General features: G+C 47.7%; 1 protein-coding gene across 1 annotated transcript; it reads left to right on the forward strand.

Annotated features, from left to right (window-relative positions):
• The first annotated feature begins 27,023 nt into the window (after positions 1 to 27,023).
• LOC122388176 (protein capicua homolog) lies at positions 27,024 to 41,245 on the forward strand. Its single transcript, XM_043379028.1, has 3 exons — positions 27,024 to 27,028; positions 36,228 to 36,891; positions 40,983 to 41,245. Exons 1-3 carry the CDS (start codon positions 27,024 to 27,026, stop codon positions 41,172 to 41,174), a joined length of 861 nt encoding a protein of 286 aa, XP_043234963.1. The 3' UTR covers positions 41,175 to 41,245.
• Positions 41,246 to 66,513: the final 25,268 nt, after the last annotated feature.

Consider the following 66,513-nt stretch of genomic DNA (forward strand, 5'->3'; position numbering starts at 1 on the left):
GGTTTGGCTTTGGAGCCGAGACAGACGATGCGGGTCAAGGTCACCGCTGGGGTAACGCTGGATTGGCTGCGCCCGAGCACCCGTAACGCGGCACAATTCTCCATCTATAGATTTTCCTATTCGCTCAGCATTGTGATACCTAGGTGTTCGTAATAGCAATTACTCTGCTTATGTACTTATCCCCGGTTATTTAAAAGAAGTTTTTGTGAGGGGATATCACGGCTATGGTAGGTTCTCAGTTGCCCTATTCATGACTTTCAAAGAATGCTCCGATATCTAAATACCGCACAGACCTATACTGCATTGGTGAATCTGTCAAAAGGTCTGTGGAATTACATTCCCCCTCACCACACCCCTAAAAACTCATCCAGTGTCCAAAACCACTTTTATCGACTCGCCAAAAAAAAAAAAAAAAACACACACACACACACACAAAGCATGGGGCATGTCAGCTCTCAGTTCATTTATCATTGTCTTTACCATGGTTCAATTGCATTGCGCGATTCAAAGCACGTGAGTGCCTATATAGTATATATGTAGAAAATAATACCTACAGCAAAACATCAAAAATTACAAAGGCTACAATGCTTAAAAAGTAGGTTCATCAAGGAAGCCCATTTTAGCTTGCGTGGTGTTGCCAACCATGCGATTCCAACGCGGGCTATTCACAACGTCTGCAAAGGCACGTTAACAACTGACAAGCCGCCACCGCTGCCACTTATTCATAGATGGTTGATATCGCAGCTTGAGCGTCAGCAGCGCGGCCCACAACGCGTCGGCGCCAGCGCACGCAGCTGTTGGCACTCGGCAGCCGGTGTTGCGACTTAACGGCCGGCCGGCCCCATGAAGGAGAAGCTCTTGCTGAAGCTTTGTGATCGCCTCATAGCCGCCTTGGATGTCATCTTTCTTGGCAGATCCATCCGTTCAGATGGTACGGTGCAGTCTGGATAAAGGACGAAGTCCAACGCCGCTAACCCCGCGACCGCCACCCCAGAACGTGGCCGCAGACCGAACGGGCGTGAGGGCCGTAAGGGCCACCCCGCCATCCGGTAGGTGGCTGAGCAGCCGGGCGCAGCGGCGCCTGGGCGGCGGCCGCGCTGAGATGAAGTCCCAAACCGCCATGTCGCCATCACCGCCATCACCATTGCTGCAGCTGTTCCCAACCGCCTCCATTGCCGCCGTTGTCAGGTATTGCCAGCAGCCGCGCCGCGGGATGTCAGAAGCCGCGCCTCCAGCGCCCCTCTCCGCACGTGTGCAGGTGCTCTGCGGCCGCCGGGTCCGACGTCCAGGCAGAACATGATATTTCCATGCTGCTCCGACGGTGGGCTGGTCTTGTTTGGGTGTTCCTCCACTGTGGCGTCGGTCACGCCTACCCCGGCCAGGGCGCAGAGGCCGACGTCTCACCATCCGGTTGCGGTCCTCAGTCGGGTCGCAACGTGTACCTCTACCGCAGCGTGGAGCGCGCTCCCGCTGGGCAGCGATACAGCCAAACGTAACATGCGGGCGGCCAGCGCTGCGCCGGACAGCGGACCCATGCAGGGGGTATGCCGGTCTCGGCCATTAGCGGGGTCGTCGGGGCCGAGGCTGTACATACAGCTGGTGACCGCGTGAGCCGCCAATCGAAGCTCACGGCTTATAAGCTCGACGCGGGCATCACACGTTGTCCCGATGGGAGCTCCACGACGCCGCCGCGAACTCCAGCAGCGCGGCTCGCAGCGCGAAGACCGGTACGGACGGCCGGGGCGCAAACGGCGTGCGGGAGTCGCAGGCGACGGAAGACGTTCTGCGGACAGAAAGGGTTGGGCATAAGCTGGTCGGCAGGACACTCTTGAGCCGAGCCTTTGATGTAATTACAGATGATCCAGAAGCATGCACAAAAATTCATGACACACTATTCCCATTTATGTATTTGCTACATATGATATGATATACCAGCTCATGATCAGTGACGCATTCTGGGCAATATGTTTAAAGTGAAGTAACTGAAGTTACAATTGACAGCTTAAAAAAACACACACACGCACACACATTCGATAGCTTATGAGAATAACATGCCTTGTCTGTTTAATGCAGGAAAATATTTTTCACTTTTTTAGAAACAGCAAAACCGTTGTCAACATGCCATGTCAACTATCTAAACAATTTTTATGGAAACTGCTCTAGCTAGCTTAAAGTTCCACAACGTTTCCGGAGCACTGCACCCAAACTCAGTTCATGTTGCAAGAAAAAACAGTAATAATGCCTCCTAATTTTGAATGAAATATAGGTATGAGTAATTTGATTTGGAAATTGGAAAGCAACAAATTTCCGCACATCATTTTAGCAAAATTACTATTTTCTTCAGCCACCAGGTTTTGCACAAAACTATAGTAAACTTTATGATCTAGTTTACACCAAACCAAAGCCCCTTTTAACAAATGTTGAATAAATTTTAACAATTTTAAAAAATGTATCGTGGAAAAAATGAAAAGTGTAGATTTGTAAAGCCGGGATATTTCACGGATTAGGCACTTAAAGAAATATCTTCACCTTTCTTTGAGCCACCAGCCTTCACCAAGTTTTACACGAATGTAGTGAACCAGACAATGTGGCAACTCAAAATTGTGATGGTTTGAGATAATTATAACGGTAAAAGAAAAGGCAACACAAGGTTCCTTACCCTCGCTTTTGGTCCTTTTCACTAGTCCAGATGAGGCTTCAACTGTTGCCGACCTGAGGAGCTATAGGGACTTGAGCTTTCCAAAACTCAATTTCTAAGGGCACTGAGCAGTGTTTGGGTTTCACACGTATGCGATCGTAAGTTATATTAAGTTGACAAAGCAAGCAAAGCAAAGCATGATGCCCCGCGCGTCCACCCGCGACCACGTCCCGCGTCCGACTCCCGACCGCCGCGTGACCCGAGGCTCCCGGCGGTCACGTGACCTACCGGCCGGGACTGCAAACGGCCTTCAACACCATTCTTGTATGACGTCATATCCTACTGAGGTGCTGATTGGTTATTTCCACCGTAGTTATTTTTGTTTCATTGTTTTGCGTGTTTTTCTTATGTGAAATGTAATTAAAAAATTTGCCATATTTTAATCACCATTAAAACATAACTGAATAGGTATAAAAGAGAACTCGATAAATACTTTCATTGTTTTTAAGAATTCCGGAATTAGATACCCGAGGGAGCAAAGAGGGAGCAAGTTGCCACGCTGATTTGATACCTCATAGTCGAAAGGTGGGCTACTAGAACCGAAAATTGCTGTGTTTGTAAATAAATAAGTGATTTGAGGGCAAAGAATGCCCGGATTTAAACTTCTAAAATTATTTTGAACATAAAATATTTCAGTTTGAGGGATGTTAAGGCCTCAAAGAGTAGGTACTTTTCAGGTATCAAATAAGTTCCTCTGCGAAAGTTCCGTCGTGAAAACGGCTTATAGGTACTATGTAGGTAGTGGTATAGCAAATGAAATCTTGTAGCGTCGCGCATCTTGACTCCCTTAAGCGCTTTCAGAAAGTCGGATTTAAACCTTACTCACACTGTTATAATATCTCAGAATGAATGACCTTTTGTATGTATAGCTACTTTTCGGATTATTCTCTGGGATGTAAATATGTTACTCGAAAGTCCGTATACAGGGTGTCCAGAAAAAAAGATACTACGGAAAGTAAGTCGCATTCATTAACGCACGTGCCGATTTTGTTCCAACTTCATGCGCTTATATAGTGCAAGATTTGGCAAAACTCATGAGCACTGTAATGCGTCGTTGGAAAGTTGTCTGGCTGCCCTCCGAGATGGTCAACATGACCATCAGTCACCTGCAGACCGTGCTAGTGCTGGGGGCTGATCCGCCGTAAGGCCGCTCACATTGAGTATCTGCTTTGAGGAGCTGCCGCTACTAACCAAAGAGCTAACATGCCATGTGGCACCTGCTGTCTGTTTTGCCATATTTTTGCGACTTCAAGCATGTGCCATTTTAAATTGTAAGGTGTCTGTTTTCGGAATTACAGCAAAAAATAATAGTATTCGTTTTTTCTGGACACCCTGTATTTCGGGTGATATTGCTCACCCTTGTTCACTGGACAAATAACAAACAATTACCTGCGCATGTGAAAAAGCACACACCACAATAGTTAGCTAGACGGGTCACAACCACTGAACTCTAATATATACTGGAAAGTGGAAGGACCATTGGTGGCTTGTTTTTGTCTATCGATTTCAGCCATGTTGTGTATGACAGAAATAAAAATTGCATGTACGGTAGCAGAGGTGCAGTTTAGTGAAAGGTACACTTCTCAAAAGTGCTGCTGCTTCATGCTTGCAGTTTGATTGCAGCGATCAACTTTTCAAGACTTTGGTATGCACAACATGGCCGAAATCGTTTGACATTCTGGCCCATATACGGCTGGCATATTTATGTATGTCTGGACAACGAGTTGCGGGGAAAAGTGCTGATTTTGTCGCAGTTTTAGGAGCCGGTGATTAGGCCGGATTTTTGGGTTACTTTTTCGCTCTGATTCATCTATTTCATAATGTTTGGCTTTTGAATATTTTAGATCTTTCAGATAAATATTACTTGCCATACAACTTTTGTAAAAAGTTTCATTTTTTATCAGCCGACCGTCAGAGTCCTAAAAATATATCAGTACTACAATCATTGTAAACAAACAAATGGAGAGCACACCGCTTGGCTCTGTTCCAAGGCCCTTTTCAAGTTTATCTGGTGGTTTCCGTACTTGTACGTCGTTTTGTTGGATGTTTTGAATCCCTTAAGATTGACTTATATCATTTTTAAGAAGCATGTTGACTGAACACAATCCCAAGTATCAAGGAGGCTGACAGAGGTCCTGACCCTGAGCAATATCAAGTTGAACTTGGACTTATGAAATTTTGGTTGATAAACGCAAGTTGATTGGGCTCACATATCAGCAAGAAAAAGTAAAATTAAAAGAGCTTATCATTATTGGCCGAAAACAAGCTATAATATTGCAGGAGATCTTGGATCAATAATGAAGAGCATGCTGAGCAGTATCATGCCAGAAAATGCTGCTTGATGAGTGCATATTGATGTATTGGTATGAATGTTGAGTGATAGAACAGCAAGATAAGTTAGTGCTAACTATCAAGTGAAAAATCTACATAGAATGAATGGCCTCGGGTAGCTTTACTATATGCTTAGATGCTTTGCAGACAGTAATGTGCATCAGGTACTCAGTGTCTGGCAAATGAAACATATGATCATTCCATTGCTACTGGAGGAGAAAGCTTGGATCACTAAATCCACTTTATTTTGATTTTGATGTTAATCATTACTGTTTTTCTTGAAAAAAGGATTGTAGTAAAATTGTCAATGTGACAATCCATGCAACTATCTGATCATATGTGTTCATAGTCATTCGTGATAGTGATTGTTGGTCCAATATATGTACAATGGCAAAGCTCTCAGTTTTTTTTTCTGTGGATGGCCAGCAGTGACTCAGAACTTAGAAGCATTAGTTTTCTTCACAGGGCTGGGATAAAAAGTACTGAGGGTAATCTTCCACCAAGGAACTTTATTTTGACATGGTGTGCGATGTAGGCACAAGTAGGTAGGGCTTCGTTCCTATAGTCAGTCTCAGTAGTTGTGTAGGTTTAGCGATAGGCGTTATCACAAGTGTATTCGCGGCCATTGGGGTGACGTAAGAAAAGAAGAAAACAACTGGCCCCAATAACTTTAAATTATCAGCATGCACATTTTCCTTGATGTGTAGAGAATTTACCATAAATTGTTAGAGAAAATTGCATTTAATATCTTCCATTTATGCTTTTTTCATCGTATGCACAATGTGTTCTTTTACTTAGCTAGAAATTCACTAATGGGGTTGGGAACTCGATTTTTTAAGAATGTATATAAATGATCAAACTATTTTCGCAGAATTTATGGTGCATACAATTTCCTCATAAAATCATTATGCTGAGAGAAATGGGGGAAGACAGATAGAAAACATGCATTATCAGCATGCACATTTTCCTTGATGTGTAGAGAATTTACCATAAATTGTTAGAGAAAATTGCATTTACAGGGTGATTCATAGCCATGTGACCTATTTGGTTGATCTCTCTTGAGAAGAGGATTGCATATTTCCGCGTGAAATTTCACGTGCTAGTAGAAAATTTTATGAAGTTTTCTTCTATCTTGGTCTGGTCTGTGTGTATCGCTCAAAATGTACACAGCGCAGCAAAAAGTAAAAATGTGTAATTTGTACAGTCCGTCAAGCAAACACAAAGATGTTTCTGCACGTCTGAGGGCTTGCACCCAAGGTAAACTCCAAAGAAGATAACAATTTATAGAATCGTTAATCAATTCAAAGCAGAGGGCACGGTTCAGTGATAAACACGGCACAAACAAAAAATTGGTAAGCGAACCCCGGAAAGATGATTTCAAAGAGCGCTGAGGTCAGGTGGGCGCCACACTCGCCGGAGCTCAACGTCGTGGAATTCTTCCTCTGGGGCTATGCAAAGTCCGAGGTCGATCAGGAGAGTCCCCAGGATATTCTGCGGCTGAAGGATGCCATTGGAAGCTGCTTTCGTTCTATTTCCTTAGAAATGTTGTGCGTCCGCGACATCGCCAACTTTAGGCTATAGCGCTGGAGTGCATCCGTCGCCGAGGTGGCCATTTTGAACATCTTGTCTAAAAGAAGTGTAAGAGTCGAAGGAAAAGTATTTGTGACTGATGCTATACATGGATCAAAACTTCAGATTTGGCTGTTTAATATGGTGCTTGGCAATGGCATGTAACACGAATGCATTTCCTATAGTTTTCATTTATTTTCGGTCACACGGCTATGAATCACCCTGTAATATCTTCCATTTATGCTTTTTTCATCGTATGCACAATGTGTTCTTTTACTTAGCTAGAAATTCACTAATGGGGTTGGGAACTCGATTTTTTAAGAATGTATAGAAATGATCAAACTATTTTCGCAGAATTTATGGTGCATACAATTTCCTCATAAAATCATTATGCTGAGAGAAATGGGGGAAGACAGATAGAAAACATATTTTTTAAAGTTCTTGAAAAAGACGCTCTTGATGCTGTTACGTCACATGTCACCTTCTGCGGTTGACAAATAACGGCGCATCTGGCGCACTACCGATTACATGTTATTTCTATGTGTGAAAGAGGTTGTTTGCTTCACTCTGCCATTCGCGCTGTTTTTAGCTTTAGATTATGCTAAAGCATTCACGAATGAAAGGTTCAGTGTCAAAAATTGATGCGTCTGCCGTGTACTGTTCCCATTTAACATTAAGCGCGTGGTAAACATTTTGTGCACCTCGAATTTTCAAATGAAAAACATGATGAATCGGAAGATGCTGAAGGGCAAAAGCCTTTCCAATACGCATTTGGCCTAATCTACAATTAAAATTTTAACATTTCTCTAATCTTATTAATAATTTCTTTGTTCTATTTTATAAAAATAACTTAACCCTATTCCTGGCGGGCTCCGCCGGGACAAGAAACTGGCGGGGGGGGGGCCGATTCGGCCCCCCCTGAGATCTCGAGAACGAAGCAAGATAGCGACAAACGGTAAACGGCATCGGATACGCACGGTCAAGATCTACAATTTTTACTAAGGTCATTTTCAGGTCAGGTCAAAGATGACGTCACAGGGGTCGAAAAAGTCAAAATGGCGGCGCTAGATATGGAGAGAGTTTTTCTCGAATAACTTTCGAATTAGTCAAGATAGGAACAAACTAAGGGCATCATCGTGATCCTCTCGTCAATCCGCATCGAATGATATATATGTTGACCTCGCAAGGTCAAGGTCAAAGGTTGACCTCAGGTCACGTGACCTCGAGGTCATCATGTATATCATTCGATGCGTCTTGACGAGCTGAACACAGTGAGACCATCCACGCGTCTGTATCTTGTTCCTGTACGGAGTTATTGGCCAAAAACCTTTGGTGACCTTTGATGACGTCAGTCGTCACATGACCTCACAGCTGCCCAACAGCAAAACAGACCTCAAGGTAGTGAAGGTTGATCATATATGAAGTCATGTATGGTATATGGGGCCATTCCGACCCGTTTTAGTGGTAAAAACAGGGAGTTGATTTTTCCCCCATTGACTTATAATGGGGAGGTCGCGAAACTGACCTGACCTTAGGTCACCGATATCAAAATTCCGAGATATACAAATTGCACATACTGGTACCCTAACTAAAGTCTGAAAAGAAAAAATTGATCGGTCAAAAACTCTAGCTCTGGCGTGATTGCAAACTTTTCTGAGGTAGGGTCACCAAACCGCCTCTGGTGACCTGACCTGAGGTCAGATCAACTCAAAATTTTCAGACATGTTGCGTAGAAGCCTTTTAGGAAAAGTCAGAAAATTTGAGCTTCCTAGCTCAACGCGTTTGGGAGAAATAACCAAAAAACCTCAGGGGGGGCTCCTGAGGCCCCCCCCCGCCAGGAATAGGGTTAAGGCGTTGAGAACCGAGGTAATTTCTATCTACCGTGCCTTAACTTACCAGCAACAGCAATCTATCTACGCCCTACGGTGGCAAGGGAGACTGTGAAAGAAGCGTAAGATGGATTCTAAACAATTCTTTTGTGATATACTGAAGGGCAAAGTGCAGAGAAACGTGTAACAGCTGGAAGCTGTGACATTTTTTTTCTCCGTACATCAAAAAGGACATCTCTCACACTCTATACGTAAGGACGATCGCACTGCCTGCCGCGGCGCTGAGCCGGCGTGGGGAGGGGGTCGACCAAACGATCCCCGACTCGTCGGCCGGTCACCATTAAGCGAAGATCAAAGGCTCGCCGAAGGGTGGAGTACAAACACACCCATCCGGGCCGGCGCAGTGGCCGCCGACAAACGCAACGCAGCCGGAAACAGCTGCTCCCGGTGCTGGACCAGCCTCCCGACGCCTGGCGCCACGCACATCCTGCCGACGCAGCTGACAGGAAGGTGGGAGGATGTCGTTGCGGTCAGCCGTCCGGCACAGGCAGGGACCGACATCCGGCGAAAATCGAGTGTGAAAACGTCATCCGGCAGGAGACAGCTGAGACGGATGAGCCGAGCAAGTGAGGATGACGTCACGTTCCGGCGGAATGGAGGAGGAGGGCGACGGTCTCGACTCCGGATGCGAGACGGGATGTCGCCAATTTTCTGCCCCGGTCAGCGAGGCCCGGCGACGCCCGGAACCTCCGGCCCGGAAATCACAGGAGAACAAAAACTCAATGCAGAAGGAGAAGAGATTCAGACAGACCCGAGACCGACCACCGGAGGCCGACCACCAGAGACAGAACGCCTCGGGACTCGGCGCGGGACACCGCCCCGCCCGGCTTCGGCCGGAGCGGCCTCTCTGCTGATCGGATCATCACTGCACCGGACCTCAGCTGGAGTGGACAGCAATCATCAAACACTGTCAAGTGAGTCATCTCATCTGTCCGCCTCATCAAGACTGCCTCCCCGTCATGGACAATTCACCTCCCATTTACCCATCGGATGTCTCTGATCTGGATTACAAATGCCACTCCCTGGGGTCTAACCTGAGCCACCATTAGAGGGTAATGGATTTAACATCGTGGGAGTGTTATTCGGCAGGGAAGGGAGGGCAGATGGTCGCTACATTCCGCTCCCGACCGAGCAGCGCGGCAGTGGGGCGTCTGTTTGTAAAGACGGGGAGGGGCTAATGGGCCTGACTGGTCCGGCCTTGTCTATGGGATAGACAGAGGGGTTAGAGGGACAGCCGGGGCGGGTTAGTAATGGTCAGTGTAGGCTAATGGCTCACCATTACATTGGTATTGGGGTGGCACTATCTGTCGGCCATCACGCGCGCGGTCCGGCCGCAGTGGGGTGTGGGATTCGAGGGGAGGGGAACAGGTCAGGTGGTATCATTTTTGGGGCGCTGGTCACCATTGACGCGTCAAACTACGTCAGATGACGTCATGACAGTTCAATTGGCGATGTTTGTAATTAATCTTTTTTTTTTGCGGTGAGGGAGCTAGGATTAGGTTTAAGGCTAAGTTTGTATCGAGAATGGCGAGTTGACTATCTCGATCGCAATGCACCGTTTAGGACTTGAGCTTGACCACTGCTGTATCGCCCGTTTGTAAATATAGCGTGAAAATTTAACAATCTGTCTGGGAAAAAAAAAGAAGGGAGGGTTACTCCAGATATGTTGCTGATTCGGATTCACAGAGACCGCTAATGTAATTATCATTGAGTCGTCATCGTCGATCACACGGCCTCACGCCGGCCTCACACCACAGGTTCACCGGAGTTAAATGGGACTACGCCACGGCCGTCTGATCATCAATCAACGGAAATGCAATGATCACCCCTCACGACGCGACCATCACAGATACATTTTTTTTTTTTTTTGAAGCTAGCAGGTCAGTATAAGTTGTTTCATAATCTAACTAGTTTGAACTCGGTAGGCCAGCGTATCAATCCATTGTCAATCTAGTGTTAATTCCAAGTCTGTCAATCGATTCTCAATTCTTACAAGTGCTATTCGAGATAAATCGACGGTCAGCGTAGGATCGCCACATTCCTGGGACAGATTCACCATTTGGATAAGGTTTGATACGAAGGCGGCCCAAGAAGTCGTGACGTGTTCAGTTACATTCGGATAAGGAGAGTAAACATAAACATCAAACATTATTCTGCTCCTTCGGCAGCTCAGCGCCAGAACAAGAACGCTGGGGGTCTGAATCGCCTTCCGGGTTGTTATTAAATCAGCATTGAGTCGTTTCGTGATTCGCGTTCATATAACCGATACAAATCTGAATCACCTTTTCAATCGTTATAAATTTATCGCTGTTCGTAACCTGTCAATCAATCCCCCTTTCTCTCCTAGCATTATCAGTACCTAACGGATATTGATGCCAGCTCCCCCTTCGAGGTATATCAAAGAATAACGTGGAAATGTTACGGTTGCTAAATTGATGCATCATTTGAGACAATGGATCATAAACATCAAGCGAGTTACCGTTCAATGTGACGTGATTATGTCAAAAATGTCACCCTGCTTGCACACGCCTAGAGTTGGTTACGGAGGGAAGCGAGAAATTACCGCAGCTCATGTCCTTCATGTAGAATAAAGAATTTGTTCTATTCAGGTCAGATTGTCCCCAGGCCACCTTACTGAACGAGATGCAGATCCTAATTAGCTGATGTTGGACCTGTGAGCTTTTCTCTAAACTGAGCGATTGTAGTCTGCGCGAAATGAAAAATGTATGACCTTGACCTTAAACATGACCTTAAACAATTAACAGGTCAATTGACGCACCAACGGTAGCACCACTAGCGCCACCTACAAGATCCATTGCCTTCGGCACAAACTCCGACAGCGCTCAGATGCAGCTGACAGTACTAGCAGTGCCGCCTAGCGTGAAATAGACCAAGCTGGTTCCCTAAACTGCCGCAAGAGGTCCCTCGTGTCGGCACGCAATTGCGTGTGACTGACTGAAATGAGTGGGTGAGTGAGAGGGCGAATGTGAATGATCATAGTGAGAGAGAGAGAGAGAGTGAGCGAGAGAGAGAGAGAGAGAGAGAGGGAGAGAGAGAGAGAGAGAGAGAGAGAGAGAGAGAGAGAGAGAGAGAGAGAGAGAGAGAGAGAGAGAGCGAGAAGGTGAGTGAGCGAGAGAGTGAGTAAGCGAGAAGGTGAGTGAGCGAGAGAGTGAGTAAGCGAGAGAGTGAGTGAGCGAGAGAGAGAGAGAGAGAGAGAGAGAGAGGGAGAGAGAGAGAGAGAAAGAGGGAGGAGGATGTCGAAGCAAAACGTTTTAATTCAGTCTTTACCAAGATCGACCCCATAAATGAAAGCTTTTGGTACGAATGAGATGCGTGACACTCTACTGCCACCTAGCCCGTGTAACCTACAACTACATCCACTAGGCGGCGCCAAAAGCGTCGATGAGTCGACGCTCGATGAGTCGATGAGTCGAGAATGGTCGCCGGTCAGGTGTGGAACAAGGTCATATCCCCGCTAAGCTCATAATTACAAGCATTTAAAAATGGTTATCATCTAACTCTCTGCGTTGGCTTAAATTACAGATATCGTATAGATTCGATGAAATATCTTTTGTTTAAAGGACTCAGAGCAATAACAAACCAAAGGTCTGAGTTTCAACTTCGTTTCAACATCTAACATATGAGGGAATCAAACAAGATAGCTTTTGATCACAGGGCACATTCTCAAATGATCTAAATAACATTTAGTGATCATTGCATTGAAATTACACTTAATTTATCGTAAACATCCGAGTAGGGTATGATACTTCATTGCAAATCAGTAGGCAAGGTGTGAATTGCTAATGTAGACCAGAGGAAGCCAAGGGCGTGGGCAGTAGATCTCACATCCAGTCCCGTCGGATTGGAGAGCGCTGGCCCAGCAAGCCCTCAGCTCAGCGGAATCGCGAACAATGCACAAACATGGACCTGCTGAGAGAAACAAATTATCTGGTAAGACAGCTGGACGAACCCCTCTTTCAACGATTGACCCACGCTGACCTCAGTAGGAAGGCGGACAAATTTGCGGGTGGTCAAAAAAGGGGGAGAAATTGACAGCAGTCACATACGACCAAAATTTTAGTAAATCTTGGTGAACAACTCTACGGTCTAATTCTGGGAGAAACAGGTTACCTTCGTCAGTCGAAACCAAACTCTACATCGCGAGTCAGGTTAACATTAGATTAGCAGACAGTTATAGGCTAAAACAGGAATGGGGAAATTAATTGTGTTATGATTGAGCGCGCATCACTAAAACTTTGACATTGCCACCCCAAGCCTAGGAGAACAGTCATCTCATGTCAAGCGTGGTGTGAAAAGCTACTGACAACTGTACTTATACGAAGTTTTGGAGGGACACGCTGAAATTTATGAATTCAGATGATAAATCAGTAACATGCAACAATTCAAGTCATATTATTCCCAGTAACATCCGTTAGTTGATCTCTTTCTATTGACATGATCTATTGAACATGGAATTTCAATGTCAATGACCATTGACCCCTCAGGTCACACTAATCTCATATCTGGCCTTGGATGCTAGCAAAACAGTTTCAGACCAGTGCGGTTTCACTTAAAAGGGATATCCTGGAATTGAAATTTATAAGGCATCATTGAACATGACAAACTTTGTCAGATGGCGGAACAGATACAACGAAGGGCTGTCTATCGGATTGTCCTCTATCCTGGACAGCTACCTTGACTGAGATTATAATAGCAGGTTTGCCAGCAAAAGTACCCACTAGGTAAATAACTCAAATTACCATTAACACTGGAGAAATGGCAATGAGCGTACTATTGATTACACCAGTCTTTGCCGAGCCACCAATTTAGTTTAAAATTTAGTTTTGGAGGGAGGCGGACAAAGCGCTGAGGACAAGCATCATTCTCCAATGGTCAGTTCCCCATTAGCTTATTGCAATTTACTGCTCCTGTCTCTGATTTGATATAGCCATTTCCCATTGCTGATGTCCCCCATTTGAATAATTGGATACCAAATTTGCCAAATCTGTATACCTTCAACACCATAGCAATCGGTAAACCGAGCTACCTTAAAATTAGAACATCACAAGTTGATTGTCCATTGCAAATTAAATAAATCATCTGGACCAGTATGTCAAAAAAAAAAAATCTGCATTATGAAATTGATTCTAAAAATCGGTTCAGTGGCATAACATGAAATCACATGATTTGGATTGTCTTTAAACCGAAATGCCAAATTGAGACTAATCCGGCGCACTACCTTAGAGTTCCCTTGATGCAAATACTTACGACCCCAGAGAAATTTGCGACAGCGAGGCGAGGGACGCCAGACAACAATCCACATAAAAAAATATTCATGATCACAAATGATTGGGCACTACCGAGGATTGCTTCATTGAAACCACGGGGAACACTCAAGAGAGTCAAGTTGAAATTCCGACCAAAAAGTGGCGTGTCCAAGGTTAGACGATGAGAAGTCAGGATGAACCAACCCGCCGACGACACAATCTTATGACGTCATTACTGATCAACAAGTGTAAACACAGTCTGTTTCCTGGAATATGACGTCATTGAGTGAATATAGCAAGCTACGGCGGAGACGTTTCGGCTGATAGGCGTAAATATCGTGTAGATGAAAGGAGTAGTAGATGGTCTGAGTATTTGGCGGCGCAGATTTCTCTATCCGATGATTTTTTTTTGTTCATGTCGCGGGTAACAATTGATTCGTACCGCGCAGCGGTGCGCACATGGACTGAAGGGATTCTACGGATCAGACAGGTAAGGAGATACAGAAGGAGTGACTTTGAAGTGGTCGATAGATATTGAAACCGGAATTACATAAGGAGGAAAGATCTAAGGATGGATGCTAGCCGAAGAGGAGGTATGTTGCAACACTTTCATGTGTTTTTGACTCTGCTGATACGTCTAAGTCTACTAGGATTGGAACTGTCTCACGTTACGGAGGAAGTAAGTAAACATGTTAGGCAGATATCAGAACAAAGAACGCCATAAGACGCCCAAGCGGAGAGGTGAGTCAGAAAGAGACAGAGACAGGACGAGGGAGCACACTGCCGAAGGTGAGTGACAAATACGAAAATGATAGAGAATTGGGCGAAGGATTAATACCGCCGAGATGAGGTAAGTGATTAAGCCCATCGTTGGAAGGCCACAGCATGTATCACTCATGAAGCTAACGCGCGTGAACACACATCTGTAGGACAAACTTCCGCGACTTCGGATAAAATTGAAGGTTAGATAAGTCATGGAGTCTTTCGAATCACACCGGTCAATGATTGAAAGGCGCCACTCGCGGGTGCCATGGCTGTATGAGAGGGTAGGGACCTGTTCGAGCCCAAAGAGACTGCGGTCGCCGGGGCAGCAGGCTTGTGTCCACCGGTTCGTTAGGTGAAAACGCGTAAGACGGTCTCTCACAGAAGGGCTGCAAGGGTCAGTAACCAACGTCCGGCCGCGGATATTTTTAGTAGGGAGACAGAGATGTGCCGTGAGCGGCAGGGGTTGACGAACCAATCATAGTCACCGAGGAACGCTAATAACTGACGCTACCCGCGTCATATCTTTAGACAAGTAATCGGGGTCAATGATGTAGGTGTTCGAAGAGAGTGGGCCGGCAGAGATTGATTGAACCAATCACACCCATCGACGAACGCTAATAATGTAATCGCTACCTGCGTTGCACCTTTAGACAAGTAATCAGGGTCAAGTGATGTAGGTGTTCGAGGATATTGGGCCAGGGAGCCCAAGAGGTGCTAGGAAGAGCACACACGATTCCAATGTTGGAATGGGGCGCGATAAGTCGTTGGGAGGTAAGAGTAAGCTTAGATGAAATTCACACTAATCACGGAGTCTATTGAACAAATTGCGTTTATTGTCCCTGATATGTACCGCTGGAGGGAGTTAGAACAATTGCTGGGAAGGACTGAGAGGTCGACGCGGGATCAAAAAATTTATTGTAGTGGGATGAGAGAGGTATGACAAAGAGAGTGAGTCTGAGGGAGATTGAGGTATGCGTCATATAGTGTAAGGACCAGCGGGAGATCTAATCTCAGCATTGAGGGCGACATTAAATGGGGATGTACTCGATTATCTTTGGGATGATAGGCATTAGAAAGGGAGAGAATGGTGGGTAGCTATCAGGTATCAGATGGTGGCTTCAGGTTATGTCCTCAAGGGAGGCATCAAAAATTATATGCTTTGGGGAGACATCCGTGTCCTAAATTCCTTATGAGACAGATACCATCCTAGGCAGTGAAGACTATATGTTGACAAGCGACAAGCCAGCCTCATTATAAATATTGTTTGTGACGAGCCCCAGGCGCAAGGAACGGTGGCGGAAAGGAATCGGTCAGCTTGAAACCAACGGACCGATCAGCAATTGGAAATGGGTGTGTAATTACGTTGAACAAGAGAGAAATCAAACAGCAAGAAAATCAACTCATTAATCAACCCTTTGAGGATCTACCAGCCGAAAACACTCACCTGAAGTTGTTCCAGAGGATGGCGCAGGTCGGCAACCATCTCGGAAAGAAAAACAACCCCGATGGACGAAAATTTATTAAACAATAATTTTTTTAAACATACTCCCCACCGCTTCCGGACCCCCAGGGGGCAACATCACATTCGTGGCGCCCAACGTGGGGCAATGGCTTTGTTGCATGCAACATGAAATCAGCAGAGTTGCACATACCCGAACCCAAAGAAAAAAATTCAAGTTCGAAGACTGGAGGAGTTATGGAGAGCAAACACGTTGTATCCACTAGCTATGAAGACGGGATATAATCCAGCAGTCCTGAGGAGTTACAGTCCAGAGGAGTTGCAGTCCAGTTGCATGCAACATGCAATCAGCAGAGTTGCGCATACCAGAGCCCAAGAAGAAAATAAGATCGCCGACTGGAGGAGCTGCGAAGAAGAGACACGTTGTATCCACTGGCTATGAAACCAGGATGCCATCAACAGCCCAGAGGAGTTGCAGCCCAGTTGCATGCAATATGCAATCAGCAGAGTTGCACATACCCGAACCCAAGAAAAAATCAAGACCGAAGACTGAACGAGCAATAGAGAAGAAACAGGTTGTACTCACTGACAGGACAGGACATCATCAAACAGTCCAGAGGAGGAAGAGGAGTTGCAGTCCAGTTGCATGCAACATGCAATCAGCAGAGTTGCGCATACCAGAGCCCAAGAAGAAAAATACGATCGACGAACTGGAGGAGCTACGGAGAAGAGACACGGTGTATCCACTGGCTATGAAAACAGGATGTCATCAACAGCCCAGAGGAGTTGCAGCTCAGTTGCATGCAACATACAATCAGCCGAGTTGCACATATCCGAGCCCGAGAAAAACAGGATCGAAGACCGGAGGAGCTACGGAGAAGAACCACGTATCAACTGAGGTCATGGCTATGAACACAGGATATAACCCAACAGTACAGAGAAGTTGCAATCCGGTTGCACACAACATGAAAATCAGCCATGTTGCACATACAGGGACCAATAAGAACGAAACCAAACGCTAGAAATCAAGGAGGATACCAAGCTACATTCAAGAACACTATTCAAGGAGGTGATAGTCAAGATGTCCGAAAGTACTTCAGCTGTTTCGAGGCGTTGCAAGTTCCGTTGCATGCAACACAATTTAGCAATGTGGCACATACCCGAAGCCAGAAAACAGGACCGAAGACAGAAGAAATTCAAAAAATACTTCATAACATCCAAGAAGGTTGAGGTTAAGAGGACACAATTGAATCCGGCTATCGAGAAAGGTTGCAGTTCTGTTGCATGCAATCAGAGAAGTTACGCATATCCAAACCCAGAAGAACGAGGTCAAAACTTGAAAATTTAAGGAGGAACATTAACAATTACGGAGTTAGTGGTCAAGGAGACAGAAGCAGGTCCAGCTGTTCAGAGACATTGCAATGCGGTTGCATGCAACACGGAACCAGCAATGTTGCACAAATCCAAATCCAGAAGAACGAGACCGAAGACCGGAGAAGTAAAAAGAAGTATTGGCGTTGGGTCCAAGAAATCTGCGGGCAAGAAGGAAAGACGGATCCAGTCGTACGGTGACGTTGCAGTTCTATTGCATGCAACAGCAACATGGACTCAGCAATGTTGCACAAAATCCAAATCAAGGAAAGCGAAATCTAAGACGGGTAAAATTAAGAAAAACATTGACGTTGCGTTCCAGGCATTGATAATCAAGAATGAAGAATCGTACCCAGCTGTTCAGATGCGTTTCAGTTATGTTGCACGGAACCTACAATCAACAGTGCTTCACCTAACCGAGCCAGGAAGGGGAGAAAGAAGACTGAAGAAGATGAAGAACCATCATGACATCTCAAGAAGTTTGCGATCAAAGGGACAAATTTGAACCCAGTTATTCAAAGGGAACTGCAGTCACAAAATGCAACATGCAATCAGCAGAGTCGCACCTATCGAGAAGCCGCCCAGAAAGAAACAAGATCGACGGTAAAGGAGATTAGAGGAGACACTGCACTACGAAGAAACAAAGACAAGATAACATCTAGAGGTTCGAGAGGAGCAGCAATCTGATCACAAGGATCCAACTCGTACATGCGCAAGCATATGTTACTGGTTTAGCCCAGATCACAACAAGATCAAGATCAAGAGTGCAGGAAATGCAAGACATTTGACAATAAAGTGAAATGGCAGATGAAGAAGAAGCAGTGGGAGCCAGCCACCGGGAAGGGGAGGTCCTGAGCTGCTACACAAGAAGGTTCCCGAATCCGCAGCAACAAGTAGTCGGAAAGATCGTGGCAGTTTTTCCAAACGCGGGAGGAGGAACCTGAGAAGAAGCCTGCGCCGTCGGGACGACTGGAACGCGAAGAGCAAAGCCTGCCTCCAGCGAGCAACGGGAAAATCTGAGGGGGAGATCAAGAGGAGCGGGAGGAAACACACCAGCCATGCTACGCTAATCTTGCGGTTCCAAACTCCACAACAAAAACTGACCTGGCGTTGAGTACGGTAAAAGGGAGAAGTCTACGTGCCAAGAGCAAGTCGATCAGAGCAAAGCCAAGCAATCGGACAGGAATGGCGACGTACCGGACCTCAAGACCGCAGGGGTTCAACAAATACGACAACCAAGCCAGGCGAGAGAGGGACTTACTCTGAATATGTGCTACAATTACCACCACCCGCGGCACCGAGCTTTCGAATGCCTCCCGAGAGATCAACAGCATCAGGGAAACTGACATCATCGTTCGCATGGGGATCAGCGTGACGAATGGACGCAACTTTCCTTCAACTTCCACAGGAAACAACACCAGGATCTACGGGAATCTCAATCAGAGATGATCGAAGACAGCCTGAGAAGAAAACAGCTAACCTGGTCACGAAAGCCCACCACCTCGCTACAACATCAACATCATGAGACATGGACCGACGTATAAAGTGTTCTCGTCGAAAGGAGGTCCAAAGGAAACCAGCACTGATTTTTGCGTCACTCGTCAGACATCATCAACAGCAAGCCTCCCAAGTCGCGGACGTGGCTCTTCGGTCCGCCTCAGGTCATGCGATAACCGGTTACCTGAGAAACAGCAGTAAAATTCCAGTTAGGAGTACAGAAGAAGACATGACGCCTCCCCACACGCCGAATTTCACCGTGACGCCATCATCGGAGTTAGTTTCGTCCGAAAAAAAACAGCATCATCGTCGAGCGGTCAAAAGAAAGCTTTGAATCTCTGTAGCCAACAAAATCATCCTGGAGAACGGAAGGAGGCGACACTCTAAAAGAAAGCGGCGGCCTCTACCTAACCGGTGTCGGAGAAGGAGAGACCAAGATGGATTATTCCAGGAGGAAACATCACTCCGAGAAGTGGAGAAGTCGACCAAGCAGTAACGAAGGAATATCCAACCGAGCCTGAAGAGAAAAACCAGCCGATCAGCAACGCCATCAGCATCTGAGTCGAGACAAGCCGTGGAAAAAGTCACCCACCAGCAGAAGACTCCCCTAAACTACCCACCGCCCAAGGAGGAGACGCCGAAGACCAAATATCAAGACCACCAACTGTTACGAAGTCAAGAAGTCGTGGTGTCAGCGAACAAAACACTCAGATGTCTGGCTAAGCGGGAAAGAGGATGAAGAAAATATGGATCCGAAGATTCTGGGTACCAAGACGCTCGATTCGGATCAGAAGAAACAGCTGCAATACACATCGATGAACATCAAGAGCGCCTTCATGGACCTGAGGACGTGATGTCATTGAACCATCGAACATCGTGTTGAGCTGACCTGCAACAAACCAATTCGAAGACCGGTATAAGTCGCACTAACACCGAAAGGAATTCATGGAAACCAGAAGTTCGAGGCATGCGGGGCAGCTGAGTGAGTCGAACGAATGGGAACGCACAGAGCAGCTGGTGAAACAGGAACAGGCCGCCCAGATAACTGCAATACAGAAACAAAGGCATGGTCACCAAGGAGAGGTACGGAGAGTTGATGTGCTCCATGGAGGACGAACAACAAACCCCAGTAACACCAATCCTGCTCAACAACCATCCCAAACCCCATCCTACCCACTCCAAGGGTCATGTCCAACCGCCTTATACTTTCCTTCTTCCCCCCTTCGACCAAAGAAGCACCCTCCCCCTTCTCTTTTGTTCCAGGTACCAGAGCAAGCAACGTTACCACTGTGGCGTTGAGGCGTGCAGCTCCAGAGCACCCTTGCGGGTTACCGCCACCGGACTTCACGACAACAGCGCCCAACCATGGCAGAGCCAGATCGATCAGGGCGTTGGCAGAGGCGTTGCTCAAAGACGCCCAATGCCCTGGCGCCAACAAACCGGACTTCACGACAACAGCGCCCAACCATGGAGGGAACCAGATCGACCAAGGCGTTGGCAGAGGCGCTGCTCTAAAAGCGCCCGATGCCCTGGCGCCAACAAAGCGGACTACACGACTACGACGACCGACCCCGGCCTGGACACGAGCAACCAAGGGGGTCACGCCAGGCGGCGGTCAGGGGGAAGGCCCAAAACATCTCGTCCAAGTGGCTACCAGAGGGTCACAACGGGCCGTCGTACCAACATGGAGCGACGTATGTACCGATGCGACAATATGCGCGCGGTGTGTCATTAGGTTTTATGTAGGGGTAGATGTCCGATGGTGTGTAGTACTTAAAACAGATGTGTTGTGCTTACTCGTTACCGGGCTTGTCAGGCAACCACCTTACGAATGTTGGGGGAAAACGATTAGGACATGACCTGCTGTAATTAACTCGGGGGATGGAATACCGAAAGGGGGAAGTGTCACTAATGGGATGGTTAGGGTGTAAGCTAGGTTAGGGCAAATGGTGGCAAGGGGACTGACCTCGGGGGGATGGCGGCACCACAACCAGCTGTCGGAGGATCGAGGAGACGTTACCTATGGATTCCAGAAACAGCACCCTCGCATCGCAGGGAGGCAGAGGACGTCAACGTCCTAGCCAAGGCAGACGAAGAAGGCCAGCCGACTACCATGCAGAACAAGCCCATCCTTAATTGTGGGGGCACAATTAAAAGAAGAAGCCTGAAAATGTAACAGCTGGAAGCTGTGACATTTTTTTTCTCCGTACATCAAAAAGGACATCTCTCACACTCTATACGTAAGGACGATCGCACTGCCTGCCGCGGCGCTGAGCCGGCGTGGGGAGGGGGTCGACCAAACGATCCCCGACTCGTCGGCCGGTCACCATTAAGCGAAGATCAAAGGCTCGCCGAAGGATGGAGTACAAACACACCCATCCGGGCCGGCGCAGTGGCCGCCGACAAACGCAACGCAGCCGGAAACAGCTGCTCCCGGTGCTGGACCAGCCTCCCGACGCCTGGCGCCACGCACATCCTGCCGACGCAGCTGACAGGAAGGTGGGAGGATGTCGTTGCGGTCAGCCGTCCGGCACAGGCAGGGACCGACATCCGGCGAAAATCGAGTGTGAAAACGTCATCCGGCAGGAGACAGCTGAGACGGATGAGCCGAGCAAGTGAGGATGACGTCACGTTCCGGCGGAATGGAGGAGGAGGGCGACGGTCTCGACTCCGGATGCGAGACGGGATGTCGCCAATTTTCTGCCCCGGTCAGCGAGGCCCGGCGACGCCCGGAACCTCCGGCCCGGAAATCACAGGAGAACAAAAACTCAATGCAGAAGGAGAAGAGATTCAGACAGACCCGAGACCGACCACCGGAGGCTGACCACCAGAGACAGAACGCCTCGGGACTCGGCGCGGGACACCGCCCCGCCCGGCTTCGGCCGGAGCGGCCTCTCTGCTGATCGGATCATCACTGCACCGGACCTCAGCTGGAGTGGACAGCAATCATCAAACACTGTCAAGTGAGTCATCTCATCTGTCCGCCTCATCAAGACTGCCTCCCCGTCATGGACAATTCACCTCCCATTTACCCATCGGATGTCTCTGATCTGGATTACAAATGCCACTCCCTGGGGTCTAACCTGAGCCACCATTAGAGGGTAATGGATTTAACATCGTGGGAGTGTTATTCGGCAGGGAAGGGAGGGCAGATGGTCGCTACATTCCGCTCCCGACCGAGCAGCGCGGCAGTGGGGCGTCTGTTTGTAAAGACGGGGAGGGGCTAATGGGCCTGACTGGTCCGGCCTTGTCTATGGGATAGACAGAGGGGTTAGAGGGACAGCCGGGGCGGGTTAGTAATGGTCAGTGTAGGCTAATGGCTCACCATTACATTGGTATTGGGGTGGCACTATCTGTCGGCCATCACGCGCGCGGTCCGGCCGCAGTGGGGTGTGGGATTCGAGGGGAGGGGAACAGGTCAGGTGGTATCATTTTTGGGGCGCTGGTCACCATTGACGCGTCAAACTACGTCAGATGACGTCATGACAGTTCAATTGGCGATGTTTGTAATTAATCTTTTTTTTGCGGTGAGGGAGCTAGGATTAGGTTTAAGGCTAAGTTTGTATCGAGAATGGCGAGTTGACTATCTCGATCGCAATGCACCGTTTAGGACTTGAGCTTGACCACTGCTGTATCGCCCGTTTGTAAATATAGCGTGAAAATTTAACAATCTGTCTGGGAAAAAAAAAGAAGGGAGGGTTACTCCAGATATGTTGCTGATTCGGATTCACAGAGACCGCTAATGTAATTATCATTGAGTCGTCATCGTCGATCACACGGCCTCACGCCGGCCTCACACCACAGGTTCACCGGAGTTAAATGGGACTACGCCACGGCCGTCTGATCATCAATCAACGGAAATGCAATGATCACCCCTCACGACGCGACCATCACAGATACATTTTTTTTTTTTGAAGCTAGCAGGTCAGTATAAGTTGTTTCATAATCTAACTAGTTTGAACTCGGTAGGCCAGCGTATCAATCCATTGTCAATCTAGTGTTAATTCCAAGTCTGTCAATCGATTCTCAATTCTTACAAGTGCTATTCGAGATAAATCGACGGTCAGCGTAGGATCGCCACATTCCTGGGACAGATTCACCATTTGGATAAGGTTTGATACGAAGGCGGCCCAAGAAGTCGTGACGTGTTCAGTTACATTCGGATAAGGAGAGTAAACATAAACATCAAACATTATTCTGCTCCTTCGGCAGCTCAGCGCCAGAACAAGAACGCTGGGGGTCTGAATCGCCTTCCGGGTTGTTATTAAATCAGCATTGAGTCGTTTCGTGATTCGCGTTCATATAACCGATACAAATCTGAATCACCTTTTCAATCGTTATAAATTTATCGCTGTTCGTAACCTGTCAATCAATCCCCCTTTCTCTCCTAGCATTATCAGTACCTAACGGATATTGATGCCAGCTCCCCCTTCGAGGTATATCAAAGAATAACGTGGAAATGTTACGGTTGCTAAATTGATGCATCATTTGAGACAATGGATCATAAACATCAAGCGAGTTACCGTTCAATGTGACGTGATTATGTCAAAAATGTCACCCTGCTTGCACACGCCTAGAGTTGGTTACGGAGGGAAGCGAGAAATTACCGCAGCTCATGTCCTTCATGTAGAATAAAGAATTTGTTCTATTCAGGTCAGATTGTCCCCAGGCCACCTTACTGAACGAGATGCAGATCCTAATTAGCTGATGTTGGACCTGTGAGCTTTTCTCTAAACTGAGCGATTGTAGTCCGCGCGAAATGAAAAATGTATGACCTTGACCTTAAACATGACCTTAAACAATTAACAGGTCAATTGACGCACCAACGGTAGCACCACTAGCGCCACCTACAAGATCCATTGCCTTCGGCACAAACTCCGACAGCGCTCAGATGCAGCTGACAGTACTAGCAGTGCCGCCTAGCGTGAAATAGACCAAGCTGGTTCCCTAAACTGCCGCAAGAGGTCCCTCGTGTCGGCACGCAATTGCGTGTGACTGACTGAAATGAGTGGGTGAGTGAGAGGGCGAATGTGAATGATCATAGTGAGAGAGAGAGAGAGTGAGCGAGAGAGAGAGAGAGAGAGAGAGAGAGAGAGGGAGAGAGAGAGAGAGAGAGAGAGAGAGAGAGAGAGAGAGAGAGAGAGAGAGAGAGAGAGAGCGAGAAGGTGAGTGAGCGAGAGAGTGAGTAAGCGAGAAGGTGAGTGAGCGAGAGAGTGAGTAAGCGAGAGAGTGAGTGAGCGAGAGAGAGAGAGAGAGAGAGAGAGAGAGAGAGAGAGAGAGAGGGAGAGAGAGAGAGAGAAAGAGGGAGGAGGATGTCGAAGCAAAACGTTTTAATTCAGTCTTTACCAAGATCGACCCCATAAATGAAAGCTTTTGGTACGAATGAGATGCGTGACACTCTACTGCCACCTAGCCCGTGTAACCTACAACTACATCCACTAGGCGGCGCCAAAAGCGTCGATGAGTCGACGCTCGATGAGTCGATGAGTCGAGAATGGTCGCCGGTCAGGTGTGGAACAAGGTCATATCCCCGCTAAGCTCATAATTACAAGCATTTAAAAATGGTTATCATCTAACTCTCTGCGTTGGCTTAAATTACAGATATCGTATAGATTCGATGAAATATCTTTTGTTTAAAGGACTCAGAGCAATAACAAACCAAAGGTCTGAGTTTCAACTTCGTTTCAACATCTAACATATGAGGGAATCAAACAAGATAGCTTTTGATCACAGGGCACATTCTCAAATGATCTAAATAACATTTAGTGATCATTGCATTGAAATTACACTTAATTTATCGTAAACATCCGAGTAGGGTATGATACTTCATTGCAAATCAGTAGGCAAGGTGTGAATTGCTAATGTAGACCAGAGGAAGCCAAGGGCGTGGGCAGTAGATCTCACATCCAGTCCCGTCGGATTGGAGAGCGCTGGCCCAGCAAGCCCTCAGCTCAGCGGAATCGCGAACAATGCACAAACATGGACCTGCTGAGAGAAACAAATTATCTGGTAAGACAGCTGGACGAACCCCTCTTTCAACGATTGACCCACGCTGACCTCAGTAGGAAGGCGGACAAATTTGCGGGTGGTCAAAAAAGGGGGAGAAATTGACAGCAGTCACATACGACCAAAATTTTAGTAAATCTTGGTGAACAACTCTACGGTCTAATTCTGGGAGAAACAGGTTACCTTCGTCAGTCGAAACCAAACTCTACATCGCGAGTCAGGTTAACATTAGATTAGCAGACAGTTATAGGCTAAAACAGGAATGGGGAAATTAATTGTGTTATGATTGAGCGCGCATCACTAAAACTTTGACATTGCCACCCCAAGCCTAGGAGAACAGTCATCTCATGTCAAGCGTGGTGTGAAAAGCTACTGACAACTGTACTTATACGAAGTTTTGGAGGGACACGCTGAAATTTATGAATTCAGATGATAAATCAGTAACATGCAACAATTCAAGTCATATTATTCCCAGTAACATCCGTTAGTTGATCTCTTTCTATTGACATGATCTATTGAACATGGAATTTCAATGTCAATGACCATTGACCCCTCAGGTCACACTAATCTCATATCTGGCCTTGGATGCTAGCAAAACAGTTTCAGACCAGTGCGGTTTCACTTAAAAGGGATATCCTGGAATTGAAATTTATAAGGCATCATTGAACATGACAAACTTTGTCAGATGGCGGAACAGATACAACGAAGGGCTGTCTATCGGATTGTCCTCTATCCTGGACAGCTACCTTGACTGAGATTATAATAGCAGGTTTGCCAGCAAAAGTACCCACTAGGTAAATAACTCAAATTACCATTAACACTGGAGAAATGGCAATGAGCGTACTATTGATTACACCAGTCTTTGCCGAGCCACCAATTTAGTTTAAAATTTAGTTTTGGAGGGAGGCGGACAAAGCGCTGAGGACAAGCATCATTCTCCAATGGTCAGTTCCCCATTAGCTTATTGCAATTTACTGCTCCTGTCTCTGATTTGATATAGCCATTTCCCATTGCTGATGTCCCCCATTTGAATAATTGGATACCAAATTTGCCAAATCTGTATACCTTCAACACCATAGCAATCGGTAAACCGAGCTACCTTAAAATTAGAACATCACAAGTTGATTGTCCATTGCAAATTAAATAAATCATCTGGACCAGTATGTCAAAAAAAAAAAAATCTGCATTATGAAATTGATTCTAAAAATCGGTTCAGTGGCATAACATGAAATCACATGATTTGGATTGTCTTTAAACCGAAATGCCAAATTGAGACTAATCCGGCGCACTACCTTAGAGTTCCCTTGATGCAAATACTTACGACCCCAGAGAAATTTGCGACAGCGAGGCGAGGGACGCCAGACAACAATCCACATAAAAAAATATTCATGATCACAAATGATTGGGCACTACCGAGGATTGCTTCAATCTTCATTGAAACCACGGGGAACACTCAAGAGAGTCAAGTTGAAATTCCGACCAAAAAGTGGCGTGTCCAAGGTTAGACGATGAGAAGTCAGGATGAACCAACCCGCCGACGACACAATCTTATGACGTCATTACTGATCAACAAGTGTAAACACAGTCTGTTTCCTGGAATATGACGTCATTGAGTGAATATAGCAAGCTACGGCGGAGACGTTTCGGCTGATAGGCGTAAATATCGTGTAGATGAAAGGAGTAGTAGATGGTCTGAGTATTTGGCGGCGCAGATTTCTCTATCCGATGATTTTTTTTTGTTCATGTCGCGGGTAACAATTGATTCGTACCGCGCAGCGGTGCGCACATGGACTGAAGGGATTCTACGGATCAGACAGGTAAGGAGATACAGAAGGAGTGACTTTGAAGTGGTCGATAGATATTGAAACCGGAATTACATAAGGAGGAAAGATCTAAGGATGGATGCTAGCCGAAGAGGAGGTATGTTGCAACACTTTCATGTGTTTTTGACTCTGCTGATACGTCTAAGTCTACTAGGATTGGAACTGTCTCACGTTACGGAGGAAGTAAGTAAACATGTTAGGCAGATATCAGAACAAAGAACGCCATAAGACGCCCAAGCGGAGAGGTGAGTCAGAAAGAGACAGAGACAGGACGAGGGAGCACACTGCCGAAGGTGAGTGACAATACGAAAATGATAGAGAATTGGGCGAAGGATTAATACCGCCGAGATGAGGTAAGTGATTAAGCCCATCGTTGGAAGGCCACAGCATGTATCACTCATGAAGCTAACGCGCGTGAACACACATCTGTAGGACAAACTTCCGCGACTTCGGATAAAATTGAAGGTTAGATAAGTCATGGAGTCTTTCGAATCACACCGGTCAATGATTGAAAGGCGCCACTCGCGGGTGCCATGGCTGTATGAGAGGGTAGGGACCTGTTCGAGCCCAAAGAGACTGCGGTCGCCGGGGCAGCAGGCTTGTGTCCACCGGTTCGTTAGGTGAAAACGCGTAAGACGGTCTCTCACAGAAGGGCTGCAAGGGTCAGTAACCAACGTCCGGCCGCGGATATTTTTAGTAGGGAGACAGAGATGTGCCGTGAGCGGCAGGGGTTGACGAACCAATCATAGTCACCGAGGAACGCTAATAACTGACGCTACCCGCGTCATATCTTTAGACAAGTAATCGGGGTCAATGATGTAGGTGTTCGAAGAGAGTGGGCCGGCAGAGATTGATTGAACCAATCACACCCATCGACGAACGCTAATAATGTAATCGCTACCTGCGTTGCACCTTTAGACAAGTAATCAGGGTCAAGTGATGTAGGTGTTCGAGGATATTGGGCCAGGGAGCCCAAGAGGTGCTAGGAAGAGCACACACGATTCCAATGTTGGAATGGGGCGCGATAAGTCGTTGGGAGGTAAGAGTAAGCTTAGATGAAATTCACACTAATCACGGAGTCTATTGAACAAATTGCGTTTATTGTCCCTGATATGTACCGCTGGAGGGAGTTAGAACAATTGCTGGGAAGGACTGAGAGGTCGACGCGGGATCAAAAAATTTATTGTAGTGGGATGAGAGAGGTATGACAAAGAGAGTGAGTCTGAGGGAGATTGAGGTATGCGTCATATAGTGTAAGGACCAGCGGGAGATCTAATCTCAGCATTGAGGGCGACATTAAATGGGGATGTACTCGATTATCTTTGGGATGATAGGCATTAGAAAGGGAGAGAATGGTGGGTAGCTATCAGGTATCAGATGGTGGCTTCAGGTTATGTCCTCAAGGGAGGCATCAAAAATTATATGCTTTGGGGAGACATCCGTGTCCTAAATTCCTTATGAGACAGATACCATCCTAGGCAGTGAAGACTATATGTTGACAAGCGACAAGCCAGCCTCATTATAAATATTGTTTGTGACGAGCCCCAGGCGCAAGGAACGGTGGCGGAAAGGAATCGGTCAGCTTGAAACCAACGGACCGATCAGCAATTGGAAATGGGTGTGTAATTACGTTGAACAAGAGAGAAATCAAACAGCAAGAAAATCAACTCATTAATCAACCCTTTGAGGATCTACCAGCCGAAAACACTCACCTGAAGTTGTTCCAGAGGATGGCGCAGGTCGGCAACCATCTCGGAAAGAAAAACAACCCCGATGGACGAAAATTTATTAAACAATAATTTTTTTTAAACATACTCCCCACCGCTTCCGGACCCCCAGGGGGCAACATCACAAACGCATACAAGTCCTGTTTTGTGCCAGACTGTTGCAGTAGCACTTATGAAACTCCGAAAACGATCTTCGTTCATGCCCCGAACAACATTACCCTGAGGAGATGATCGTCTGCAATAGCAAGAAGAGCTGATGCAAGTACTTTGAAATCCACTATCAAGTCGGTGATATTGTTGTAATGATCACTGTGAGGTGAGATATTTTGTGCACAAGGGCTGAGTAATGCCCAGGAGATGACCTCCATTCGCCCCCTGACCGGTCAGGGCTATACAATTTGAGTGGATGGCGGTCCGTTTGGGGTTCAGATGTCAATTGTATTTTGTTACTGTTAAACAATACATGTTATGCTGGCAGCGAATGTGTGTAACGTCGGTTTTCGAACAGAAGTTAGAACTGTAACGGCAGAGTGCTTGCTGGTCTCATCGTAAGTATTGTAACAGTATTGTAAGCATTGTCAATATTGTAAGTATTGCGAACATTGATGTATGGTAGATATCACCTCACATGATCTCGCCCTCAGATAACCCTCTCCGGTGTCCCTGTCAGTAAATGGCACCTGGATCATTACAGATAAGATAATTTGTCATAATTTATAAAGGATTGGGTGGTTTTGACTCGTTTGCTCGAGGCAGGTCGCATTTCAATATTTTTCCATAGGCTTGCAATGTAAAGGTCACGACTCTGACCTAACCTCAGGTCACAGATAAAAAGTCTGAGATATACAAACGACACATACTGCAGGTACTGTTTTGAAGACTTAATGAGAGGAAATAACTTCGTGAAAAACTCAAGCTCTGACGTGATTGCAAACTTTTCTGAGGTGGGGTCAACAAACCCGCTCTGGTTACCTGATCTGACCTGACCCGGCCTTCTTTTGCTGAGATGTGCGCAATGAGTATTTAGGAAAAGTCAGCAAATATGAGCTGAATGTCTCGCGGCGTTTGACAATTGTACAAGAAAATCCTGAAAGGCCTTCCCCGTCCGAAATAGGGTTAATGTGTATATGAAGAGTTGCAGATGCCAAACATACCTAGATCTAAGACTGCAGTTCCCAGCGCCGCTGCAACGTTTTTAAAACAAACATACATACATATAACATACAAACATGTTTAATTGCATCTGTTTTGGATAATAGCAACTCATGGCGCCATCACCCGCGATAACTGTTAGGATTTGAAATATATTTTTATTTAGGCCATTAGTTTGGCTGTAATGTTTATTAATATTAGTTGGGCGGAGTTTGGTAGTTTTGTTCAAACCTTTCAAATGTAAGGACCTTATTGAACTCAACCCTACCCCTACACTACCCTACATACGACTGGACGCTTTCCAAGCCCACAAGCATCACGACGCCGAGATGGAATGTAACCGGGAAATCACCCTCGCCATCTGCTCTAGAGCTAATCAGTGTGGGGCGGCGTGTGGGGCGCCGCTTAGCCTATGGGGGTGCACTTTGACTTGATGGGGGTGCACCTGCACCCTTTTCATATGGAAAGTTACTTCCCTGATTACAGCTCCCCGTATTGCACCTTATCAGGGAACGGCCAGCAAACGAAGGAACTATTTCTGGATGACAGGCGAATGGGTGCTCACGCAAGGAGCGGAGCTCGGCCCCGTCCAAAGTGGCCAACAAAGCAGAGACAGAGGCAGCATCACATCTTCCATCAAAGAACTGGTTTCTGGCTTGGAAGATGAGCTCCATCTTTGCATCCGAGTCGGTGCTGTCAGGAATCAGCTGGTCTAATGGAGTGAGACGACTAGCCATCGTATCAGAGCTGCCTGGTCCTCGTAGCATTTGCACCGATTCTTCTCGATCGGACTCTGAATTCTGTCACTCCTGCGTATTACTTGAGGCATTGCTATGTAGCTAACTTTGGCACAGTTTCATTATCCATGCTTTGCAAACAGTGCCATAACAACACAGTTAATTAATCACCAAGCTTCTTTGCAAGTTCCAATCATAGAGATCTTATATACATAGAGATGACACGCCTATGTTAAAGCACTTGATTTCGTGGCGATTCAGTGGGTCTTTTTAAGCAAGGTTTTCTGCGGTGCCATTGCCCGTGACTTGCATTTTGTAAGGATTCGGTCAAGGAGATTGTGTTCACATCCGCTTATTTTTAAGTACAGCTTTTCTTTTTTGTCTAGCTGTGACGCTTTCGAGCGTTATTATTGAAATGAAATTAGGCATGTTTTAACCTTATGCTTGTATCAGGTACTACATGTATCAGTAACCCTCGCCGGCCGACGGGGGGGGGGGGGGCCGGTGCCGCACCCCCTAATAGGGTTTTTTCACGATAACTACGAACACGCCGGCGATAGAGAGCTGAAACTTGGCATACCTGATCTTTGATCCAAGCCGCATCTTGTGACACCAACCGCATTTTCAGGTCAGGTCAGGTCACTGACCTGTCAAATCGCACGCGATTTGAGTACAAAAATCAAGGGAAGTGCCAACTTGTTCCCGTAAAATATTTTGAATATTGACCTAAAAATGAGTAATTGCTAGATAAAATAACAGCGAAATCAGTTTTCGCTTGCCAATAAAACTCACAAATATTGAAACTCCACTATTAAAGGAACATTTTAGTATATGTTATTCTTGATAAAATTTCTTTGCCACGCAATACCAGCCAGAGGCGGATCCAGCTCAGAGTTTTTTTTTTTTTGGGGGGGGGGGGGGCAAACCATAACAATTTATCGATTCTTTCCATGCCTCGTCCATAGGCGTAATGTTAAAATTATGCCGTTTGGGAGGGGCAAATGCCCACATTTGCCCCCCCCTGGATCCGCCACTGATACCAGCGCAAAATAAGGAGACACTGAAAAAACGACCAATCACTCCGATTTACCAAAAGTAAATACATAGAAAATATAGGTATGTCTCAACTGCGCCAAATATTCAGACAGTTATATACCTACATGTGACGTCATGATTAGTCCGACCAATCAGAAGCAAGTTGTTTTCAGTCACAAATAATCAATTTCTGAGCTAACTAGTCATTTTTTAATGATTTAAATTGAATCATGAAAAATTCTCAGCTTTCTTATTTTACCAAAACATACAGAGTGTGGAGATAGGTCCCAACCCTATTGCCCCTACATCATGTGGTTTACTGGCGCATATCTCGAAAAGTTGCAGGGAAAAGCAGCAAAGCACCTATATGGAACAAAAAATAAGTAATCAGAGGCTAGTATAAAATGTTCATTTTCAGCCGCTCGAAAGGACGTTTTATAAAAGTCTATTTAAAAATAAAATTTAGATATGATTTTTATTTAGGTCTTGGCTGCTGCTGCTTGCAAAAAGCTAGCTTATCTTGCAGAAAAGCGATGCAATATGTAAGAATGTTGTTGGCACAGTGAACAACAGTACCATGAACTAGTCTGAAAGAAAATTGCGTTCAAAACAACAGCTGGTCAACTAATAAATATCCACTAAACATTATATTAGCATTAAAATCGGCAAATGTGGTGCCCACTAGCGAGTCTAAATAGTCTTGTGTTTGGTGACAACTGACCACCTCAATTTAAACCTTAGGACAAAAATGGCATCAGAATCGTGTATTCTATGATCAATTTTTCGCAGCCTAGCGTGCTAGCCGGTGCGAAGTTCTGTTCGATGGCACTGTCACCTAGCGGGGGAAGGAAAAGTTCAACTGTAATCAGAGGACGCTTCGGTCGAGCACAGCGGTGAAATAGTCGATCCGATAGGCAAAACCGAGTAGGACAACCATCAGGAATGCGACGCGAATGCGACTGACCGGTGAGCGGGGCCGTGTTTCTCGGCACGCCACTACAGCGCGCTACAGCGTTGCGGGATTTTTTTTTTCTCAAATATCATTTTATTATTATTTCGCCACCACATCACACATGCACCCACACACAGTAACAAGAAGCACAATGCACATCACAATGGCACCCAGCAACATCTCTCATAAAACATATACACCCATTACGTAAGCCGCATCTTGGATCATCAATACGCAATAAAGCGGTGCCAGCCGTAATAAGGCGCGAAATATACGCTGTAAGTCGTCACGTCGTCATCATAGGGCAAGGACGCGGTAAGACGCGAATAACCGCAGGTGATCGGATAGAGATACCGTAAGTCACGATTATACGCCGGTTATCGGGGGACGATACCGTAAGACGCGAATTATACGCTGTAAGTCGTCACTTAGTCGTTATAGGGCAAGGACGCTGTAAGACGCGAGTTATACGCCGTAAGTCGTCGGTAGATGCAGTAAGACGCGAGATAATACGTAGTAAGACGTGCTTTGTGATCCCAAATGTAGACCATCGATGAGTAGAAAGGGCCCATTAGGCGAAACGTGTAGAATTAATTGATGTGTTTCGATTAACTCCGATAGGCAGAGTGGAAGTTCAAAGGTTCCAAGGGTACTCCAGAGCCGAGGTAATTTAGGACGTAGGATCGACTGCAGGGATAGGAAAAGGGGGAGGGAAGCGAGACGTCGCAGTTTGGTAATACGGACAAGTTTGAGTCAGATGAGTGAAAGTGTGTGAGACTGGATGAGTGTCTGCGGGAGCAATTGCGCTTAGGTTAATCAGTTCGACCACCTAGCACCCTTTTATTATTCTCAGGGATGGACCATGCCCGAGGGATCCAGAACAAACGCTTAACTGCCCCCCTGTGTTTTTTTTGTGGCGGTGAAACCCAATGATGCAGTGCCTGTGTGTTCGCCAAAGACTGACTTGCCTCAAATGGCCTCGCTAAATGCACTCCTCACCGAGGGCGGACGGCAGAGGTCAAAGTCCGCACAGAGCCGACCTGCTACCGGGGCGAACCAAACAGAGCCCAGGACGAATGAGGAGAGAGGCCCCCCTACATAGTAATTGGGTTGTGCGAGCCAGCGACAGTGATCTGAGGAAGCGAGACTGTTCCCGTGGGACGATTGCCCTGTCGGGACGGTCCAGCCGTCTCCCAAACAGTCACCCGAAGAGGATTATGTGTCCTGGAATGGATCCGACATCAACTACTGGTTGACTGGTGGGGTGACCTCCAGTCCAGAGAGGGAAGCATGAAGACTAGGGGCGATGCGGATTGGTTTTTCTTGAGGATAGCGAAGAAGGAAGGAATCTATGTAGCATCCTTGAACCTTCTTTATACTGAATGTATCTCAAGCTGTTAAATCTCCTAAGCGTTTTTTCTCGACATCGTCACGGTGTCATTAACAAAAATATGAAATCCGGGGGATAAATTAAATATAGAAATTGTGGCCAACAGAACATTACCAGTTGCGTTCAACATACTCGTAAGCATGTTCACACACCCAGCTTACATATGAGCCATGTAATAATTATTTTTGATAGACATGCTGAAGTTATGAAATCATCTGAAGAGTTAATAAAGTTCCACGATACGGATCTAATATCTTGCTATGCATTATGACCATTTCTGGTCAGGTCATGTCTTTGAACATAGGCCAAATTTTTCAAATGACCTTTAAAGATCAACTTTTGATTCATTCGAAGCGTTTTGATAAGAGGAACACGAGGCTGGTAAAATTAATTTCATGCAAGTTTTAAGCTAAAAACTTTTAAGTATTTGTGGAAAAGCAATTGGTTTTCTCATAATACCGATGGTGGCAGTTGTTATTTACTTTACTTTTTATTTACTTTACTTTACATTTTTTTACAGTTGTTGTTAATTACATGCTAAGCCGTTAACCTTAATTAAATCTGACAATATTATTCAGACATAGCGGTAAACGAGCTGCTTGTTGTGTTAGGTTAGGCTCTTTCGGTCAATTTCAGAGTGGGAAGGATGACAGGAATTAGGGGGAGACAGGGGGCCTGGGCGGGAGTCCTGGACCTCATGCTCCGCTGGGGCCGAGCCCATCACGTGGGTTGGATTGCCCTGACACATGGATAGCCCTGGGCGGTGTTTCACGGCCCCGCGCTGCAGCACGTTGCGCTGCGCTGCTGCATTGTTGCGGCGGTTGATATGAATTCGGCTCCACGCTAGCGTTGCGAGCTTCCGAGTCTGTTGATGTTTCCATGGAAATTGGAAACCCAATGCACCGGTGCGCGCAACGCACCCTGTCTAAGCAAAATTTTACCATCGATGACCTCTAGTGACATGACCTCTGGCTGTGACCCGATCCAAAATTGGCTGAAGTATTTTTTCTTTTTGCTTCTTTTGACGCTACTTCGAATACCAGTTAAATGCCCAAAGCTGAGTTAAAAGAATGATGCTCAATCCCCATTTCCCCTCCAACAGGGCGTGAGAGTCTAGGCATTCCTGTGGGGCACGGGCTAACAATGACTATCTCATAATCATTGTGGCCATGAACATCTACTGCCATTCTTTAACACCGGTTTCGCTGCGCTGAGCGGTGGCCGTCCCGTTTGTTGGATTCTACAGCTGGCTGGCGGAAAGCGTTACCGGCCGCCCGTCCACCGCCCGCGGGCCGGACCGAGCGGTCCCGCTGACCCTACCTGACCTGAGCCCGGCGCGATATGGGACAGGCAGACGGGGGTTCGGCTCAGCGAATGCAGCGCCCACTGGTGCTGGGGACTTTTTTAATAGACCTACTGTACAATGGAACAACCAATCATGCGGACTGTTCTGTCTGAACAAGGTGTATGTCAAAGCGATAGCGCGAGAGTAACAGCGCATGAAAAATGAAATGTGTTACATTCATGAAAAAGCATAGAAATGTAGAACTTTTGGAAAGGAATTTGAAATTTGGCTCAAAACTTGGTTCATTATGGTATTGTAATTGTTTTGGCTCGACGAATGAATGAAATGTTTGCTTGCATTTCCGTTTTTTCTTGATTGGAAAGATCCGGCACTTTTGTGTTGCAGACACAACACGGACCATTCACTTAAATGTTTTGGGAAATCTTTTGCCTTATTTCATTCATTACGGTGTGCTTCGTAAGCTAGCAAGCCTGTCTCAAATAGCCCCACCGATTTTCGGTATATCTGTTTTCACGTCATACAAAAACTTTCTTTCAAAATTTTACTGTCGTTGACTTTAAAATAGTCCTTGATGATGATCCTGTCATTTTGAAAGTTTAGGTTCACATCATATTATGATAACCTTAGCATAAAGTGATGCAATTTTATAACCTACCGAAATGAAGTGTTCTACGAAAAAGGATAAGGTTGAATATAAAGGACATGTAACAGTCTTTGCAAAACTATTTTTTGCGACAGTGATCAAAATTTAATTTCCAGTTGTATGGCGTTTAAAAAATTATCTCTAGCGTGACCGATTTTCTTCACTTTCTTTGCAACTAAACCTGTCTCAAATAGCCCCACCCTATGGGGCTATTTGAGACAGGCTTTAGCTAAACAAATAGCCTTAAGCATTATTACTAGCTGAACCAAAATGCACCTATGTATATGAAAGAGTTCACAGAGAACTACATTTTTGCAATTTACATGCTATAAGAAATATGAACGGTCTTAAAGGGAGAGGTCAAAAACTGATCGCTGTATCACTATAGCACTTCGTCACTATCGCTAGCCATGGCAGGCATTGAGGCTTTAGGAGGTGAGGTCGCTGGACGTGACCTGATGACCTGACCTGGAGTGGCCTTGAGCTAAATTTTTCATAGCATGCGCGAAAAAAGTATGATGAGATGTGCCAAAAGGCAAAAGAAAGGAATGGCACATTTCTAATACTGTTTATAAAAGTGCCGTTTGGCTTGTCGTTGTGTTACCCTCAGTTTGCGTGCCGTGGATCCACGGGATGCTGCTAACTCCGAGCACGCCTTTCAGGTAAAGGAGGCACACTTCAAGGCCCACCCAGAGTGGAAATGGTGCAGCAAGGACCGGCGCAAGTCGTCGAGTAGCTCTTTGAAGACGGAGCCGGGCACGTCGGCCGCCGCCGGCGCGGCGACCGAGCGGCGCCGGCGGCGCGACTCGCCGCAGCCCGAGTCGGATGACGAGCGCATGGTCATATGTGAAGAGTCCACCGACCTGGATCTGCTCTGCAAGGAGAACGTGGCCGACTCGGACGAGAGCGACTGGGAGCGGCGCGCCGGCCCGGCGGCGCCGGCCGCCGTCCGTCCGCGGCCCATCAAGGCGCGCCCGGCGCCCGGCGGCGGCGAGCGGCACCCGTACAGCCCCGGACCGGTGGGCCGCTTCCAGCCGACCGGCGGCGCGTTCAAGTCCATGTCGCCCGGACCGCGGCCCAGCAGTCCTGCAGCCCAGGAGGCCAAGCCGCCGGCCACGTTTGCTATTCTGAACACGGTGCCCCGTCTAGGCGGCGCGGCGCCCGCCAGCGGCCCGCCGAGCGGCCTGCTCACCAGCCTGGTGCTGAAGACGACTGCTGGGCAGAGCGGTGCCGCTGCTGGCCAGGTAATCCTGTCGCCTCAGCAGGGTTCCCAGGTGAGTAACAGGACGGCTGTGGCCGTCACGGAACCGTACCGTCTGTCACGGGAGGGGGCGGGGGTGGGGTGGCTAGACGATTCCCGGATGAAAAGTCAAAACGTTAAAAGTAAACGGATAAAAAGTCAAAGGACATTAAGTCAACAGACAGAAAGTCAACATCGCAAGAAGTCAAAGGACAAAATGTCAAATGAACAAAAAGTCAACCTGCCAAAAAGTCAACACGCTAAAAGTCAACACGCATAAAGTCAACACGCAAAATGTCAACGCGCAAAAAGTCAACACGCAAAAAGTCAAGACGCTAAAAGTCAACACGCCTAAAGGCTAAAAGTCAACACGCTAAAAGTCAACACGCGAAAGGTCAACATGCTAAAAGTCGTTTTAAAGTCATTTTTCCCAGGAAATTAGTTATGTATGGTCACTTTTCGGATTATTCTCTGGGATAATAATATCTAACTCACAAGTCCATATATTTCGGATGATATTGCTCACCCTTGGTCACTGGACAAAATAAAAACAATTACATGTATGAAAAACCACACACCAAAATTATTCCCTAGACGGGTGACATTTTATTTTTAAGTATAGGTATACACATTTTTAAGTATAGGTAGTAGGTATCCATAGGTATATGTAGAACTTAGAAGATTGGTTGCACTACTTGTTATGTAGAGGAACATGCAAGCTAAAAGACCGTGTCAGTTTTTTGGCAAGTGATATATTTTTTGAAAAATGTCACCCGTCTAGGGAATAATTTTGGTGTGTGGTTTTTCATACATGTAATTGTTTTTATTTTGTCCAGTGACCAAGGGTGAGCAATATCATCCGAAATATATGGACTTGTGAGTTAGATATTATTATCCCAGAGAATAATCCGAAAAGTGACCATACATGCTAAAAGTCAACACGCTAAAAGTCAACTTGCTTAAAAGTCAACACGCTAAAAAAAAAACACAAAAAGTCAACAAGCAAAAAGTTAATAGGTGCGCGAAAAAATGATGCGCAAAATGTAGTCAACAGCAAAAAGTAGTCTTTAACAGCAGTCGTTAACTAAGTCGGTACAAGTACGCCGCAGCCCGCGTCTCCTCCGGTCGGCGACTGACCCGCGCCGGGCCACCTGATCCCCGGCCGCCGCCCGCTGGGCGCCGGCTGCACCGCATAGTGCGTCTCGGCGCGTCCCCGTGCGTGCCCCGACACTACCGATAAGAACGCTCCTACCTATTTTTACTTTGCTTTAAAAAGTATATTGGGAATGTGAACTTATCTATATAAAGTTGGCGTACTGTGCCTGCTGATGGCGGGGGGGGGGGGGGGGGGCAGTTCCGATAAGGAGACGTAGGGCGGAGGCGAAGATGAAGGAGAGGGACAGTAACTGGTGGCCACAATGCGCTATACATACTTGTCACCTCTCTTTGGACGTCACAGCTCCGAGGTCCTAAAAATTGTGTTTTTAGCAATTGCATCTCGATAACTTAATTGACCTATACATTTCGATGAAAATTGGTCACCTTAATTGTATGCAGTCCGTGAATATTAACAGGTTGTTGTCTGTTGATGCTGATGTGAGCGTTCCTTTCAAGGCAGGACAATCCGACAATCACACAATTGCCTCTCGTTCCAACTTCCACCTATCTAAAAGAAACGACGCGCTTTACTATTGTACCAATTGTACCATACAATACGCTTGAACTATAATAAAAGTGTGAAATCGCTAATAGAACACGTGACGGAATCAATTGATGAGAAACGTCTCCCTACACAATATAGGAAATTTGAACAAGCGAACCTTTCGTATCGATAACATTCCGGGTTACTATATTTGTTGAAATAATTGCAGTAAACTGCGCCTGGGACAGCCAGTTGTCTCGAAGGATCATGTAACGCTGCCTCATGACAACCTTACGATGCGAGCGAGCTCCCACCTCACCTAGCACGTGTCAACGGATGTGTGTCAGATTTCAGCCAAGCATGCCCGTGTGACCAGCTGAGTCGCGGTTGCGGGCCATGGGAATCCCCATCAGTTGCGCAATGGAGGCAGTCTCGCTTCAATGTCCAATGATGCATGCTTGTGCAGCATCCTGCTTAATTGTGTAGAGCTGTTTGTTAACCCGCGCGGGGCTGGGGTCTCCAGCCGAACGCGCGGGGCTGGGGGGGGGGGTAAATTTTACCCCCCCCCCTGTTATCTCCCGAACTAATGGTCCGATTTGGAAAATTCGAACGCCAATCGAAAGATCTCATCACGAACAACTAAAAACATGTACTTAATTTAAGTTTGAGGTCAAGGTCAAGGTCAGGTCAAGGGTACAAATTGAAAGTTTCTACAGTATCGGCCTTGCACCGTAGTTGCCGAAGAATGGAGTCATGGACTGAGACTGATTGCCCAAAACGTGTTTTTAGGCTACCAAGACAATGTTCGTTGCATACAATATCATTCAGAGGTCAAGGTCAAGGTCAGGTCAGGTCAGGTCAGGTCACCAAAAACAAAATATAGAAAAGGGCATGTGCGACACATGTTTTATGGGTCATTTTACTCATAGAATTCAATAGGCACACTCAATAAGTGATATGGACCACCTCTGGATGAATTTCAGGTCGAGGTCAGGTCAAGGTCAGGTCAAGTGAGGTCAAATTTTGAAGTTGGTTGTTAAGGCCTAAAAAGGTGTCTATCTGATGCAGCTTTTCACGGCGAATCGAATGGTGCTATTTTTGTTTCCGTACGAGGTCTAGAACTTCCAAAAAAATTATTTTTCAATTTTTTTTGTGTGTCGTGACGTCATAAAATTTGAATAACTCCCACATTCTTGAACCGATTCTTCTAAAAATTGGTATGTAGGTGCACATAAACCACTTCTCTGACATATATTCCGGTTTTTTCGATACACTCAAAATTTTGGATTTTATAACTATTTTCCCAAAAAAGTCAGTTTATTGAAAAAATTTGGGCCAAAATCCAAAATTTTCAAAAAACTGAGATAGCCATTTGATAGACAAAGTAGAAAGGCGTATAACCTTTTTTGTTACGTCTTGATTCCTTTAAAAATGAAGATGTTAGCGGCGTTTGAAATTTTGCCGTTTTTTAGGCGAAAATGGCGAACATGACGTCACTAAAACGTCAATTTCTCAAAAATTTTCCGACGGATTTCGCTCAAATTTTCAGGGAAGGTGTCAAATTGATGCAAGAAAAGGTACTGAAGCGCCGCCGTTTTTGAGATATTGCCAAAATTCGCGAGGGGGGTAAAATTTACCCCCCCCCAGCCCCGCGCGGGTTAATGTTATCTCATGTATGTAATGACTGGTGATCCAGGTGTCATTGACTTTGTCTCTTTGACTTGTCCTTTTGAATTTTTGGATTTTGGCTTTATTTCCTTTGGATTTTTCGTAATTTGACTTTATGTCCTGTTGACTTTTCGTCTTTTGACCTTTGTCCTCTTCACTTTTTGTCCTTTTGACTTTTTGGACTTTGACTTTATGTGACTTTTTGACCTTTTGACTTTTTATTTTGACTTCATGCCCGGTTGACTTGTTGTTTTTTTACTTTTGTCCTTTTGACTTTCTGTCCTTTTGGTTTCTTGGATTTTGAATTTATGTCCTGTTCACTTTTTGTCTTTCGACTTTTGTCCTTTTTACTTTTTGGCAATTTGACTTTTTGCCGTTTTTACTTTTTGTCTTTTGACCTTATGTCCATTTGACTTTTTGTCTTTTGACTTCTATGCTAGTTGACTTTTTGTTCATTGACTTTTTGGCAAGTTCACTTTTTATCTTTTGACGTTTTATCCTTTTTGACTTTTTGACTTTTGACTTTCCTCTTTGTTGACCTTTTACCTGTTGACTTTTAAGATTTTTGACTTCTTGCTTTTGACGTAATGTCTGTTGACTAATCATCCTTTTACCTTTTATCATTTGACTTTTTGTCCGGAACCCTGGCTAGACACCCGCCGATCACTGCCAGTCGAGTAGGGTGGAAATGAGCAGCAGCAGGACACGGCCGTGGCCACTGAGTGGCCGCACGGTGCCGGGCCTGTGTGAGTGACGTGTCGGGTGACGGTGACGGGCCTGTGTGAGTGACGTGTCTCGGGTGGCGGTGTCGGCAGGCGGCCGGGAGCTCGTCCGTTCAGTACCTGGTCTCGTCGCTGGCCGTTCAGACCGCCGACGGCAAGCTGCACCCGCTGAGTCTGGCAGCGTCGGCTCCGGCGCCGGCGTCAGCGGCGGCGGCCGTCACCACACCGGCCACCATTCTGGTGACGTCATCGTCGGCCAGCGCCGGCCCGCGGCCGGCGCGGTAAGCAGCACGACCACTACCGATATCCAGCTCCCAGAGTCAGGGGCGGATCCAGGAGTTTTTGCAAAAAAAAAACTGAGGGGGGAGCATGTCAACGTACCCCAGCACGGCGCGGGTTTCACGACTCTCGATTTTGACGACGGTTTGACGCCACTTCGTATGAAGCGCCCCCGGATTGCCAGGTCGCCCCTATTTTGAGTTGCCGCCCCCTCCCCCTCCCGTCCCCCCCCCAGCACGGCGCGGGTTAACCCTCGCATGTGTGCGGTGTTTGCCAGCTTCTAATGTGTAGGGGGGGGGGGGGTCGGTTGGACCCCCCCTTGCCGTTTGGCCCCTGATCGAGCTAGAGCTTCGCGGAAAAAACGAGCGTGTTGCCCGTGACGAGAGGAAGCCGATGATACACAATTTTAAGGTCCTAGGTCATTGGTTGACCTTCCAGGTCAGGTCAATGACCCAAAGTCGGGAAAATCGGGACCTGTTAGAAAGTCGTAAAGTGTGGCTGCTAAGGGGTTTTTCGGGGTGCTGATCACGAATATCGTGTTAGTTTTGATCACAGATGATGTCCTTAAGCATTTACACCAGGTCGGGTCAGGTCAGGTCAGGTCAACCAGTAGGCGTCGTGACGGGTATTCGTAGTACGTGTCAACAGCCTCTGACAGCTTCGTAACATGTTACGAAGGCACCAAACTACTTCGTAAATGTTCAAATGGTTGCTAAATTCGAATTCAGCTCCAAAAACTTGCCTAGAAACATGTACAGCTCGAAAAAGTGAACCGAGGTCACCCGAGGTCACCAAAGGTCAATGACCTGACCTGACCTTCAGGTGACCTTGACACCCACCCTAATGCATGGAAGCAACATCAAATCACATGTTTGAACGTTTGAAACCACGAAAAGCTTGCAAACGCGCGGCTAATGCGAGCCGACATACGCCGTCGCAGAATCGCGATTCCGGCCAAACATGGTCTCGGAAAAGAGGTCACAGGTCAAAGGTCATTTGGGTCAGGGTCATGAAATTTTCAGGGTAGGTGTAAAATTGATCAATGTGAGGGTACTGAAAGTTTCGTTGCGATCGGCCGCTTTTTACGCGAGTTATTCGCGAAAAACTATGGGGGGGTCCATCCGACCCCCCCTACACATGTGAGGGTTAAAAGAGCTATCGAATGCGCTTTTCCGCGGCGCTGTAGCTCTATTGGTTCCCGAGATAGCCGTCGGGAGTTGAAAATCGTTGAAATCGACAAAATTTGACCTTTAATGAACTCGGGTGACCTGACCTTTGTCCTGACCTTAAAATGACCGAGTGTTTTCCTCCTTATTTTTGACGCTCTTTGGATTGCCGCTTACCGCGTGTCGCTACGTGGCCCCGGAGCCGAGTTAGGCGGAGGGGCGTGAAACGCCCCCCCCCCCCCCAGCACTCGACGGAAAGCTCATGCCACCAACACGGCGCGGGTTAATTGTTATGTTAGCTAGTCCCTGTGGCCCGTTGTAAGTTGTTGAGTCGTGGACCTCATCTTGAAGGAATAGGCCTAACATTTTCATAGCAACGTTAAAAAATGTTTATAGGTTATTAAAAAAAAATAGCATCTTTTTGATGAAATATTTGCGAAACCCTCAACATCATCCCATTAGTGCCGAGCTCCCGACGACGACCATAAATACGTCCCCATCCGTCAGCGTGGGTTTATCTGGGTTTATCATAAGGATGCTAAGATTGAAGTTCCAATCCGAAGCTGAAATCATGGAAAGCAAATTTACATTTTACACGCGAAACAGCTGACAACTAAATATTTCTCTCCGCTCCATCTCATTTTGCCCATTACCCTCTTTCATTTTAACCCTCTCTGTTTTCCTTTTCTGTCTCTCTTTTCTCTCCTCTCGTCCTTATCCTCCCCTCCACTCTCTCTCTCTCTCTCTCTCTCTCTCTCTCTCTCTCTCTCGCTCTCTCTCTCTCTCTCTATCTCTCTCTCTCTCTCTCTCTCTCTCTCTCTCTCTCTCTCTCTCTCTCTCTCTCTCCTCTCTCTCTCTCTCTCTCTCTCTCGCTCTCTCTCTCTCTCTCTCTCTCTCTCTTCTCTCTTCTCTCTCTCTCTCTCTCTCTATCTCTATCCTCTCTCTCTCTCTCTCTCTCTTCTCTCTTCTCCTCTTCTTCTCTTCTCTTCTTCTCTCTCTCTTCTTCTCTCTCTCTCTCTCTCTCTCTCTCTATCTCTTCTCTCTCTCTCTCTCTATCTCTCTCCTCTCTATCTTCTCTCTCTCTCTCTCTCTCTTCTCTCTCTCTCTCTCTCTCTCTCTCTCTCCCTGTCTGACTTTCCTCCTGTCTCTCCCTGTCTCTCTCTTACTCTTTCTCTCTCTTTCTCTCTCTCCCTCTCTGTCTCTCCTCTCTCTCTCCCTCTCTCTCTCTTTGTCTGTCTCTCTTTCTCTCTCTCTTTCTCTCTCTTTCTCTCTCCCTCTCTCTCTCTCTCTCTCTCTCTCTCTCTCTTTCCTCACAATACTCTCGACTGCCACAGCGTTGTAGGACTTGTTTCCAGACAGGTCCTGGCGCTCCCCGCTCCGCAGGCCCCAGCCCACACGGCCCAACCGCTCAAACACCCTCCGGCGGGTGACCTCTGACCTCGGCGACCTGACCCCAGCCGACCCGATCGCGTCCCTCTCCACGCCTCCGCCCCGCTTCCCCCACTACAGCTGCGTAGTAATTGTAGCGTGTGCAAAGGTCACATGACATTATTTACTTCTGCGGTTTGTTCGGCTGAGAAGAGATGGCACTAGTGGTCTGTGGATCAGAGGCGGGGCTAGGTTCTACGACTTCTTGGGGCACACTTAAGGGCAGAAAAGAGGTTTTTTGGCTCCCCATCCCAAAGTGCTTCGAAAATACAAAAACAACTTAGATACTCGAAAATCGGAGGACCAAACGGATCGTTTGACGTATCTTGCTCGACTGAGAATTGATCGGTCTTCAAACTACTGAACAAAAACGAGGTGATTAGTAGCAAGTGCTGGTGACTGTACCTACCAGGCTGCGTTGGATCCAGATGCTCCAACCCCTGCATGCCACGCACAGCTTTCTATCGCGATGGATCGATACAGCCTCTCATCCCAGTTGTTCCAGTGAGCGCCTTCACTTTGAATACAATGTTACAAACACTCCTTAGATATATAATCTCAACCACCCTTCCACAATAATCTGAATCGCCACTAACACCAGTCGAAACACAACAAAGCGGTGGCACACGAGGCCAAAGAACACGACGTATTTTGCTCTGTCACACGTACCACGGTATCCATACCCATTTGTTGCTTTAACATGGTGTGACACGAGAAATATGCGAGTTTTTGCGTACTCCAGCTCAGAATACAAATAATAGCGCAGATAAGACAGTACCAATGTGTTCTGTCAGCAGCATAAGATGCTAGCGTTTCTGGGTAGCCAATAAACGGCAAGCATTTCAAAGCGTATGTGCGTGTGTGACAGTTTAAGAGCTGCAGAATTTGAAGACCAGCACCTGATAGACAAGCAGAAGGTAATGCAATTTGGGAGTTTTTTCTCTCTGAACCACTACAGACTGCTCTCTTCTGTCACATATCCTGATATGCAAGTATGTCACTTTTTGCACCTCTGATTACGTCATTTGTGGGATAATTGACCCTGACAACTCGGCCCGTCCCAGCATGGTGACCCTGAGCGCACCAGCCAAGTTGCCACGCCAGTCCCGAGTAACCCGCGCATCACTTATAGAACCCCCTCCCGTTTTTCGGCAATATCTTCTAAACCCTTTGACGGATCAGCACGAAACTTGCGGTACTCTCAGCGTCATCAATTTGACACCTTGTGTTTAAATTTCAACTTTATAGCTACCATAGTTTGGCCGGAAATGACGTCAGAGTGACGTCATGTCGGCCGATTTTGATGCAATATATGGCATTACGGCAACGTTCTCAAGAGCTCAGTTTTAAAGTGACCATCCCACCTTAACATTAGTTTTGAGTTGAGATAGCCAAATTGGTGGCCATGGCCTGCAAATACCGGTTTGGACACTCACAACATCGAAAAATGCTTTAATTCGGAGATATAGAATTTCAAACTTGCAGTTTTCGGATTCTAAGGGGCTAATGCAATGGAATACCCCCTTAGAATTTGTGACGTCAGCGGTGATCTAACGATTTTAAAACCTTATGCTTACATCTTTGTGAAGCAGTGGTGGTATATGCTATTTGCGCGCAACATCTGCCGCAAACGCCGCACTTCCAAAATGAAGTCGCTAGGAACAGCGGAGATCTCAAAAAGTAAACAAAAGTAAAAGTCTCATATCTTGAAAACTGGTGAATATTTTTCGGTGAAATTTGGTAGATATTCGTTTTTGCTCTTTGTGAACCGAGTGACATCAATTTCATGCCAATTCATTAACTTTTTTTGAAGGTGGGAGGGTCCCTTTAACCCTATTATTAGTGGGGGGGGGGGGCGATTCGGCCCCCACCTGTAGTTTTCTTGCTCTCGACGGAATATGACTTAAGGTAGGGGAGTTTCTAGCTTGCGCAGAGGTGTCTCCACTTCTAGGATGTATTTCTCGGGGGTAGTTTTGGCCCAGATTTCACTGTTTCGACATTTGCCGCTAAGCAGCGACTTACTCAGGTTTATACCTACTGGTGACCAGTGGCACCACCGTCATATGTATGCGCCTAAAGACTATATGACGTCATTTTACAATGAAAATATTGGAATAGGCGGATCCAGGTACCTGAGAAAAGGGGGGTAATATCAATCTACTGCCCCCTGTCTTAGCGTGCCTGAATCCGCCTATGCGTAACGAAAACGTGTGTTTTGTGCTCACGTTCCATATTTTACATGATATATGACACATTATGTCATAAGACACATGATATGCCAAGACAAAACTCAAAACATCATCCCAAGTTAGCTTCCCTGAATCCGCCTATGATTTTTTGAAATATCCAAAAAGTACCGGAATATATATGAAGGCCCAGTTCATGAAGAAGGGTTCCCTGAAGTTTCATCAATATCGGTCAAAAAGAAAGAAGTTATAGCATACGTGTGTTTGCTATAACTTCCAGAGAAAAGAGGAAGATGAGACTTCCAGAGAAAGAGGAAGATGAGGATGTCTTGCGACATTTTCACCGTACTGCGTGCAGTCGCCTGCCAGATGGGCATTATGAAACACGCGGGCCCTGGAAGGAAGAGGAGCAGAAACAGCTACCAGTTAACGAACGCCACGCACTCACCCAGCTGGAAACTTGCCAAGCATCCCGCAAAGGAAACAAGCGACTGAAAGAATACGACGAGACAATCCAAGATTACATTGAGCTGGGCCACGCTGAGAGGCCCCTGATGTACCGGACGGGGCCGTTCGCATACTACCGCATCACACCGTGTACAAGGAACCTGCGAGACTTCCAGAGCGCCAAGCGAACTAACGAAGCGAGTGTCGTCGATATGGTCCTCATCGAGGGCGACCGGTCCGGAACAGGCTGCTGTGGAAAACCGGTATCTTCACACACTACACCGGGCCGAGACGGGAGAGCACGGGCGGCGGCTCTGCGCACAGTAGATTTACACCTGAAGTACACTAAATTTTCGAGGTGCAAAACCTACCGCTAAAACCCGCGAGACGTACAATCTAGGTTCAATCTAGGATCGTTTTCCACCCCAGTCATTTCTTTTTCCCTGGTTCCACACATTCCGTATCAAAACTAAGGCTTCAAAAATACAACGCTCGCGATTTGAAGCATGACTAAAGGAAATCGGTCTTCCATTTTATAATCTGCAATACCCTCCCCGGGTGACCTGCAGCGCTCTCAACTATTTGATTCTGCACAGGTTAAGTCTCTGAACGGGGCACTGCAGGTCACAATCTAAATCTGCTGTGCGCAGAGCCGCCGCCCGTGCTCCCGTCTCGGCCGGGTGTAGTGCTGTGAAGATACCGGTTTTCCACAGCAGCTGTTCCGGGACGGTCGCCCTCGATGAGGACCATATCGACGACACTCGCTTCGGTAGTTCGCTTGGCGCTCTGGAAGTCTCGCAGGTTCCTTGTACGCGGTGTGATCATGCGGTAGTATGCGAACGGCCCCGTCCGGTACATCAGGGGCCTTCTCAGCGTGGCCCAGCTCAATGTAATCTTGAATTGTCTCGTCGTATTCTTTCAGTCGCTTGTTTCCTTTGCGGGATGCTTGGCAAGTTTCCAGCTGGGTGAGTGCGTGGCGTTCGTTAACTGGTAGCTGTTTCTGTCCTCTTCCTTCCAGGGCCCGCGTGTTTCATAATGCCCATCTGGTAGGTGGACTGCACGCAGTACGGTGAAAATGTCGCAAGACATCCTCATCTTCCTCTTTCTCTGGAAGTCTCATCTTCCTCTTTTCTCTGGAAGTTATAGCAAACACACGTATGCTATAACTTCTTTCTTTTTGACCGATATTGATGAAACTTCAGGGAATCCTTCTTCATGAACTGGGCCTTATATATTCGGTATTTGGATATTTCAAAAATTCATAGGCGGATTCAGGGAAGCTAACTTGGGATGATGGTTTGAGTTTTTGTCATGGCATAGGTGGCCTATCATGTGTCTTATGACATGATGTGTCATATATCATGTAAAATATGCAACGTGAGCACAAAACACACGTTTTCGTTACGCATAGGCGGATTCAGGCACGCTAAGACGGGGGGCAGTACATTGATATTACCCACCCCCTTTCTCAGGTACCTGGATCCGCCTATTCCAATATTTTCATTGTAAAATGACGTCATATAGTCTTTAGGCGCATACATATGACGGGTGGTGCCACTGGTCACCAGCATAAACCTAAGTAAGTCGCTGCTTAGCGGCAAATGTCGAAACAGTGAATATGGGCCAAAAATACCCCGAGAAATTCATTCTGGAGACACCTCTGCGCAAGCTAGAAACTTCCCTAGCTTAAGTCGTTTTCCTTCGAGAGCAAAAAAAAAAAATACAGGTGGGGGCCGATCCGGCCCCCCGCCAGTAATAGGGGGGGGGGGGCATTCCACGATAGATCGTACCACTTTTTTCCAAGTTGACACCCTCATCTCTCGGAATTTGACGAGAATTGGTCTCAGGGGTAATCAGGGGCTCTGAATCCACCTGTAACAATTTAGGCTTATCAGATAAGTATTTTTTGAGTTATGGTGTATAACATTTTTTGGATCTTGCTTTGCAGCGCTAAGTTTGGCGGGCTGTAACACTAAGACGGATTATTCAAATGCCAAATGTTATATAACATTGAACTTGCAATGAAAACAGAGATTAATATTTTTGAAATTTCGAAAAATATGCTATTTTTGATATAGACATATCGAGTTTTCTTTCATTTGTATTTTTGGACTTTGGGACCAAATTTTTTGAATTTTATTTCTTTAAAAAAATATTGGTCATTGTTAAGAAGCATGCAAAAAATTAGGAAGGGTTCTTTCTAAATGTATTATTTTACGTCACGATAACGGTTTCGAATAGTGATTTCGGGAGGGCAGCTACAAATGGCGTGGTAAAGCTGCCTAGTGACATCACGGGTTACTGAAATTTCAATTCAAGTCTGAGTATCTGAAAAAAGTGAAAAGAGTGAAAAGTGATTCAACCCTCTTTCCTATAAGCGCGAGGGTGAAAAAGGTTGTTTGGTTCTGACATTGTTTTGGACGCCCAATGACCATAGCTGTCCGAGATGAAAGTTACAGGACGCATACATGGTGTCCTCCAGAGGTCTCACAACTGTATATCTGGGAATTTTTCAAGGTTACATGAGGTCAGGTCGGTCACGTGACATCACTGTTATAAATCAATGGGGAAATATAAAAACTGTTATTTGGCGCCGAGAATGATCTAAAACTATCCCACGTAAATGGTATCGTGATTTCATGCACTCCTTGCAAAGTCCAATGCTTTACTTTTGCATTGTTAACCTTGCGTGACGTCATTTATGACGTCACTAGGGTCGTACGAGTTTTTCGTCAATAACTCCCGATCAAATCGAGCTAGAGAGTCGGGAAAGCCCACCAATGGACTCGGGACGACCTTCGAATCGAATGCTATGCCATATGATACCCTTGCCCAGCTTCGTGACGAGGGGCTGACCTGACCTTGACCCGAGGTCAACTAATTTAAGTTGACCTCACCCTAGCAAAAAGTATACCATTCGATGCACCTGAGCTAGGCGAACACAATGATGCCAAAATCGCGGCTCTGCGGCCATTTTTTGCGAAGTTATTTATTAAAAACCGAACCCGTAACTCAGTCATGTGACCTGACCTCAGACGCTACCGGTTAACTGAGACCTTAAAATTGGGGTACCAATCACTGCGACTTGTAACGGCACACACGCTTGTTTTTTCCGCGAGGCTCTAGCTCTATTAGAAGCGAAACCGCGTGCTGGGGTCGTATCAACCCCTCCGAAGCCCATTTTGTTTGCGGGAAAATGAGGATTTTATAGAAAGAAACCTTTCTAATTTTTTGCATGTTGATTTGCAATGACATGAAGATTATTTTGAAAAATAAAAATGTGAAAAATTTTGGTCCCAAAAGTCATTAGAGATAAATGAAAAAAGATTAAGGTTTTTGCTCAAAAATGAAATTTTTTCTTGGAATTTTTAATAGTAATATTAATTTTAGATTCATTGCAAGCTTAGTGTTGTTTACTTTTTGTTGGTTGCTAACCCGTTCTTGAGTTATAGGCCATCAAACTCACCGTACATACCGAAGTTAAAAAAATGTAATGCAATATAACTCAAAAAGTTTTGATTGAGAAGTCTGATATTTTGCCAGGCGTCTTTGGGGCCTATGATTACCCCTAGGACGATTTTCATTAAAATCTGAGAGATGAGGGTGAGGGCGTGGTACGATCTATCGTGGAATGCCCAGGGTTAACCCGCGCACGACGGGGGTCTGCGCCAACTTCGCACCGACGGAGGGGGGGGGCGGATGACCGCCCCCCCCCCCGAGATCTCGAGAACGAAGCAAGATAGCGACAAGCGGTAAACGGCATCGGATACGCACGGTCAAGATCTACAATTTTTACTAAGGTCATTTTCAGGTCAGGTCAAAGATGACGTCACAGGGGTCGAAAAAGTCAAAATGGCGGCGCTGGATATGGAGTTTTTCTCGAATAACTTTCGAATTAGTCAAGATAGGAACAAACTAAGGGCAGCATCGTGATTCTCTCGTCAATCCGCATCGAATGATATATATGTTGACCTCGAAAGGTCAAGGTCAAAGATTGACCTCAGGTCACGTGACCTCGAGGTCATCATGTATATCATTCGATGCGCTTGACGAGCTGAACACAATGAGACATCCACGCGTCGTATCTGTTCCTGTACGGAGTTATTGGCCAAAAACCTTTGGTGACCTTTGATGACGTCACATGACCTCACAGTGCCCAGCAGCAAAACAGACCTCAAGGTAGTGAAGGTTGATCGTATATGAAGTCATGTAGGTATATGGGGCCATTCCGACCCGTTTTAGTGGTAAAAACAGGGAGTTGATTTTTCCCCCATGACTTATAATGGGGAGGGTCGCGAAATTGACCTGACCTTAGGTCACCGATATCAAAATTCGAGATATACAAATTGTAGTTATAATGACCTAATAACATCCTGCGACTTTCAAAGGCCTCCGACATCTACTGTAGCTCTGGCACGGTGACAAAGTTGCAAAAAAGTGACTTGAGGTGGGTCATTCAAAGTGACCTGGTGACCTGACCTTGAAAGGTAGGAGGTTCAAACTTGCACAACCATGTGTAAATTGATGAGGGAATAGGCATACAAATTTCGCGGCGCTACGCGCGGCGCGGTTTTTACGCTATTCGCGAAAAACCTCAGGGGGGGGGGGCGGATATCCGCCCCCCCCGTCGGTGCGCGGGTTAAAGGGACCCTCCCACCTTCAAAAAAGTTAATGAATTGGCATGAAAGTGATGTCGCTCGGTTCAGAAAGGGCAAAAAACGAATATCTACCAAATTTCACGAAACATAGTCGCCGGTTTTCAAGGTGAGGTGACTTTTACTTTGTTTACCTTTTGGGATCTCCGCGGTTCCTAGCGACTTCATTTTGGAAGTGCGGCGTTTGCGGCAGATGTTGCGCGCAAATAGCAATACACCACTGCTTCACAAAGATGTTATAAGGTTTTAAAATCGTTAGATCACCGCTGACGTCACAAATTCTAAGGGGGCATTCCATTGCATTAGCCCCTTAGGCTGGGGGGATCCATGTGATCGCAAGGCACCTCGCAGTTGCGATCAAACGTAAGTTGAATCGGAACAGATATTGGAGGGATCCATCACGTCGTAGGCTAAGTAGATACGCAAGTTGTATCGCAAATGGTGAAGATACGAACTAACTTTACGAATCTTCTCGGTCGATCGGAAGGCGATCGTAGCGAAGCTTTACCTCTTTCTCAAGAGAAAAATATTCGAAATTTTCAAAATTTTCACAAAACCGAAAATATATGTTAAACAAATATGGTTGATGAACGCGTGTGCAAAATTGAAGTCGATTTCTTCAAAAATGGCTGCGCTAGAGGTTTTAAATTTACACGTTGAAAACGGTCACTTTCAGTCATTTTTGTAATTATTTTTTTTTCAATTTTGAAATTTAAAAAATGTTTTGGGCAATTTTTCGCGTTAATTGCGAAAAATTGACCAAAACATGTATCGCACCATCAATGATCCGATACGCCATCAGAGGCCGCGCCGCGGACAGGTGGGCGCGGCGATACCTGGGCCGCGTGGGGTTACACTGGTGTTCGGGAAAGGGCTATGTCAACGCGAGGCAGGCCGCGGGGGAGCCGGTTGCGGGCGCGCACACTGGTCGGAAACGCTCCAGCGAGAGGCCACGGCCTTTCCGCAAAAGTTTTTTGCTTGTTATTCCACAACTAGTGAAGCAAACTTCATAAAACTTTGCATACCTCTCGTGTCATATGTAAGCTATCATTTGGATGTCAAGCACTAAATATATGACGTAAATCTGTTAAGTTATGGACGTCATAATTGAGTATAATACAGGATCTAGCACCACTTTAAGTGAACAAGGAAAATTGGAAGCTGCTATTCGGGCACCGGGAATGGTTTCATGCACTCCTTGCAAGGTCCGGTGATTCACTTTAGCATTGTTGACTTTGCGTGACGTCATTTATGACGTCACTAAGGCCATATAAGTTTTTCGTCAATAACTCCTGAGTCCTGATCAGATGGAGCTAGAGAGTCGGGAAAGCCACCATGGACTCGGAAAGACCTGCCGAATCGAGTGATATGCGATATGTCCTCTTCAAACTATTTCGTGACCTGAGGGGCGCGACCTGACCTTGACCCGAGGGTTAACGCCTTAAGTTGACTTCACCCGAACACCAAGTATAGCATTCGACGCTCCTGAGCTAGACAAGCACGATGATGCCAAAATCGCGGCAGTGCAACCATTTTTGGCAAAGTAATTAACCAAAAACCGAGCCCGTGCCTTGTGGCACTTACTGACCTAAGAGGTCACTGGCTGACCTAAGACCTTAAATTGTAGTACTTGCTGCGTCTTATAAACGGCACACAAGCTCGTTTTTTCGCGAGGCTCTAGCTCAATTAGAGGCGAAACGGCGAGGGAGTTGTATCAACCCTCCTCGGTCAATATAGAAAACCAATCGGCCGGCCAGGGCTAAATACCGGAATTGTGATCTAATGTAAAAAGACGGCCCAAGGAACCTGACGCCATTGACAGGTGTCCTATATTCGCAGCGTCTTATATTCACGAAGGTCTCAATTTCCACTTTCTTCAGCCGAGTGATGGTTACTAATAGCAAGGCTCTCTAAATGCAAGCCGTAATCGCCACGCAATATGTGGAAGGCTTTTGATGTCAATACATCCACCAGTATAACGCCTTTTGGGGCGACTAACGGAGCGAGAGCGAGGGGGGCCTTGCACGTGCGAAATTGCGAGGGGTACCTCCAACTGACTTGTGCACGGCACCCTACTAACTGGTCTCTAGCGATGTGCCAAATTTGGGCACAATCGGCCCAGCCGTTCTCGAGATCTGGAAGCGGCACCCTGCACGTGCGCACGTGCAAATGGGTCCCCAAATGACTGTGCACGGCACCCTACTAACCGGCCCCTAACGTGTACCAAATTTGAGCGCAATCGGTCCAGCCGTTCTCGAGATCTGGAAACGACCCCTGCACGTGCGCACGTGCAGCAGCCCACAACTCTGGCACATGTATAGCAGTGCCTAGTGGGTGCTACTACATGCCAACTTTCAGCGCAATCGGCCAAGTAGTTACCGAGATATTGCAACAATACAAAAGTGACACCTCTTCGTTTTGCACGTGGCACGTGCATAAGGGGTCACCACATGCATCGGGAATAGTCCAATACTTGGTAGAAGGAATGAAGCTACCCTACAAAATTACCGCGTGTAAATATCGGTCAAGTGGTTGCTGAGATATAAGCGTCGCAGAAACGTGACCACGGCCGGCCGGCCGGCCGCTCATAATCAGAAATTTCCGTTAATCTAAGGAAAGACTACGCTCGCTTCGCTCGCTCCGTAATAAATGCAATAACCAGTATAGCGCCTTATGGGGCGACTAACGGAGCGAGCGAGAGGGTGGGCCTTGCACGTGCGAAATTGCGAGGGGGTACCTCCAACTGACTTGTGCACGGCACCTACTAACCGGTCTCTAGCGATGTGCCGAATTTGAGCACAATCGGCCCAGCCGTTCTCGAGATCTGGAAGCGGCACCCTGCACGTGCGCACGTGCAAAATGGGTCCCAACTGACTTGTGCACGGCACCCTACTAACTGCTACGTAACCGTGTACCAAATTTGAGCGCAATCGGTCCAGCCGTTCTCGAGATCTGGAATCGACCCCTGCACGTGCGCACGTGCAGCAGCACCCCAACTCTGGCACATGGATATGCATTGCCTAGTGGGTGCCTACCTACATGCCAACTTTCAGCGCAATCGGCCAAGTAGTTACCGAGATATTGCAACAATTACAAAAGTGACCCTCTTCGTTTTGCACGTGGCACGTGCATAAGGGGTCACCTACATGCATCGGGAATAGTCCAATACTTGGTAGAAGGAATGAAGCTACCCTACAAAAATTACCGCGTGTAAATCGGTCAAGTGGTTGCTGAGATATAAGCGTCGCAAAACCGTGACCACGGCCGGCCGGCCGCTCATACTCAGAAATTTCCGTTAATCTAAGGAAAGACTCCGCTCGCTTCGCTCGCTCCGTAATAATACCATATTGTATGCGCTTTCCACAAAATTCATAAACTCAAGCGCGTCTGTTTTTAATGACCAGTCAACTACGCATGGATGCGTGCAGGCCACACAGGTCAGCGTAAGCCGGGCGCGGCGGCCGAGCCGAAACTGGGGCGGGGCGGGCGGTAGTTGGGTAGGAATAGCGGCTCCTGCAAATTTTGCGCAAATATGCGCAGTTAGCTTTTATGTTGCCCTGGTGTAAATTTAAATCCTGCTTCATCTCACAAAAAATCAGAGTGGGACTAGATGGGACTACCTGTTGTTTCCTTACCTAAACTTTGCAGTTATATTCCAGAATCACTCTAGGAGAGCCCTCATAAAAAAGCTACAGTAGATCTTAGTTGGGGAAAAAGTATACCAAAAAATTTGCACTGACCAGTCGGCAACTTCATAACAAACATTTTGATGCATAATATGTGGGATTTCAATTTGGTGTCTATCAGCAATAAGACTCTGAATATCCGGCTCAAGAAACCTCTTGCTCCGCGTCAGTTTCCGAGTTCTGGGATACCCCATCTTCGGGGGCTGATTACAGTTATTTTGGTCACCCGGATTAGTTTTTTTGGCCTAATTATAATAATTTGATCAATTTCAAATCGATCTATATAAAAAATAATCCGAAACTCCGGAATCGCCCGTGGCCTCTCGTGAGGGCGTTTCCGACCAGTGTGCGCCGGTCCGTATTTGTCGGCGCCTAGCAGTGCAGCGGTGCGTTTATGGCAGAGGGAGGGGAAGCGGTGTAGTGTCGGCAAGGCCACACACAGGAGAGGGCACACGGACCTCCCCCCCATTCGAGTTGGGGCCCTAATCTTTAGACCGCCGAAGACCATGTAAAATGAACTGAAATAATGATTAAAAAGACCGGGAGGGCCCATCTCGTTCCCCAGCAGGCCCATACGAGTCCATAAATGCCCAGTAGCGCAGCCAGGGGTATTGTGGTGAAGTTTCAATGGCCCTCAAAAGACCTCAAAGGGCCCACAGATGGGTTCACCGGGTCCTCAGATGGTCTCGAAGGGCCCTCGGTTAGCGTCAAATGGCCCTCATCTGGTGTCAAAGGGCCCTCAGATGGCCAAATGAAGGGCCACAAGATGGCCTCAAAGGGCCCTCAGATGGGTTCAAAGGGCTCTCAGCCAACGTTAAACCTACCTCAGAAGACCTTAAAGGGCGTCAAAGGGCCCTAAACCTGCGTCAGAGGGCCCTGAGCTCGCGTCAAACGACCCTCCGAAGGCCTTAAAGAGTCCTTAGCTTGTGTCAGAGGGCCCCCAGCTGGTGTCAGTGAGCCCCCTCAGCTGGCGCCAAAAGTCCATCTGAAGGCCTCAAACGGTCGTCAGCTGGAGTACAACGGTCCTCAGATGCCGTCACGCGGCCCTCAAAAGCCTCAAGGAGCCCTTATAAGGTCTCAAAGGGCCCTCATTTGGCCTCAAAAGGCCCTCCGCTAGCGTTAACCGGACTTCAGAAGGCCTTAAAGGGCCCTTATCTGGTGTCAGAGGGCCCCCAGCTAGTGTCAGAGGGCCCTCAGTTGGCGCAAAATGGTCATCAGAAGGCCTCAAACGGTCCGTAACTGGAGTCCAACCGCAACGGTCCTCAGGTGGCGTCAAGCGGCCCTCAAAAAGCCTTAAAGGCCGCGCTTAGAAGGCAGCAAAGGGCCCTCATGACCCCAAAGGGTCCTCTGCTGGCGTCAAACGGACCTCAGAAGGTCTCAAAGGGCGTCAAAGGGCCCTGTGCTCGTGTCAAATATAAAAGCGCCCTAGCTGGTGTCAGGAGGCCCCCAGTTGGTGTCAGCATGCCCTCAGCTGGTGTCAGAGAGCCCTCAGTTGGCATCTACTGGCCATCAGAAGGCCCCGAACGGTCCTCAGATGGCGTCCAACGGTCCTCAGCTGACGTTAAGAGGCCCTCAAAAAGGCCTCAAAGACCCCTCGGCTGCTGAAGAGGCCCTTAGCCTCAAAGGAAACTCAAGAGACGTTAAACGGCCCTAAAAAGGCTTGAAAGGGCCCTCTGCTGGTGGCAAAGGGCTCGCATATGACATCAATAACAGCTTTGTCAAAAACGGACCTGAGAGACCTTGCCGGTCCCTGGTTATCAGGGACTCCTATCTCTTGCAGTAACCTGAGTGGCCCACGTTTACTGAGGGGCCCCTGGTTATTGAAGGAGTCCCTGGTTACTGGAAGGACCCCTGGTTATCAGAGGGTTCCCTGGTCACCTGGTGGGTCCCTGATCAATTGAAACTCTCGATCATCTGAGCGCCCCCTGAGTGCCTTGGTCTTGGCGTTGGCGTACAGTTTAAAGTCGTCGGCACACTGCGGCCTCCTCTTTCTCAACAAGTCCCTCTATTTTCTGCAGCGAGGGCGATTTCGTCAAAATACTCCTCCATCGCGAAGCCTCGTGCGCAGACGCAGTCTTCGGGGCGCTCGCTGCGCCAACTCTTGACGCCAACTGACGGGCTCCAAATGGAACAGATGGACTCCGAAACGAACGTGGGAATGCCGACACATGATCCCTCCAAATTTACAGAGGAGGAGATGTCCCTGACAGCCCATTGCAATAGGGGTCACTTTTACACTATAGACGTATGGGGAATCGACCTTATCGACATGGTACTACGAGGTCAGCTGATCTGCTTGGCATTTAAATCGTAGTAAAACTGGCATTTAAACGCTGCGAAACAACTTACGTACAACGTAGCTCCGATTTGCCGCTCTTTTAATCATCCCTCCGATTTTCTTCCGATCAAGAGAAGTTTCGTACCGAGAGAAGTTTCGCAGCCACGTCCGATATAACTTACGATAGCACGGATCCCCCAGCTTAGAATCCGAAAACTGCTAGTTTGAAATTCCATATCTCCGAATTATAGCATTTTTCGATGTTGTGAGTGCCCAAACCGGTATTTGCAGGCACGGCCACCAATTTGACTATCTAAACTCAAAACTAATGTTAAGGTGGGATGATCACTTTAAAACTGAGCTCTGAGAACGTTTGCCGTAATTCCATATTTGCATCAAAATCGGCCGACATGACGTTACTCGACGTCATTTCCGGCCAAACTATGGTAGCTATAAAGTTGAAATTTTAGCACAAGGTGTCAAATGGATGACGCTGAGAGCCTGAGAGTAACCGCAGGTGTTTGAAAAGAAAACACTATTCGTTAGAATTGTGTTTTTCTTACCGCAAGTTTCGTGCTGATCCGTCAAAGGGTTTAGAAGATAACTATTGCCGAAAAACGGGAGGGGGGCTCTGTAAGTGCCACCCCCCCCCCCCCAGTCATGCGCGGTGTTGTGGCCATCTAACTGTGATTTGCCAGGAATTGAATCAGCAAAATTCATGCTTAAAATCTTCCTTTGTATTCAGCTGACTCATCGTTCAGCGGCTCATCGACCAGTTCTCTTGACATATCGTCAGCCAATCGGTTACTGCGAAAGTAACATGCAATTACCAAATCTGATATATGCACGGACATGTTTGGGTGGGGGAAAGCATCCATTAGATCCAATGCCTGACCTCACAAAACACATAGAAAGTTTCTACATGACTGATAGTCTGATAGTGACATTTCATGACATACGAGGGTAACTAAACATGATCAGTGCAATACAGTCACTCACCAAATCTTGCCCGTCAATTGGCCACAAAAATGTCGACAAAAAAGGACCCAGCTCGGTCTCAAAACTGTGCCACGCCGTGTCGATCAGCTGTCGCCCAGGTGATCCAGCTGACCTAGTGGTGGCGGCCTTTCGTGACACATCAGCACGCAACAACAATTACAAACAAGCAAACTTAACCCGCGCGGCTGGGGGTCCTGGATTTCCACGCCCTGCTGGGGGGGCGTTTGAACACCCCTCCTTGTAAACTCGGCTCCTGGGCCACGTAGCGATACGCGGAAGGCGGCGTTCGAAAGAGCGTCAAAAATAATGACGAAATCACTTCGGTCAATTTTTTGGTCAGGTCAAAGGTCAGGTCACCAGAGGTCATTGAAGGCAAAATTTCGCCGATTTCCACGTCGAATGTCGAAAATTTCCAAGAAGCCAAACGCATAACTCGAGAACCAATAGAGCTACAGCGCCGCGGAAAAGCGCATTCGATAGCCCTATTAAAAGCCCTTTCTGAATATTCTCTCAGATTTGACCTAACGTCAACGGTTTTTGCCTGCAGGGGGCAAAAACTGCAAAAATAGCAGATTTTTTCGGAAACAGTTTTTCTGCAATAACTTTTGACCAAGCCTTGTACGAGCTTACTTTTACCGGCATTGTGTTCCTCTCGTCAAGACGCATCGAATGAACTATAAGTTGACCTTGAAAGGTCAACTTGAAAATTTGACCTCAGGTCAGGTCATGACCTGACCGGAAAGGGTCATTGCATATCAGTCGATCCGTATCGTCGAGCTGAACACATCTAAGGCGTTTCATCGCTCTAGCATGCCTCTATCAAAAGTTATTTGCGAAAAACTGTTAGATACCATTTGTGACTAAGATGACCTCAGGGCATAAACAAGGGTCAGGACACCATTTTCATGTTCAGTGTGTCTAAACCACTTGTAATTCGGTGTTTGGGAGTGTTTATAATGTCTTTCGTCCATGTAGTGTATTGCACCACCCACGCGATATATACAGTCCGGTTTAAAGGAAGAACTCAAAACGCGCACGGCACAGACCGTCACCATCCGTGACCACCGTCGCCAACCGACTGCCCCGCCGGCCGGCCTACGGACACGTCACTCGCCTCAGCGCCACCCCACAACCTGCAGTTAACAGAACTGCCGCTAGGTGACACGGCACACTCGTACGGTACGGAACGAAAGAGGGACACCAGTCCGTAACAGAAACACACATTCTTCCCCCTGGAAAAAGTTAGAGTCTATTTGGCGCACGTCTCGTACGCTGGGACCTCCTCACCGGCTGCGTCCCGGAGTTCACTCTCGCGCCCGGCTGGAGAGCAGGTTCGACCGCCACCAGCCCGGCACCGCTCGCTGCTTCGCGCGGCGACAGCAGTACGCCAGCGTCTTGTTGCTCTGCCTGCCGCTCCGTCGCCGGAGGTGGTGACGCCTCCCGCTCCCGAACGTCCTCTGCGTCTTCCGGTGACACAGCCACGCCGTCCTCCGCGGGACCCCGGCTGGCCTCGGTGTGCCGCCGGTCGACCCCCAGTGATACAGCCTGTCCGTCCTCCAGTGGCACGCGTCCTCCGCGTGCCGCCAGTCGTCGGCCTCCAGCCGCTCCCCGGGCGAGGCACAGACGTCGGAGACACCGCACTCCGCTGACAGCCCCCGGCTGGCCGCTCTGATCCACGTGCAGCTCAGCCTGAGACTGCTGCGGCGCCCGAGCTGTCGTCAGCCGCTCTGCGTGGATTCGGGAGCCGTCATCTAGCTGTAGCTGACGGTCCCAGGCGAGACTCCACCCGTCTCGGCTCGGAGTACCGTGGCCGTCCCTTTTGGGACGCGGCACAGCCGGCACCGGACCCAGTCGCCGACCTGGAACCGTGGGTCTCAGCTGCACGCCGCTCGTCAGCGTACCTCTTCTGCTTCTTCTGCCTCTTCTGCACTCTGTCTCGCAGCTCACGATCTTGCGGTCTTCCGTGGGAAGAGCCGCCGCGTGCAGACGTGTCCTCAGCTTCCGTCCGTGCAGAAGCTCGGTGGACTCAGCCCCGTCGTGGCGTGAGGCGTGCTCCTGTACGTCTGCAGAAACTTCTGCAGATAACACGCGCGATCTTCGCCGCTCCGGTCCGCCGCCTGAGAGCACTTTTCACTGTGCGATTCGCACGCTCCACCGCACCTGACCGCAGGGTGGTACGGCGTGACCCGGATGTGGCGCGTGCCGACACTCCTCAGGTAGTCTGCGAACGCTGTTGAGGTGAAGTGTGTCCCGTTGTCGGACACCAGCTCCTTCGGGTAACCTTCTCGAGATGCTAGCGTCTCCAGAAACTGCACCACCGCCTCCGTGCTGGGTTCTGTGCAGAAGCCGACTTCTAATCCATTTGGAAAAGTAGTCTACCAGCACTACCCGCGTATCGTGCTGGCGGCGCACTTCCATTGGGCCGATAAAATCCACGCCCACCTTTTCCCATGCCGCTCCTGGCAGCGGCACAGGGTGTAGCGGCGCACTGCGAGTCCGAGCCGACTTGTCCACGTCAGCACACACGTCGCAGTTTCTAACCGCCTCTTCTATGTCCGTGTCCATCTTGGGCCACCAGTAGATGTCACGAGCCCGCTGCTTAGTCGGACGATCCCTTGATGTCCTTCGTGGGCCAGGGACACCATCCTCGTCCGCAGCGCCGCCGGCACGATCACCCGCTGACCGCGGACGACCAGGTTCCCACTAGCTGAGCTCCTCTCGGCAGTTGTAGAAGGCTGCAGCTCTGCCGGGCAGTCGCGGCGCCGTCGCGGCCACACGCCGTGGGATCTGCTGCACCAGCTGGACATCATGGGTCAGTCTGTGTCGCTTCCAGCAGCTCGTCCCGCTGCACTGCTCCGAGTGGGCAGTCACCGCCGCCCTCACGCCGTACGGTAGAGTCTCAGCCGCAGCTGTACTGGGTTGGCCTCCGTCTTCAGTTTCACGCTGTGCACGAGCCCAGGAACTCGGCAGCTCCTCTGGCATCTGCTCCTGGATAGCACACCAGTCGCCCCGTGAATCACGGACAACTTCAGCTTCTCCTGCAGATCTCTGCCCAGCAGGGCACGCCAGCGTCTAACCACGTACAGTGAAACTGGGAGCTGTTGCCGTCTCTGCCTGCACTGTCACCTGCACCACCCTGCACCAGCAGCGATGACCCTCCGTAGGCCTCCAGGCGCACTGCAGTGGGCAGGAGGGGCAGATGCGGAACTGCTTCCTGTAGACGGACAACGGTAGGATGCTCACGGCCGAGCCAGTGTCGCCAGCATCCGCAGTGGCTGCTGGCCCACCCGCAGCTCGGTCACAGGTTCTTCCGGTCGTCATCCGTCAGGCCAGCACTTCAACAGTCCTCACTGGCTTCCCTTGGTCTGCTTCGTCTTCTGAGGTGGTTCCTTGCAGAACTGGCGTAGTGGCCCTTCTGCTGGCCAGTTGTGACACCTTCTCCAACGAGCTGGACAGCAGGGATCAGCAGCCCGGTGGGGACCGCACAGCTGGAGCACGGCGAGACCCCTTCCTGGGAGCAGTCACTGCGGCTATCTCCAGCTGAGCCGGGAAGAGTTGGTGCCCGCGTAGCTCCACCTCCACCCACCAGCCGCTGTCGCTCAGCAGCCACCTCCAGCTCCTCAGCCACCTCGAGGATGCGCGACACAGTCAGAGCTGGCTCCCGACACAGCCGCTCTCTCAACCTGTCATCCCTGCAGCCCTCGATGAACTGCTCACAGATCAGCTGCTCCTGGAGTTCGCCGAAGGCGCATCTGGAACTCAGGTCCTGCAGCTCAGTAAGGTACACCGCTGGAGACCTGTCCAGCTGGTAACACCGCCGGAACAGCATTCTCCGAATGAGTCGCTCGTGTCTCCGGAAACAGCCGCTAAACACTGCAGAGATCGCAGCCACCGGGTCGACTGCTGCAGTCGGTTGTCCTTCCTCCTTGACACCAGCTTCCTCCTGCGCCGGAATCGCCGCCTCCTGCGCTCCCGGTGCCACGCCCTGCGCCGGTTTCGCCGCCGGAAATAGAGACGCCGCGCCTCCTGTCCCACCAGGTAATAGGAGGGCCTCTCGTCGCTGCACAGTCCACTCGTCCCAACCACTCGCCACGGCGAAAATCCTGAACTCGCCCAGCCACTGGGACCAGGGCGTGGTCGGCCGTCCTGGCGCCACTAGAAATAGCGCTGGCGCACGCAACAGTCCATCGCGGCGATCACTGTTATCACTTAGCGCAGAAGGATCTCATCCTTGTCGCCACTGTAGTGTATTGCACCACCCACGCGATATATAGTCGGTTAAAGAAGAAAGAACTCAAAACGCGCACGGCACAGACCGTCACCATCCGTGACCACCGTCGCCAACCGACTGCCCCGCCGGCCGGCCTACGGATACGTCACTCGCCACCCTCAGCGCCACCCCCACAACCTGCAGTTAACAGAACTGCCGCTAGGTGACACTGGCACACTCGTACGGTACGGAACGAAGAGGGACACCAGTCCGTAACAGAACACCACAGTCCAAAAAGAGGCGCAATTTCAATTTTCTCCCATTGACTTATAATGGGGAGGTCGCAAATTGACCTGACCTTAGGTCATCGATAGCAAAATTCTGAGGTATACATTTTGTACATGCTATTGCTCTTAGCAATCGCTTAAAGTTTCAAAACGATCGGTCACTCCGTGTAGCTATGACAGACATTGAAACTTTTATGAGGTGAGGTCACTTCAAGTGACCTGGTGACCTGACCTTGAATGACCTTGGTCTGAAATTTTCACAACATGTGTAGAATTGAGGTATGATAAGGTGTACCAAAAACGGCGGCGCTCCGCGCCGCCGTTTTTGAGATATTCCCGAAAAACCACAGGGGGGGTGGTGTTCAAACACCCCCCCCCCAGCAGGGCGCGGGTTAAATCGCATTTGCATCAAATTCGAAAAACTCGTAAGCAATTGGCTAGAGCAAATAGTTGGTTGAAGATGATACAAAAAACGGTAAGGAAAATGGGATAAGACCGAAGAGAGATTCAGCTCTAACGCATAACTGAGGTAAGGCGTACTTCTGTTTCGTAGACGTCTGCATAGATGGCGCAGGTGACGAGCCTGAAGTTAGGCTGTCCGCAATAACCGAACTTGTATCGCCGTCAACAGATGGCGGTAGTTGTACACGCCCGACGCAATACTGTGTGCAGGGGGTTCAGCTCTAACACGCGGGTAACTCGGGACTGGGGGGCAACTTGGCCGGTGCGCTCAGGGACGGCCGAGTTGTCATGGTCAATTATCCCACAAATGACGTAAATTCAGAGGTGCAAAAGTGACATGCTTGCATACCAGATATGTGACAGAAGAAAGCAGTCTGTAGTTCTTCTGAATGCTTGAGACGAGGTGTTAGTATCACTGATGTTAGTTGTCGGACTCTCGTCCCGTCTTGAGTTGAGATGTTAGTTTCACAACGTTTCGGCCAGTTACGAACGGGCTATCCGGCGAAGCACCTGATTTGACCAAATCTGCACCTAATTTCTTTTACAGCAAATATCTTCATTTTATGAATTTATTTCGTGTTTAATCGATGATGCTCTGATAATATGACAAAGCAGGCATATAAGAAATTAGTGCAACCCTAGCTGATAGCTGCTAAGAGACACACTGAACCTGATTTGACCAAATATGCACCTAATCGTACCAGATGGCACCAATGTGTACCAGATGGCCGTCGTGAAACGGCTAATATCAACCATCCTTCCACAATAATTTGAATCGCCACTAACACCAGTCGAAAGCAACAAAGCAGTGGCACACGAGGCCAAAGAACACGATGTATTTTGCTCTGTCACACGTACCACGGTATCCATACCCATTTGCGGCTTAACATGGTGTGACACGAGAAGTATGCGAGTTTTGCGTACTCCAGCTCAGAATACAAATAATAGAGCAGCTAAGACAGTACCAAAAAGCCCCAATTAAACTAACAAAAAAAAAAGACATACCAATGTGTTCTGTCAGCATCATAAGATGCTAGTATGTGTGTTGTGATTTTAGCGCTGCAGAATTTGAAGACCAAGACACCTGATAGACAAGCAGTAGTATTAGGTAATGCAATTTGGGAGTTTTTTCTCTCTGAAGCACTACAGACTGCTTTCAATGATGTTAGTTGTCGGACTTTCGTCCCGTTCTTGAGTTGAGATGTTAGTTTCACACGGTTCCGGCCAGTTACTTCTCCGGACCGTCGTCAGGTGTTCTTTGGCCTTAGAAGGACCTGGATGTTGGTAGCGCTGCGCAGTACGCGTCATACCGTTCGAAGCTTCTGTAGTCAGCGAGAATCGAACTCGGTTCCCCCGGTGATAGTCCAGAGTGAGAACCGTGGACTATCACTGGGAAACCCGAGTTCGATTCCCCTGGACTACAGGAACTTTCGAAACGGTATGACGCGTACGGCGCAGACGCCACCAACATCCAGGTCCTTCTAAGAAAACAAAGACACCTGACGACGGCCGGAGACGTGAAAACGGCTATTATACCGGGTGCCCCCAAAAAAAAAACGTTTCCGAACTTCGGAGGCCTATATTTAAATTTGAGTGCAAATAACGTACTCAAATTCTCATCAAGTTGCGTCACTTCTTTGTGCATGGTATGCCAAATATAACACTCTATCTCATTTCAAGCAGCAATATATTGAATTAAGTAAGACGTTTTTGCTTTTTTTGCCGATGTTGGACGGTAGTGATGATTAAAGTACCATGCTAGGAAAAAATAGAAAAATGGAACACACGTGAATGAAACCAGCACGTGTGTTATTTTAAATGTTTTGTCCCACTAAGTGGCCGAATATTCAATACTGAGCCAAAATGGTGTTAATGGATGCCAATTCGTTTCAATAGAGTTGTTTCGAGAGGGAGCGGGTACATGGGTTACTGCTGATCGCCATCCCTTCAAGAAGATCAAACAGAATCGACGAATAAGGAAAAAAAACTAGAGAGAATGTGCACCTAAGGCCATGAACCATCAGGGAGGCTAGTTGCAGTAGCAGTCACGGCTGCAGGCCGTGGTGCCGAAATGGAAGTGGCCCGTTCACTCACTTTTTTTAGTAAACATCTGAGCATAAAAGTAATTTTTACATGGCATGCTAGAAACACGAACCATTTCAAGGTAGTTGCCCGAATAACAAAAAATAATACAATTTGCTGAAAAATATGCCGCATTGACTATTGGAGTTTCAATGTTGTATTTATCGTTTTCTGAGAAATGTTGATTTAACAGTTGGAACGTTTTTCGGGCCACCGGTATACTAAGGAGTGTTTGTAACATTGTATCAAAGTGAAGGCGCTACTGGAAACAACTGGGATGAGAGGCTGTATCGATCCATCGCGATAGAAAGCTGTGCGTGGCATGCAGGGTGGGTCATCTGGACAACGCAGCCTGGTAGGTATGTCTACTAGTGGTGTCAATCGGTTACCAAAATATCGGTATACCGATACCGAAACAATACGATTCGGTATTCGGTATTTATATACCAAAAGCATTTGGTATTTTGTCGGTATTATGAAAATTCAACTACTGCCATAAAAGATTTGAAAGCATTTTTGATAAACCTTATGAACGCAAATTTGATTTGCTAATGAACTGGATGAAGAAAAAATGGCATCATGACACATTTCTCCCAAATGCATGATGTCCTAACAAATGGGCAAACACATGACTTGTACTGGGCATTCCACGATAGATCGACCAAAGCCGTACACCCTCATATGTTATTTTTTGCTTAAAATTGGTGTAATGGGTGTGATGGCTCATGGACTGGCGCCCCTCGTCCAGGTTGGCGCTCCTCCAGTCGATAGCGGCGCGCTTATAGTTGATGGCGAAGCCTCTGTGCAGTATTGGCGCTCCTAGGTGATAGTGGCGCCCTCCTAGACGATATGGTGGGCCGGTGGCGCCCCTTTGTCCAGTATTGGCGCCCCTCCAATCGTAGCGTCGCGCTCCTAGATGATGGTGGGTGGCGCCCTCTGTCCAGTATGTCAGTTATGTTCGTTCCGCACGTGTACGAACATAACTGAACACATTCAAGTTTCAGATATTGTGGGCGCCCTCCTTGTTGTTGGCGCCCTCCTTGATTGGCGCCCTCTCGTCAATGCCCTGGTCCTCGCAAATTCCTGGGTACGCCACTGGTCCTCCCCGGTGCATGTGGCGCGTGCCAACCCCTGCACCGCACACCATTCGATAGCCCGTTCGATTCTCTAACGATGCTGTTTTGCCACGTACCGGTCGGGCCCACGGTTACCGAGATATTGCACCGGGACCGGACCGTGTCGGGCAAGTTTTCGCCCGTTTTTGCCAGCCGATTAATACATGTAAAGTCAATGACGCGAATTGCACTTTTTGGGCACGCGCCACGAGCTCGCTATCGATCCGATCGAGCTGAGACATCAAAGGCACGTTGTCCATCCTTGTTCTATGAGTTGCGCAAACTTCAGCGCGGTTAGGTGCAACGGTGTGACCTGTAACCCGCGCTACGTAGCACCATGTCGC

Source organism: Amphibalanus amphitrite, unplaced genomic scaffold (assembly GCF_019059575.1).
Source record: "Amphibalanus amphitrite isolate SeventyFive unplaced genomic scaffold, NRLGWU_Aamphi_draft 000312F_arrow, whole genome shotgun sequence".
Taxonomy (NCBI): Eukaryota; Metazoa; Arthropoda; class Thecostraca; order Balanomorpha; family Balanidae; genus Amphibalanus; species Amphibalanus amphitrite.

What these genes read in the sequence shown, in the direction of transcription:
- LOC122388176 (XM_043379028.1), top strand. An exon ending in CGCCTCAGCAGGGTTCCCAG is followed by an intron (nt 36,892 to 40,982) that starts GTGAGTAACAGG and finishes CGGTGTCGGCAG; the next exon opens with GCGGCCGGGAGCTCGTCCGT.